Source organism: Nerophis ophidion, linkage group LG14 (assembly GCF_033978795.1).
Source record: "Nerophis ophidion isolate RoL-2023_Sa linkage group LG14, RoL_Noph_v1.0, whole genome shotgun sequence".
In the NCBI taxonomy this organism is placed as follows: domain Eukaryota; kingdom Metazoa; phylum Chordata; class Actinopteri; order Syngnathiformes; family Syngnathidae; genus Nerophis; species Nerophis ophidion.
Genome location: NC_084624.1, coordinates 53,503,299 through 53,575,387, shown reverse-complemented (window position 1 = coordinate 53,575,387; position 72,089 = coordinate 53,503,299). Strand labels below are relative to the sequence as shown.

At 41.9% G+C, this 72,089-nt stretch overlaps 3 protein-coding genes across 5 annotated transcripts in view; 2 read left to right on the top strand and 1 right to left on the bottom strand.

Moving 5' to 3' along the window:
* rgs20 (regulator of G protein signaling 20) overlaps positions 1-21,939 on the top strand; it is a 39,029-nt gene extending 17,090 nt beyond the window's left edge. For both annotated transcript variants that reach the window (XM_061921047.1, XM_061921046.1), the window contains exons 2-5: positions 8,922-9,088; positions 14,491-14,565; positions 14,626-14,860; positions 20,939-21,939. In XM_061921047.1, the coding sequence (XP_061777031.1) occupies positions 8,922-9,088; positions 14,491-14,565; positions 14,626-14,860; positions 20,939-21,127 (666 nt within the window). In that variant the 3' untranslated portion in view covers positions 21,128-21,939. The remainder of the gene's footprint in view (positions 1-8,921; positions 9,089-14,490; positions 14,566-14,625; positions 14,861-20,938) is intronic.
* An 8,238-nt stretch (positions 21,940-30,177) lies between these two features.
* tcea1 (transcription elongation factor A (SII), 1) lies at positions 30,178-45,612 on the bottom strand. 2 transcript variants are annotated; one of them, XM_061921044.1, is made up of 10 exons: positions 45,384-45,612; positions 42,964-43,026; positions 42,774-42,879; positions 37,484-37,583; positions 37,259-37,407; positions 36,307-36,363; positions 36,042-36,196; positions 33,537-33,683; positions 30,971-31,042; positions 30,178-30,581 (listed from the first exon to the last, which is right to left on the bottom strand). In XM_061921044.1, exons 1-10 carry the CDS (start codon positions 45,456-45,458, stop codon positions 30,573-30,575), a joined length of 933 nt encoding a protein of 310 aa, XP_061777028.1. In that variant the 5' UTR covers positions 45,459-45,612; the 3' UTR covers positions 30,178-30,572. The 2 variants fall into 2 exon arrangements, with proteins under 2 accessions (XP_061777028.1, XP_061777029.1); XM_061921045.1 differs by having other exon boundaries at positions 37,259-37,404.
* Positions 45,613-53,326: 7,714 nt separating this feature from the next.
* Positions 53,327-63,125, top strand: LOC133568861 (oxygen-regulated protein 1). Its single transcript, XM_061921043.1, has 4 exons — positions 53,327-53,737; positions 55,707-56,357; positions 56,447-56,606; positions 58,196-63,125. Exons 2-4 carry the CDS (start codon positions 55,716-55,718, stop codon positions 62,839-62,841), a joined length of 5,448 nt encoding a protein of 1,815 aa, XP_061777027.1. The 5' UTR covers positions 53,327-53,737; positions 55,707-55,715; the 3' UTR covers positions 62,842-63,125.
* Positions 63,126-72,089: the final 8,964 nt, after the last annotated feature.

The following is a 72,089-nucleotide window of genomic DNA, read 5'->3' as shown; positions in this document are numbered from 1 at the left end:
ATACCCCATACTCTCTGAGCACTCCCCACAGGACTTCCCGAGGGACACGGTCCAAGGCCTTCTCCAAGTCCACAAAGCACATGTAGACTGGTTGGGCAAACTCCCATGCACCCTCAAGAACCCTGCCCAGAGTATAGAGCTGGTCCACAGTTCCACGACCAGGACGAAAACCACACTGTTCCTCCTGAATCCGAGGTTGGACTATCTGGTGTAGCCTCCTCTCCAGTACACCTGATCAAACCTCACTGGAAAGACTACACACTAAAAACAAGGCAGGGGTTTTATTCAACAAGTATGTTTAATATTTTGGGCCGATGTAACTTTATACACAGTTTGAATAGTAACACTGTGTTTGAATATAGGAAAAACTAAACACTGTACTTTCATCAAGTGATTATTTGGCGTACCACGGGTGGCAGAGTCGGGCTTAGGTTGTAGTCCCTGACCCGGCGTCTCTTGTCTTTGCGTTCATTTTTGCTTTTCTCCGAGAAGAATGTACTACACTCGCGTTGTTTTATTTAGGCTTTTAAAACTCTTCAAATCGCAGAAATGATAAAAAACTTTCTTCAGAATTCCTCGAGAGGTTATGAAAAAGGGCGAAAGATTTCTAGATTTAATGAAAGAAGACACAGAAAGGGGCGCACACTCACGTCGAATATAGTCGAAGAACGCACAAGTTCTTTAACTTTGTTAAAGGTTTATTTGATATACTTCTAACATGTAGTATTTTCCATTTACTGTATTTCCTTTAATTGCCGCCGGGGCGCTAATTATTTTAAAACCTCTTCTCACTCCAGCGCTTACCAAAGGCATGCGGTTAGTTTAGGCCTGCGCTTATAAATTTGAGTGTGATGTAAGGATACCATCATGAAAAGCGCATTTAATAAAAAAAAACGTTATTATGGTCTTACCTTTACTTATAAATGAAGTCCATGCGCAGCTCCTTCTGATCAAAAGCATCAATAACTTGTTTATAGAAGTCTTCCTTATCTTTCTTCAGTTTTAAAAATCTCTCCGTCTCGATGGAGATCTTCCTTTATTACCTCCTGCTTCGATTGAAAGTCCAGTTTAGAAAACAGTTTTATTTTAGATATGTAATCCTCCATGTTAAAAGTGCAAGCGAGAGGAAAAAATAAAGGATCGCTGCTCACTCTTGCTGCTTGTTGTCACTTCTTCTGCAGCTGAGTAGTCGCAAGAAGGATCACTAGCGCCCTCTACCACCAGGAGGCGGGAGTCATTTAATGACTCATATTTGACACACGCAGCTACGGTATATTAATAAAACATAGCTGCTTACTGTTTTTTTTTAGCATATTCAATAGTTTGGACCTTAAATCCTACTGAATAGCTTTTAATCTTCTTCCCTTTATGCGATTTCAAATGATTGAAATCAGCCTCCTCCATTTTGAAACTAATGACAGGTGAAGTGTCACTCGTGACGTGACGAGTTTGACCCGGTGGAAATTCCAGGCAGGCGCATACTGTATACCTGGCAGCAATTCAAGGAAACACATTTTTGCTACGACTGTCTCGGCGAGTCTAAATAAAATAAATAAAATGTGAGCAAAACCTAGGAGAGTTACTGGTTTAAATGTTACTTAGACAATGGCTTTGAGTCACTAGAGAAAAGCGCTATATAAATATTATTCACTTCATTTAAGCTTTCACAACAGGCAGCAATCACAAACTAAGCTTTGATCACATATACGATGTTGACCTGTAAAATAATAATATTTGGGAAAAAAAGGTCGGGAAAAACAGTCTACTCGTGAACGGTGCGTGTAACAACAACACGGCAACAAACATAGCTGGAGACGCAAAGTTAAATCATGAAATGCAAACTTACCCAAGTAAAAACAATGCTTGATTTATCCGGGAGAGTCTTGATACAAATTTCCTTGAGCCAGCCACACACCTTTTCCAAGCTTCTATTTGTTTTGTCGTGCAGAATGATGTCTGGAGCACTGGATAGTTCGATATGTCTGGGAACGCGACCGACGGATAATCCTTGAGATCACTCGACAAATCTTATTTTGACAACATATAGAGAGTTTGCATTTTTTGCTCGTATCTGCTTTTAATGGAAAGATGTTTATGCAGAAATTATTTGGTTATGCGTACCTATTGTTGCAGCAGCTGTCCGGGTGGCTGGTCTCAGATGATGATGGAGGTGCACATGCTGGATGTGGAGGTCCCGAGCTGGTGTGGTTACACTTGGTCTGCGGTTGTAAGGCCGGTTGGATGTTCTGCCAATTTCTCTGAAATGCTTATGGTAGAGAAATTTAAATTTATTTCACGGGCAACAGCTCTGGTGGACATTCTTGCCGTCAGCGTGCCAACTGTACGCTCTTTCAAAACTTGCGACATCTGTGGCATTGTGCTGTGTGATAAAACTGCAAATTTCAGAGTGGACTTTTATCGTAAGCAGCCTAAGGCACACCTGTGTAATACTCATGCAGTTTAATCAGCTTCTTGGTATCCCAAACCTCTGACAGTAAATGGATTGTCTTGGCAAAGAAGACCGACGGATAATCCTTGAGATCACTCGACAAATCTTATTTTGATAACATATAGAGAGTTTGCATTTTTGCTTTTAATGGTAAGATGTTTGTGCAGAAATTATTTGGTTATGCGTACCTATTGTTGCAGCAGCTGTCCGGGTGGCTGGTCTCAGACGATAATGGAGGTGCACCTGCTGGATGTGGAGGTCCCGAGCTGTTGTGGTTACACTTGGTCTGCGGTTGTACAGCCGGTTGGATGTACTGCCAAATTCTCTGAAATGCTAATAGTAGAGAAATTTAAATTTATTTTACGGGCAACAGCTCTGGTGGACATTCTTGCCGTCAGCGTGCCAACTGTACGCTCTTTCAAAACTTGCGACATCTGTGGCATTGTGCTGTGTGATAAAACTGCAAATTTCAAAGTGGACTTTTATCGTAAGCAGCCTAAGGCACACCTGTGCAATAATCATGCGATTTAATCAGCATCTTGGTATGCCACACCTCTGACGGGGAATGGAGTGTCTTGGCAAAGAAGAAATGCTCACTCTTTTTGCTGCAAAGTGAGGTGTAATGTTATTAGCTGGGGTTGAACAGGTGAATTGTATGTGTCTCACTACCATAGGGCATGGTGGGACCAATGAGGGGCCTGGGAAGTGGTGTGAAATGTTGTGAGAGCTTGAGAAAAAAAATTCAGTCTTCATTGCCTCCAAATTAAAACATAAAATGGTGTCACGAACAGGATGCAGAGAAGGATTACTTTGAGCGAGAGTGCACGAAGCTCAACATTACGTCTACTGAAAGATACAAAGAGTGAAGCGGCAGCAGCCCAGGCGGGGACGGCAGCACCTCCGATGGCGAAGTTCACCATCAAACCACCAGAGCCTTTCGACTTCGCAAAGCCACACAAGTGGGAGAAATCAATAAGAACATTAGTCTTTTAGATTGGCGAGAAACCTGAACTCCTCCGAAGTGAACCAGGTACTGCATGGGGAACGAAGCTGACAACATGCCGAGGACCCCTGGATGGCGGAAATTAGCACAAGGGGCAGAACCGTAGTCTTTCTGAGCAGGTATACAACAGTGTCATGCACAGAGATGGGGAGTTAGAAAAACCCCCATAAACCTCTCCATGGACCAGGCGGGGCTAAACTAACTGTTCTTGGGTCAGTCACAGAAAATCTCTCATACAAAGACAGGACCGTTACAGAGAGGGTCTTTGTAGTGAGAGGCCTACAGGTGGCACTGTTAAGCAGACCAGCCTCAGTAAGTCTCAAGTCAGTGGCCAAAGTTGACGCCTTGGACCTGGAGTCAGTCCGACGGGCTTATCCTAGAGTCTGCAAAGGGTTTGGGCTGCTTCAGAAGCCTTACATGATCAAACTCAAGCAAAGCCATTCTCCCTCAAAGTTCCACGCCAAGTTTCATTGACACTTGTAAGCAAAGTTAAAAAAAAATTGGAAAAGATGGAAAATCTCGGGGTCATCAGTCGCAGTAAAAAGAACCAACTGGCTAGTGTTGCTGGAAGGTGGTAGCCCCAAAGAAAACAAAGAGGAAGTCCGCATCTGTGTATATGACGCCACTGAACGCATCAGTGTGCCGTGAAAAATATGGTACACCATACTTGCCAACCCTCACGATTTTCCTGAGAGACTCCCGAATTTCAGTGCCCCTCCCAAAAATCTCCCGGGGTAACCATTCTCCCGAATTTCCACCTGGACAACAACACCGGGGGCGTTCCATAAAGGCACTGCCTTGAGCGTCCTCTACACCCTGTCGTCACTTCCACTGTTCCTCCGTACAAACAGCGTGCCGCCTCACATAATATATACGGCTTTTACGCACACATGAGTGAATGCAAGGCATACTTGATCAACAGCCATACAGGTCACACTGAGGGTGGCCGTAAAAACAACTTTAACACTGTTTCAAATATGCGCCACACTGTGAACCCACACCAAACAAGAATGACAAACACATTTCGGGAGAACATCTGCACCGTAACACAACACAACAAATACCCAGAACCCCTTGCAGCACTAACTCTTCCGGGATGCTACAATATACACACACCCCCTCTACCACCAACCCCCCCCACCCCCCAACTTTTCATGTGGAATTCTTTCCCATTCATGCTTGATGTACAGCTTAAGTTGTTCAACAATCCGTTGTGGTATTTTTGGCTTTATAATGTGCCACAAATCTTTAATGGGTGGCAGGTCTGGACTTCAGGCAGGCCAGTCTAGTACCTGCACTCTTTTACCATGAAGCCACGCTGTTGTAACACGTAGCTTGGCATTGTCTTGCTGAAATAAGCAGGGGCGTCCATGATAACTTTGCTTGGATGCTCCAAAACCTGTATGTACCTTTTAGCATTAATGGTGCCTTCACAGATGTGTAAGTTACCCATGCCTTGGGCACTAATGCACCCTCATACCATCACACATGCTGGCTTTTGAACTTTGCACCTATAACAATCCGGAAGGTTTATTTTCCTCTTTGTTTCCGGAGACCACAACGTCCATTGTTTCCAAAAAGAATTTGAAATGTGGACTCATCAGACCACAGAACACTTTTCCACTTTGCATCAGTCCATTTAAGATGAGCTCGGGCCCAGGGAAGCCGGCGGCGTTTCTGGGTGTTGTTGATAAATGGTTTATGCTTTGCATAGTAGAGTTTTAACTTGCACTTACAGATGTAGCGACCAACTTTAGTTACTGACAGTGGTTTGACAGTGTTCCTGAACCAATGTGGTGATGTCCTTTACACACTGATGTCGGTTTTTGATGCAGTATCGCCTGGGGGATCAAAAGTCATGGGCGTTTAATGTTGATTTTCAGGCTTTCTGCTTGTGATTTCTCCAGATTCTGTGAACCTTTCGATGATATTACGGAGCGTAGATGGTGAAATCCCTAAATTCCTTGTTAAAAAATGTTGTTCTTAAACAATATGCTTAGGTATTTGTTGACAAAGTGGTGACCCTCGCCTCGTCCTTGTTTGTGAATGAGTGAGCATTTCACGGAAGCTGCTTTTATACCCAATCATGGCACCTCCATACCATCACACATGCTGCCTTTTACACTTTGCACCTATAACAATCCAGAAGGTTTCTTTTCCTCTTTGTACCGGAGAACACAACGTCAACTGTTTCCAAAAAGAATTTGAAATGTGGACTCGTCAGACCACAGAACACTTTTCCACTTTGCATCAGTCCATTTGAGATGAGCTCGGGCCCAGGGAAGCCGGCTGCGTTTCTGGGTGTTGTTGATAAATGGCTTTTGCTCTGCATAGTAGAGTTTTAACTTGCACTTACAGATGTAGCGACCAACTGTAGTTACTGACAGTGTTCCTGACCCCATGTGGTGATGTCCTTTACACACTGATGTCGGTTTTTGATGCAGTATCGCCTGGGGGATCAAAAGTCATGGGCGTTTAATGTTGATTTTCAGGCTTTCTGCTTGTGATTTTTCCAGATTTTCTCAACCTTTCGATGATATTACGGAGCGTAGATGGTGAAATCCCTAAATTCCTTGTTAAAAAATGTTGTTCTTAAACAATATGCTTAGGTATTTGTTGACAAAGTGGTGACCCTCGCCTCGTCCTTGTTTGTGAATGAGTGAGCATTTCACGGAAGCTGCTTTTATACCCAATCATGGCACCTCCATACCATCACACATGCTGCCTTTTACACTTTGCGCCTATAACAATCCGGAAGGTTTCTTTTCCTCTTTGTTCCGGAGAACACGACGTCAACTGTTTCCAAAAAGAATTTGAAATGTGGACTCGTCAGACCACAGAACATTTTTCCACTTTGCATCAGTCCATTTGAGATGAGCTCGGGCCCAGGGAAGCCGGCTGCGTTTCTGGGTGTTGTTGATAAATGGCTTTTGCTCTGCATAGTAGAGTTTTAACTTGCACTTACAGATGTAGCGACCAACTGTAGTTACTGACAGTGTTCCTGACCCCATGTGGTGATGTCCTTTACACACTGATGTCGGTTTTTGATGCAGTATCGCCTGGCGGATCAAAAGTCATGGGCGTTTAATGTTGATTTTCAGGCTTTCTGCTTGTGATTTTTCCAGATTTTCTCAACCTTTCGATGATATTACGGAGCGTAGATGGTGAAATCCCTAAATTCCTTGTTAAAAAATGTTGTTCTTAATCAATTTGCTTAGGTATTTGTTGACAAAGTGGTGACCCTCGCCCCGTCCTTGTTTGTGAATGAGTGAGCACTTCACGGAAGCTGCTTTTATACCCAATCATGGCACCTCCATACCATCACACATGCTGCCTTTTACACTTTGCGCCTATAACAATCCGGAAGGTTTCTTTTCCTCTTTGTTTCCGGAGAACACGACGTCCACTGTTTCCAAAAAGAATTTGAAATGTGGACTCATCAGACCACAGAACACTTTTCCACTTTGCATCAGTCCATCTGAGATGAAGTCGGCCCCAGCGAAGCCGGCGGCGTTTCTGGGTGTTGTTGATAAATGGCTTTTGCTTTGCATAGTAGAGTTTTAACTTGCACTTACAGATGTAGCGACCAACTGTAGTTACTGACAGTGTTCCTGACCCCATGTGGTGATGTCCTTTACACACTGATGTCGGTTTTTGATGCAGTATCGCCTGGGGGATCAAAAGTCATGGGCGTTTAATGTTGATTTTCAGGCTTTCGGCTTGTGATTTTTCCAGATTCTCTGAACCTTTCGATGATATTACGAAGCGTAGATGGTGAAATCCCTAAATTCCTTGTTAAAAAATGTTGTTCTTAAACAATTTGCTTAGGTATCTGTTGACAAAGTGGTGAGCCTCGCCTTGTCCTTGTTTGTGAATGAGTGAGCATTTCACGGAAACTGCTTTTATACCCAATCATGGCACCTTTATACCATCACACATGCTGCCTTTTACACTTTGCGGCTATAACAATCTGGAAGGTTTTTTTTCCTCTTCGTTCCCGGAGAAGACGAGGTCCACTGTTTCCAAAAAGAATATGAAATGTGGACTCGTCAGACCACAGAACACTTTTCCACTTAGCATCAGTCCATTTGAGATGAGCTCGGGCACAGCAAAGCCGGCTGCGTTTCTGGGTGTTGTTGATAAATAGCTTTTCCTTTGCATAGTAGAGTTTTAACTTGCACTTACAGATGTAGCGACCAACTGTGTTTACTGACAGTGTTCCTGACCCCATGTGGTGATGTCCTTTACACAGTGATGTCGGTTTTTGATGCAGTATCGCCTGGGGGATCAAAGGTCCTTGGCATTCAATGTTGGTTTTCAGGCTTTCTGCTTGTGATTTCTCCAGATTCTCTGAACCTTTCGATGCTATTACGGAGTGTAGATGGTGAAATCCCTAAATTCCTTGTTAAAAAATGTTGTTCTTAATCAATTTGCTTAGGTATTTGTTGACAAAGTGATGACCCTCGCCTTGTCCTTGTTTGTGAATGAGTGAGCATTTCACGGAAGCTGCTTTTATACCCAATCATGGCACCCCCATACCATCACACATGCTGCCTTTTACACTTTGCGGCTATAACAATCCGGAAGGTTTCTTTTCTGCTATGTTCCGGAGAACACAACGTCCACTGTTTCCAAAAAGAATTTGAAATGTGAACTCGTCAGACCACAGAAAACTTTTCCACTTTGCATCAGTTCATTTGAGATGAGCTCGGGCCCAGGGAAGCCGGCGGCTTTTCTGGGTGTTGTTGATAAATGGCTTTTGCTCTGCATAGTAGAGTTTTAGCTTGCACTTACGGGTGTAGCGACCAACTGTAGTTACTGACAGTGTTCCTGACCCCATGTGGTGATGTCCTTTACACACTGATGTCGGTTTTTGATGCAGTATCGCCTGGGGGATCAAAAGTCATGGGCGTTTAATGTTGATTTTCAGGCTTTCTGCTTGTGATTTTTCCAGATTTTCTCAACCTTTCGATGATATTACGGAGCGTAGATGGTGAAATCCCTAAATTCCTTGTTAAAAAATGTTGTTCTTAATCAATTTGCTTAGGTATTTGTTGACAAAGTGGTGACCCTCGCCTCGTCCTTGTTTGTGAATGAGTGAGCATTTTCACGGAAGCACCCACCTGTACCCAAGTGGCCTGTTCACCTGTGAGATGTTCCAAATAAGTCTTTTTTGCCACTTGTGCCAGCTTCTTTGAAACATGTTGCAGGCATCAAATTCCAAACTAGCTAATATTTGCAAAAAAGAACAAAGCTTTCCAGTTTGAACGTTGAGTATCTTATCTTTGCAGTCTATTCACTTGAATATAAGTTGAAAATGCGTTGCAAATCATTGTATTCTCTTTTCGTTTACCATTTACACAACGTGACAACTTCACGTACATCTCTACCCCTTCGCTCTCCTTCAATCACTGACTAAATGTGTCCAGTCCATGATCAAGTGTGTCCGTGTTCCATGTGCCCCGGCAGCCCATGGGATCAGAGCCGATGGAGATGCGAAAGAGGCAGATGTCGGTGCAGCAGGAGTCGGCAGCGGGAGGAACCGCAGCAACCCAGCAGGTTCAGGCGGGCCAGGCCAACCCGCGGCTGTCCAACGCATGCTGCTTCTGCTGGTGCTGCTGCTGCAGCTGCTCCTGGTACCACACACTTTGTCACTTCCACATGTTCCACGGCGACAAGTCGCCAGAGAAGCGACTATAAGTAGTATCATTTGTTTATAAAACGGTGGTCAAACGTGTACGTAGACTTGTAAAGAACATGATGTCATGGCTGTGTTGACTTTACAATCATTTCTTATTTTGTTGTGATGTTGTGATTGGAGCACATGTTGCTCACAAAAAACATTCATGAAGTTTGATTCTTTTATGTCTCTACTGGAAATGTGAGCAATCAAAAGTATACGTACAGCAATGTTAATATTTGCTTACATGTCCCTTGGCAAGTTTCACTGCTATAAGGCCCTTTTAGTAGCCATCCACAAGCTTCTGCTTACATTTTTCACCACACAATTGCTGCAGTTCAACTAAATGTGTTGCTTTTCTGACATGGACTTGTTTCTTCAGCATTGTCCACACCTTTAAGTCAGGATTTTAGGAAAACCTTTATTCAAGCCATTCTTTTACCACTTTTGAAGTGTGTTTGGGGTCATTGTCCGGTTGGAACACCCACCTGCGCCAAGGACCCAACCACCAGGCCCGGGGTCGGGAACCTTTTTGGCTGAGAGAGCCGAAAATCCAAATATTTTTTAAATGTATTTCCGTAAGAGCCATATTTTTTTTTTTCAACACTGAACACAACTAAACGCGTGCATTTTTAAGTAAGGCCAAAATTTGTAGAGTATAACAGGTCTCCTATTTTTTGTAATAACATTGTTATTCCGAAGCTAACTGTGGAGGGGGCGTGGCATGCGGGCCTGCAGCGAAGCGGTGTGTGCCAGGACCGAAGATGGCCCACCTGGGCCTTGTTATCTAATCACCTGTCGCTCTGTTTTACGCAGCGGCCAGGGAGAGAGACGGGGTTGGAGCTGGAGCCAGAGCGCGAGCGAGAAGGAAAGAGAAAAAGACAATTGCTGGAAAGCAACTGAGAGTCTTATTTAAAAATAAAACTATATTTAAACCCTGAATCAGGCTCTAATGACGGTGCTTGGTGGTCTGAAGAACCCCCAGGAGGGCAAACCCCACACTAACAGTAATAAATAAGTAACTTCTTACCATTATGCAACTTCTTCAACAGGTGCAGTAGAAAATTAATGGATGGATTAAAAATGAATGTTTTATATTTTGAACGTAATTTTTCACACTTTGATTACAAGTGGAATTATTTATTACTTATCGTGTTAAGCAATGTCAGCTCAGATTTATCAGAGAGCCAGATGCAGTCAACAAAAGACCCACATCTGGCTCGCGAGCCATAGGTTCCCTACCCCTGCTCCAGGCTGATGATTTTAGCTTGTCCTGAAGAAGACAGAAGACCGCAGCTTTATTGCTGTCCATTCTTAACATGTACAAGACACATAAGAACTGAAATTACATTTTCGGCACAGTCCCACCAAGGGTAGACATACGTTACAAGGGGACAAGAGGGGACCGCCAACGGATCAGCAACTTACGGCGCTCCTTAAAAAAGGTGAGAAAAAGGTGACATTGGGAAAGGAGGAAGGGTAAAAAAACATATCAGTCTAAGGCTGGACCCTCAGGAGGGGTCCAGACTGAGTCCGAAGAAAAAAAACCTCACATAGCATGGCAGACATAAACATGGTACATGTAATCACACCAACTCACAACAGAGGGGGAGTTGGGGCCCTGGAAGCCGGCTGCCGCTATACAGCGCAACTCAGCCATCCACAACCTCAGAGGAATTAAGCGGTGGTGAAGGCGTTGAATTTGGAGGTAATCCTCCTTTTTCATTGTCCCCATTTACTCTCTGTAAAGCAGCAGTTCCATTGGCAGCAAAACAGGCCCAGAGCATAATACTACCACCACCATGCTTGATGGTAGGAATGGTGTTTCTGGGATTAAAGGCCTCACCTTTTCTCCTCCAAACATATTGCTGGGTATTGTGGCCTAACAGCTCCATTTTTGTTTCATCTGACCACATATCTTAGCTTTGTCCATGTGATGTCAGATGTCCATGTAATGACATATTTTATTTATACTATACTCCAAAAAGAAACAAATGAAAAGCGCTCACAGAGGAGGTATAAAAACTTGACTATGAAACAAAACTTGCACTGAGGCAAAACTATGGTCATAGAACTATGGTCATATTGTACCATATGTCCCGGCAAGAAATCTGCGTTCAAAAGACTCCGGCTTATTAGTGATTCTCAAAGCCCAAAAAAAGTCTGCGGGCTATAGAGCGTTTTCCGTTCGGGCTCCAGTACTCTGGAATGCCCTCCCGGTAACAGTTGGAGATGCTACCTCAGTAGAAGCATTTAAGTCTCACCTTAAAACTCATCTGTATACTCTAACTTTTAAATAAACCTCCTTTTTAGACCAGTTGATCTGCCGCTTCTTTTCTTTCTCCTATGTCCCCCCTCCCTTGTGGAGGGGGTCCGGTCCGATGACCATGGATGAAGTACTGGCTGTCCAGAGTCGAGACCCAGGATGGACCGCTCGTCGGGACCCAGGATGGACCGCTCGCCTGTCTCGGTTGGGGACATCTCTACGCTGCTGATCCGCTTGAGATGGTTTCCTGTGGACGGGACTCTCGCTGCTGTCTTGGATCCGCTTGAACTGAACTCTCGCGGCTGTGTTGGAGCCACTATGGATTGAACTTTCACAGTATCATGTTAGACCCGCTCGACATCCATTGCTTCGGTCCCCTAGAGAGGGGGGGAGGGGGGTTGCCCACATCTGAGGTCCTCTCCAAGGTTTCTCATAGTCAGCATTGTCACTGGCGTCCCACTGGATGTGAATTCTCCCTGCCCACTGGGTGTGAGTTTTCCTTGCCCTTTTGTGGGTTCTTCCGAGGATGTTGTAGTCGTAATGATTTGTGCAGTCCTTTGAGACATTTGTGATTTGGGGCTATATAAATAAACATTGATTGATTGAGAACAAAAACTTGCACTGTGGCATGGATAACGAAAAACTTACTTGGAAAGAGAACGGGACATGGATCATCGGTGTGGTTTACAAAAGGTGTATCGAGGGTGAGTAGAAGGTGATGTCGCCAGCCTGACTACCTGGCAACTGTGGCTTGAATAATACTGTGGTGATTGAAAACAGGTGCGTGAGTTCAAACGTGGAACAGGGGAAACAAATGGGTAACCATGGGAACAAGACAAGGGAGTGAAAACCAAACCGAACATAACTTAAACAAAACATGATCCCAGACATGACACAGTTGGGTGTTCCAACAGGACAATGACCCCAAACACACCTCAAAAGTGGTAAAGGAATGGCTAAATCAGGCTCGAATGAAGGTTTTAGAATGGCCTTCCTTCCCAAAGTCCTGACTTAAAGGTGTGGACAATGCTGAAGAAACAAGTCCATGTCAGAAAAGCAACACATTTAGCTGAACTGCAGCAATTTTGTGGTGAAAAATGTGCACAGAAGCTTGTGGATGGCTACCAAAAGCGCCTTTTTGCAGTGAAACTTGCCAAGGGACATGTAAGCAAATATTAACATTGCTGTACGTATACTTTTGATTGCTCACATTTCCAGTAGAGCCATAATAAATTCATAAAAGAAGCAAACTTCATGAATGTTTTTTGTGACTTCAGTACATCACAAAAAATAAGAGTTGTAGAAATAATTGGAAAGTCAAGACAGCCACGACATCATGTTCTTTACAGGTGTACGTACACTTTTGACCACCACTGTAAGTACACCTCTACATAACTTTGTGTCCTTATTAACATTTAAGAATATAAAATAAAGAAATATAGATCAACTTACAACAAACAATAACTTGACTCTCTTGTTTAGTCTGTAACAAAAAATAATAAAAGTGCATCAATTAGCATAAAAACAAAAAGAAAAACAAATTTAAACTATAAACTTTTGTCGAGCAACTTGAACCATCTGATAACTAAATGTGTTAATGAAATAAATGGAATTAATAATAACAGATTCAAATTGATCAGCAACATTAACTCAATGTATAAAATGTTTTAACCTTCAAAACAAAAACAATTATAACAATTTTTTCAGATTTTATTATTATTTTAAATCAAAATGAGGTCAGGATACTTTGCCCTGGCATCACTCTACGCCGCCTAAAGGGTGCCACTATTTGAGAAGAACTGCTCAAAAGTAACAGTACTCTTACTAAGTACAGGTTTTGGCTACTCTAACCACCTCTGTTGACAACACACACCCTGATTTCCACCGGATGCGTAACGGCTCCGGAATGGCCCAGAAATATTTCCGTTTCCATTCAAATTAGTGTGGTTCGGCCTGCATCTCTGCACTAAATATACACACAGCTTCCACTGTATTTGCCAGACTCGTCTGCTGGCCTTACATAAATCATGATCATAAATTGAGAAAAGTTAGTTATATTTTCAATTTACATCCCGCTTCCAAAGACATGCACCTGGGGATAGGTTGAATGGCAACACTAAATTGGCCCTAGTGTGTGAATGTGAGTGTGAATGTTGTCTGTCTATCTGTGTTGGCCCTGCGATGAGGTGGCGACTTGTCCAGGGTGTACCCCGCCTTCCGCCCGATTGTAGTTGAGATAGGCGCCAGCGCCCCTCCGCAACCCCAAAAAAAGAAAAAAGGGAATAAGCGGTAGAAAATGGATGGATGGATGGATTTCCTAAATGTATAAAAGTATTCATAATGTTCCCCTCATGTCACATTAGGCTGCCGTGTTGGTGTTTTTACGTTGCAGCTTTTATCCAATCAGAATTCAGCTAGCTTGTTGCCATTGAAATCTGCCTGAGGCCATCAACAACGCGGCGGTCTGTGCAGTGTAGGCGAGCAAGGCACATACAGTTGATAGACAGTTGCAATAGCCAGTTGGTCCAAAAAGGACAGGGAAACTGTGCATGGTTATGACATCATAAATAAAGATCTACCTTTCACCCCTTGATGCTATTGTAGCGTTTGAACCAGATGTTCCTCCGAGGGAATTTAAGTTGCTGGTCAATCCCAAGTTCTTTTGATGACACATAAGCTGATTTTAAATAACCCAGAACAGAATAGGAATTTTGCAATTTATTCCAAAGCTTTGGAGAGACCAACCTAAAAAACAAAACACTCAATTCGCGTCGCCTAGTTGATCTGAAAACTCTATGGAAGCTCTGTCTTCTTTAATATATCTCTCTCGCCATATCTATTGTTCTGCTTAGCCTGAGACAGGAAGAGATAAGAAGGGAGTATAGCTACTCCTTACATTCCTAAAGCTTCAAGTTTAACACACACAGTTTACTAGCGGACAACCAAAAAGAGAACAAATGGAAAAACACTAGCTGTTTTCAAATATGACTATGAATATAAAGAAATAACTCTTAAATATGTATATATGTAGATATCTATTTCCGTCGCTAGGCAGAATGTGAAATATTTGTCTACTTACATGATTCTTACAGGAACGAGGACAGAGACGACAGGAACCGAAAGACATCCTACGACGTCAAAGAAGGGACAGTAGACTGTGAAGACTGGTAAGCGCATCTTCCATCTACCGCTTCAGCCCCCGGGCTATAAACGTTGCCGCTCCGCAGCCCCAAGCCCACGCTGGAGGAGGTGCACTCGTGGGCCCAGTCCTTCGACAAGCTGATGTGCTGCCCTGCTGGGAGGAACTCCTTCCGCCAGTTCCTGCGCACCGAGTTCAGCGAGGAGAACATGCTCTTCTGGCTGGCGTGCCAGGAGTTTGGCAAGGAGAGCAACAAAAGCGCTATTGAGGAGAAGGCCCGGGTCATCTACGAGGACTACATCTCCATCCTCTCCCCGAAAGAGGTATTGCATCGTGCATCCGTTCTAATATAACTCATCTATCAGACTCTATCGTTCTTTACATTGGTGGATCTACTCTTCATGGTGTCCATCCATCCATCCATTTTCTACCGCTTATTCCCTTTGGGGTCCATGTATTATCTCTATCCTTGCCATCGATGTGATTGTACAGCTCAATCACATTGTGTCCATGGTTTTTGTCAAGATGGGGGGGTCGCAGTAAAGCAGACGGTCTACTCGGGACATGGCGTGCAGGTATAAACGTGATTTAATTTTAACTAAACAAAAAGCGCTCACAGCGGAGGCACAACTTGGCCAATGAAACAAAACAAACACTTTAACGTAAACTATGAACATAAAACAAACAACACTTACTGTGGCTTGAAAGGAGCAGCATGGACTTTGGCATGAAAAAGTAGCATGGACAGAGCATGAAACGAACAATGACGCCACAAGGACTGACTGGAAATGACCAGCTTAAATACTGCCTCTGATTAGTGCTCAGGAAGCAGGTGAGCACTAATCAGAGACAGGTGAACACAGTAAGAAACCACGGCGACAAAACATCCATCCATCCATTTTCTACCGCTTATTCCCTTTTGGGTCGCGGGGGGCGCTGGTGCCTATCTCAGCTACAATCGGGCGGAAGGCAGGGTACACCCTGGACAAGTCGCCACCTCATCGCAGGGCCAACACAGATACAGACAATATTCACCCTCACATTCACACACTAGGGACCATTTAGTGTTGCCAATCAACCTATCCCCAGGTGCGTGTCTTTGGAAGTGGGAGGAAGCCGGAGTAGAACCCACGCATTCACGGGGAGAACATGCAAACTCCACACAGAAAGATCCTGAGCCCAGGATTGAACCCAGGACGCACTAACCCCTCTGGCACCCTGAAGCCCTGGCAACAAAACAATGGAGTCTTAAACAAAACCGAACATAACATGATCCCAAGACATGACAATTTTATCTTACAATGCCATATTTATCCAATTGATGACGAAAAGAGGATGCTCCTGAGGTGGTTAAAGGATAGCCCCTGGGCCCCGGAAGCAAAAGAGAAGTGCAAGCTGCATGCTGGACGGCCAGGCGCTACTTGCTGCAAACATCCTACAGCTTGACATCGAGGGCCTAACCGCACACCAGATCTGTGTCACCATCCAGCTGGCCATCAGGCATAAGATCCTCGTCTTCTTCTTCCAAGTCACTCATGGTATTATTGCAAACCAGCGAGTGATACCCAACTTCACACTGGCTAAGCAGGAAGCATGGCCTTGCTACGTTTGTCTACAATTAGTGCAGTTGGACCCTTGCTGATCCATCCTCCGATGGATCAGCAATCAAATAATTATGCATGGACTGATAATATCATTAATGTTCACGAACCATTAACCTTGCACTTGCACCCACAACCATTCCCGTGTTCTAACACCCCTGCCTTGATGCAGCTGACTTCAACTGCCAGCACAGAAAATGGTACCATATTTCCATCAGCCCAGTTGTTGAATGCTTGGTTGACTGGGCAACCGGAGCCAGACTTGTCCTACTACACACTCCCAAGGATGTCTCTGGCTTCTACTTTGGTTGTCGCAACACTGGAACCAATCCAGACCTGGCCTTCGGGAGCTCTGTCTTTGAGATGTTCTCCAGGTTTCAACACTGACCATCTTTGATTACGGCCTCCAAGCTTGTAGTTCCAGCCCCAAGTGAGCCGCACAAGCGCTTCAACTTTTGCAATGCCAATTAGGAACTGTACAGTCTCATCATAGATCAACTTGCTCAGGACCTTCCATCTTCTGATACCAGCTGTGTTGATGAGACATACCAGGATTCTTGTAGTTCCATCTTTACTGCAGCAAAAAGATCAATCTCACTAGGACGCAAAAACAACTACACACCTTGCTGGGATGCGGAGAGCGAGGATTTTTCTTTGCTAAGGAAGAGGTGAAGCATCCAAGTGTTGCTTTCTCCCCATTCGGCTGAAAAGTGAAAAAAACGCTGGTCAGAGGCCGTCAATACCATCAACTTTACACACTCTAGTTGTCTGCGTGGAACATAATTACAATCTAACTGGCAGATCTAGAAACATACACCGTCCTTGCACCATCTCTGCTAATTCTAACTTGTTATATCTAGTGAAGAATGGAGTATACAAGACCAATGACTGCCCGTCAGCCAGCAACATGTCCAAAGAGGTGTCTGACCTCTGGATGGTTCCCAAACCCACTGACTTTGGTCCAGACTGGAGTCCTGTTGTATATAGCTGGTCTCGTCACCTTCTTCCGGTTCGGATAGTACCATGGCTCTGCAACGGCTCCAAGAAAACGTCGGTAATGTATTCTTGAACGTCTGGTACTTTACTGACCAGCAAGAGCCCGGCAAGTTTTGCAGCGGTTAGAATAGATCTAGCCGATGAGGTGGCGACTTGTCCAGGGTGTACCCCGCCTTCCGCCAGATTGTAGCTGAGATAGGCGCCAGCGCCCCCCGTGACCCCAAAAGGGAATAAGCGGTAGAAAATGGATGGATGGATGGACATCTCTCTTCCTAAACGGCAAGGCAACCAGTTGCCAAAATGATGTCATGTCAGGTCTTTGAGTTCGTCCATCCATCCATTTTCTACCGCTTATTCCCTCTCAGCTACAATCGGGTGGAAGGCGGAGTACACCCTGGACAAGTCGCCACCTCATTGCAGGGCCAACACAGATAGACAGACAACATTCACCCTCACATTCACACACTAGGGCCAATTTAGTGTTGCCAATCAACCTATCCCCAGGTGCATGTCTTTGGAAGTGGGAGGAAGCCGGAGTACCCGGAGGGAACCCACGCATTCACGGGGAGAAGATGCAAACTCCACACAGAAAGATCCCGAGCCTGGGATTGAACCCAGGACTGCAGGACCTTCGTATTGTGAGGCAGACGCACTAACCCCTCTGCCACTGAAATTAACTCTGTTAGGCCCATAGATAATGGTGTGTTCGTCATGGTTTTCTAGCGCACGTTGACATTATACAAGCATCATGGCTTCTATTCATGGAGACCTATCTGGAGAGTCTTACCATTGACATATTTACTAAGCCTTGCTTTGGTGAAGTGGAAGTGGAAGAAGGCCAGTGGTGTGTTTGTCAGTCTTAACTGCAAGGGTTTCTGCCTACCGCCGTGTGACAGACACATCTATGATCAAAGAGCTTGGTAACGGTCCGGAAAGGAAGTTACAACATTTGAGAAATGCCTTTTCATGCCGAACTTACTTGTCTCGGCATGAACTGGATAGGGCGCTCATGTTCAGGCGACAACTTGAGTCACTGCGCAAAAAGTTGGGCTATTGAAGCAACTAGCAGAGTCTGGATAGAGATCTGGTGCCACAACATTGCATACAGCCACCTTGGCTTTAGTCTACTCCGCTGCCAAATATTGCACCTTTACTTGGTGTGACAGTGCTAACACTCGCCTCATTGACGGACCTATAAGATGCTCTGTGTACAGTGAATGGATGCCAGCCCCCCCTCCAACGGACAACCTGTTTGTTCTGGCAGGCATCAACCATCTGGGCTTCACTGCAAAAGAGACACACAGTCTCTGGCTTGTCAAGCACAAGAGCTTGGACATTTGCTTCATGACAAGCTTTTGTATCCCCCTTCCGTCTGGCGGCGACAGCTTAAATCAAGACCCCCATTCCTATCTGCAGCACATTGGGGCGAATATCAAATGGAACATGGAGTGGAAGAAGAGCACATCCAGACTTCATTCTAGACACGAGTCCTGCACCGGCAGGAAAGTCTCTCCGCTGACCCGCCTGATCCGTCCTTCAAACTGGCGTTGGACTATTTAGCTAAACAATCCAGAAATGGGGTATGGTTTATACAGCACAGAGAAACAAACAGCTAACCCCATCGTAATGTCTTGTCCCCTTTACCGTCTCCCAAATGGGACACGGGGTCTGGAAGCGGTTGATGACAATACTGTGACCTGGCTGTCCAACACCTGCAAAAATATGCAAATGGTTTTACACACCTCATTTGGAACCATCACTTCCCATACCAAGATAATTCTATTGCACTTCTATCTAATCTATTGTTTCACATCATTATATTGTATCGGTCTCCAACTTATCTCATGCTGATGCAGGGCTTCTCAAATATTTTCTGTTAAGCTTCCCTAGGAAGAAGAACACACACTCTCAACCATGACTATCAATAGTATAATTTGTTTTTATAACTACACCTCTGCATAACATTGTAAGCTTATTGACTTCAAAGGAAACAACATACCGGTCTTTCCTCGACTCGCACCGTGGTTACAGTGAAGCCAAGTGCTACATATGCTTCATCATATTCTGGTACGTCAAAAAAAGCCTGTTCCCCAAGGGTCATGTGCGCCCCCACCCCGGTAACGCACCGCCCCACTATTTTAGAAGGACTGTGCTAATCCATCGTTCACATCTATTGTACTCCTTTTATCGTATTCATCAACCCATCTGCTGCTGCATCAAATCATTCACGGTATTGCATTCAGGAATTGTATGTGTGCTTTAGTGGCAAAACAGGAAGCACATCAGACAAGTACGAAACCCAGCTTTTTACTTTCAAAGCGACTTATCGCGGTTTTTGAGTCATTTAATTCTATTGTAGTTCTATCACATCATACAAACATATCTACATTGCAATTGTTGTATACCGGTATTAGTTGGTCGTGCGATGGGTGATGAGCCAAGAAGACGCCAACGAGGAATCGTCGATCAAACCGCTTTATTTGTTTCAACGAGCCTCAGACTGGAACTGCAGCTCCAGGAGAAAGAGTATGAGCCTGATCACTCTTCTCGGACCATTGTCCTTAAATACGTTTTACACAGTTACTCTTTGTTGTTCTAGCCCAGGGGCCCGGCCAGTTTGGACAACACCCAGTTTGTTATTTGGCCAGTCAGCCTATTTCCTGTGATGGGTTTGAGTCGGGTGACCTCCGACCCCTATCCTCTAACTCCTACTTGTGAGGGCCTCCTAGCAGATGTTGCTAATGTCTTAACATTTCCTCCTAAAATCCAGACCTGTAGGATTCCTGGGGGCAAGGGTCCACCACTCTCTGGAAAGTTTGTGACGAACATGTGCACTTAAGCCCTTAGTAGAATAATCCTCTAAAGGGTTCTGTGACCAAATACCAACACATGCCAGCTCACAAGCATTAAGGAAAACGGTACACGGTATAATTCAGTTTAGACCTTGTCTTAAGTTCTGACTCTACAAAGTATGTTGTGCTGCTGGAACTTACAGTCCCCTGGGAAGACCGGATGGAGGAGACTCGTGAGCGAAAGAAGGCCAAATACCTTGAGCTGGTCAAGGCATGCAGAGAGAGCGATTGGAGTGCCAATAGAAGTGGGCTGCAGGGGCTTTCTAGGGCAATCTGTGCATCTGTGAATCAGAGGGTTGGCGGAGAGAAGAGCCACCAGTAACATCAGCGAGGCTGCTGAGAAAGCCTCAAGGTGGTTGTGGATCGAGAGGGGAGACGGATGGAGTAGTACGCTGCTTGGACACAAGCCATAGCCCGATCAGCCCCGGTTGGGTCGCCCAGGCGAGGATGTATAGAGATCAAAGACCCGAAACACCCAATGAACCTCGGTTCTTTACTGAAGATGTGTCCAAGCTGCACCGCAAGGTGTTTCTCAATCCACCACAGATTCTAGCCTAATTCACGGTGTTGTATCATACTCATCTGATCGTATATATTGCATTTTATCGTTTTCACGGGTCGAATCCAACTATTGCACTGGTGTTCAAAGTGTAGCCGGCAGGTCGAGATTTATTGGACCTTATCACATTGTAGAAATAAAACAACAGCAAAAATATAGGCCATAACGTTACAAGAAAAGACTGAAATTTGAATACTAATGTCTAAAGTGATATCACAATGCCACCATGCTTTGAATATTGTATCATATCTCAGTATGGTTTTGTATCAATCCATCAGATCAGATGCGATATTGTCCAGCGAGTAAGGTTACTTCATATCTGTTGTGATGATGTGATGCTGTATGTGTTGTCCTTGTCGACTAACTGGACGTGCGCCCCCCTCCCTTGCCCAGGTGAGCCTGGACTCCCGCGTACGCGAGACCATCAACCGGAGCATACAGGAGCCCAACTCGCACACCTTCGACGACGCCCAGCTGCAGATCTACACCCTCATGCAAAGAGACTCGTACCCCCGCTACATGAACTCTGCCGCCTACAAAAACCTGCTCAACGCTCTGTCCGAGCAGTCCCCCGAGTCTTAAGACCTCCCCCGTCCTCGACTCCTCATTTTTTGGTTTTTGCTTCCTAGTTTCTTTTTTTGTGTCCAGTGCGGGATTACACCAACCCCGGGAATCTTAGCTATCGTGATCCGCACCTGACCGCCGACACTCAGGTCTCAGCAACTTGCGAGGGCTCCACATCACAAGTACTGCTACACGTACGACATAGCAAAATACTCCAAAAATACTTTGCTTTGTTCTTGTTTCTTTGGATAGAAATATTATATTTTATTTCAGGGTTTTTTATTTGTACATTATTTTTGTTAAGGGGCACGGTTATGTAATGCCTACTTTATGATATATACATATATATATACATACACACATATATATACATATATAACTAATACATACACATGCATATACATAATTACACATATATATTATAGACATACATATATATATAATATATATGAGTTTGTAAATAGTACAAATGAGTAGTTATTTTACGTGGGGACACCTGGTTCTATTTAACTGCGTATGAAAATCAAAGCTCAAGGCAAAGGCTATACGCTAGCTTGACTTGCAGGCAGCTTTGTGTGTGTGTGTGTGTGTGTGTGTGTGTGTGTGTGTGTGTGTGTGTGTGTGTGCGTGGAGGTACCCTTGGAAGGTAGTTTTAATTTGAAGCATTATTTTTAAAAACACAACCTCACTTTCCGGTGCGTGTGACTTGGCAACTCCAGTTCGGTAGGACTTGACAAGCCTGGTTTTTGTGCGATGTGAGAAAATGTATATTTGTACGATATCCTCTCCGGAGCCAGCATCCTCTGCAGTGGACTTTTTTTTTTTTTTTTGCACAACAGGGCTATTTTTCTTCTTTCCAAAATGTGTAACTCTGACAAAAGAAAATAGAGCAAACACAAACGGTTCTCAGGAGGATATATTATTTTGAATTAAATCTTGAAACTCACTTGTTTACATATATAATAAATAATTCATTTATTTTATTTAATACATGACATTCTGTTCATCCAACCCTTATTTATAAATGATATTACTAATATGCGTCATCAATGTTTTCTACTGGGAGTTCATTGCCAAGCTCGTTGCCAAAAAATGTGTGGCTAATGGTCAATAACTCTACGAAAGATTTAACATATACATGTTGTCATCTATATTTGTATGTATAAACTAACTATTTACTAAACCAGGGGTGTCAAACGTACGGATCAGGCCCGCGAAGAGGTTTGCAAAGTATAGAAATGAACCTGAACATTTTGATTGAAAGAAACTGCTGTTCTAAATGTGTCCACCGGATGTCGCAATAGCAATTCTTTGTATCTTTGCAGATGATGCTACGTATGTACAAAATAAACCACGTGATCAGTTGAGGAAAATGATCAAACTTTATAAATAAAATACTGTAATTTGTTTGTAATAACGTTTTTTTTTTACCTTGATTGATTGAAAATGAACACCACTGAGTTGACTGATGAACATGATGAACAAATACAAATACCGATGAATACAGATAGAATATGTAAGTGTCAAAAACCCCCAACAACATTATGATTTGTACATTTTCAGAATGTGCTTCTTTTTTCAAACAAAACTATCTGAAGTTGTCTTTACTTTGAAGTTGTGGTGCCGTGATTTCACCACTTGGGAGTAGATTCTCCCCCGTGTGCCCCCCCCCCCCCCCCATCTAAAATGAGTTTGACACCCCTGCACGGAACTCTACTTTTAACTCGTTGCTACTTTCTATCACGCTAAGCAAAGACTAAGCTAGCAGGCTAAGTACCACCCTGAAATGATTCTCTGCCTGACATGTACCAGCAAACATCCTCGCTCAATGTCAAACAAGGTCAACATCTACGTATTTGACAAGACTTTATAAAAGAAGAGTTTTTAAGGGACAGCCAAGGGTTGGCGGCCATGGTTGCAAGCCGGAGTGTTTTCAGTGACTACAATTGGAGTTGCCAAGGGTTCCATCCTTTCTGTGTGTTCTTGTGCTTTGTTTCGGGACTTTTGCTGGCCTCACGACCGTGTCACTCAAAGACAAGATCCCCACACGGGGAAGTGCCTTGACATCCTGTGTGGACCACATCCCTCTCAAGGTTCAAGCTCTCGCCATTAAAAGGTGCTTTTGGCTGGAACACGACAGCCAGCTCTCTTTGGCCGAATGGCGTCCGGTCTGGGTGTTTGACCAAGGGGGTCCGCTTTAGAGGAGCTACCAAGCAGCATGTCGGGGGGGGGACCGCTACGGATTTACTGGCCGGAGGCGGCTAGTTGATCGACCTCAAAGGCAATCTAAGCCAACTTTGGGTTTGGCGTGACGCCTATAAATATATACTTTCCTCTTCTGTTTACAATATGAAATGTTATTTTGCCGCTACGTTTACTGAGAAGACATTTATAACAAAAAAATAAGCAGACAAATAATGTGAATGTTTACAAGTATATGGTTTAGGTTTTTCCTGCTACTCTCTAATAAGAAAAATATGACATGTGGGCATTTTGATTGAGATAAAATAAAAAGCACAATAATTTTAACCACTCTGGACTTTTTAACTAAATGTATTCTGTTATGGTTTTGTGTGTCTGTAGCTTTACTGCTAATGAGTTGTGTTTGTTTGTCCCCGCCTACAGCGTCTGCAAATATCCCTCCTGTGCACTTCGTCCAGTTCTTATGTATGCAGCACTACCTCAACCTACCAGCAGATGGCGCTCCACCACCTAGCTCGTAACTGAGAATACAGTATTTTCCGGAACATAGGGCGCACTGCCAATGGGCGGCTCTAGTCAGGTCTTTTTTCATATAAAAGGCGCACCGGATTATAAGGTGCATTAAAGGAGTTATTATTTTGATTATTTTTCTAAATGTAAAAGACTTCCCTGTGGTCTACATAACATGTAATGGTGGTTCTTTGCTCAAAATGATTACAGTTGGTACAAAATGCGGCTGCTAGACTTTTGACAAGAACAAGAAGTTTGATCACATTACGCCTGTACTGTATATACCTTTATATACATATATACATACATATATACCTATACTGTATATACCTTTATATACATATATACATACATATATACCTGTACTGTATATACCTTTATATACATATATACATACATATATACCTATACTGGCTCACCTGCACTGGCTTCCTGTGCACTTAAGATGTGACTTTAAGGTTTTACTACTTACGTATAAAATACTACACGGTCTAGCTCCAGCCTATCTTGCCGATTGTATTGTACCATATGTCCCGGCAAGAAATCTGCATTCAAAGGCTTATTAGTGATTCCTAAAGCCGCAAAAAAAGTCTGCGGGCTATAGAGCGTTTTCCGTTCGGGCTCCAGTACTCTGGAATGTTCTCCCGGTAACAGTTCGAGATGCTACCTCAGTAGAAGCATTTAAGTCTCACCTTAAAACTCATTTGTATACTCTAGCCTTTAAATAGACTCCCTTTTTAGACCAGTCGATCTGCCGCTTCTTGTCTTCTTCTCCCCCCGCCCCCGTCCCTTGTGGAGTGGGTCCGGTCCGATGACCATGGATGAAGTACTGGCTGTCCACAGTCGAGCCCTAGGATGGACCGCTCGCCTGTGTATCGGTTGGGGACATCTCTACGATGCTGATCCGACTCCGCTTGGGATGGTTTCCTGTGGACGGGACTCTCGCTGATGTCTTGGATCCGCTTTGAACTGAACTTTCGCGGCTGTGTTGGAGCCACTATGGATTGAACTTTCACAGTATCATGTTAGACCCGCTCGACATCCTTTGCTTTCGGTCCCCTAGAGGGGGGGGGAGGGGGGGAGGTGTTGCCCACATATGAGGTCCTCTCCAAGGTTCTCATAGTCATCATTGTCACTGGCGTCCCACTGGGTGTGAGTTCTCCTTGCCCACTGGGTGTGAATTTTCCTTGCCCTTATGTGGGTTCTTCCGAGGATGTCGTAGTCGTAATGATTTGTACAGTCCTTTGAGACATTTGTGATTTAGGGCTATATAAATAAACATTGATTGATTGATTGAGGGCTTCACGGTGGCAGAGGGGTTAGTGCGTCTGCCGCACAATACGAAGGTCCTGCAGTCCTGGGTTCAAATCCAGGCTCGGGATCTTTCTGTGTGGAGTTTGCATGTTCTCCCCGTGAATGCGTGGGTTCCCTCCGGGTACTCCGGCTTCCTCCCACCTCCAAAGACATGCACCTGGGGATAGGTTGATTGGCAACACTAAATTGGCCCTAGTGTGTAAATGTGAGTGTGAATGTTGTCTATCTGTGCTGGCCCTGCGATGAGCTGGCGACTTGTCCAAGGTGTACACCGCCTTCCGCCCGATTGTAGCTAAGATAGGCGCCAGCGCCCCCGCGACCCCAAAAGGGAATAAGCGGTAGAAAATGGATGGGATGGATGATTGATTGAATGTTGCATAGATGATGTTTTAAACATCATCTTTAGGTCACTTTCTGACGGTGGCTTGGACACAGTCGTCTCCCTGTCATATTTGTTGTAGCGGTGTAGCGTGCAAGGACGGGAGTGGAAGAAGTGTCGAAAGATGGCGCTAACTGTTTTAATGACATTCACACTTTACTTCAATCAATAACGGAGCAGCATCTCCTCATCCGGAAACAACAACAACAACAAATGTGTCCCAAGAAAAACCGTCTGACTGGAACTCTCTAATAACTAAAGTTCCTTGGGTGAATAATGTAAACTCACTACACCGGTATTTTTTAGTGCTTTTATGGTGAGTTTACTGACAGATATAAGTAAGAACTTTACACTACTTTATATTAGAAATGGCAACAGCGGAGGATGAATGTCACAAAACAAGAAGATAGAGAAAAAGTAGAAGCTTATCGACTATAGTGTCATCATGGACTACAAGGGCAATTTTTCAGGACTTTTGCAGATCCCAAATACAGATCAGCAGGTTCCAGAAAGTAAGAAAAGATGTTTTTGCATAATACAGCGAAAAAAAAACCGCCAGATAATATGTCTTACCTTATATACACAGAATAATAATACTCCTATGTTGAAGCAGAGTACAATCCATCAAGTGGTGTGGCTTCATAGCTTACCAAAGTCCTACTAAAACATTTTGATAGATTTTTGAGCGCTGTGTGTAATGTTCTATATTTTCAATGGAACATATTAAATGTTGGTGTTGTTTACATGAGTTATATTGCAGTCTACGCGTATCTCTTATGTTTGACTGCCATCTGCTGGTCACACTCATCATTTCACCACATACCAAATAAAATAGCTTTGGTGTCGGTAAGCACAACTAAAATTATTTTGACCTAATAGGATGGAGCTAGACCGTGTATTATTTCATACGTAAGTAGTAAAATCATAAAGTCACATCTTAAGTGCACATGAATTGATTAACGTGGACCCCGACTTAAACAAGTTGAAAAACTTATTGCGGTGTTACCATTTAGTGGTCAATTGTACGGAATATGTACTGTACCGTGCAATCTACTAATAAAAGTATCAATCAATCAAAAGGAAGGGAATCAATGAGAAGGGAAGTGTCTGTGCAGATAGTCATTCTACGTCCGTACAGTAGATGGCATTGTAACTCTGCTTCTTAAAGGGCAACTCCACTTTTTTGGTAATTTCCCCGATCATTCACAATCCTTATGTGAGACAAGCACTCTGTTTTTGTTTATGTATTTTAACTTGTGAATAAATGCGAGAAAGTTACCTCAGAATGGAACCTATGGAAGTCGCTCTATTCCGCCGATAAAGCGTTTAAACATCCAAACTACATTTTATATAGATGCTGTAAGTATGTATGTAATGTAGTAACAGGCGCATTCATAATAAGATGTGACATTTACCTATTATGCACATTAATTTCACAAATGCATCAACATTCGCTTTTTCTACTTTTCCTTTTTTACATGAGCGCCAACAAACGTAATAAGACGTCACTTACTGTACAATTGCTGCTCTCACTAGGGATGCCAAATGTGCGGACGTTGATTTATTCCAGTTTAAATGAAGAATGACTCATAATCCTAGTGGGGAAAAAGGAGGGTCGAACCAATCGTCTTTTATTTTGCCAAGCCGCAACTAGGATTTCTACAAATACCGAAGTCAAGTCTATACACACACAGACACACACACACACACACACACACACACACACACACACACATACAGTCATGGCCAAAAATATTGGCACCCATGTCAGATAATGCACCACTATAAACAAGAAAATTGTTGAAATTACAAATGCTTTGGTTTGCATTTGAAAAACTCACACACAAAAAAATGTATCAGATATTATTTTAACAGAACTCCAAAAATAGACTGGAAAAAAACTCAACTTAATATTTGGTAGCACAATCATTGTGCACTATTTCTTACACCTTGCTACTGGAATTTTGGACCACTCTTCTGTTGCAAATTGCTTCAGGTCTCTCAGCGTTTAAAGGATGCCTTTTCCCAACTGCTGTTTTTAGATCTCTCCACAGATGTTCTATAGGATTTACATCTGGACTCATTGATGGCCACTTCACAACTCTCCAGTGCTTTGTCATAAGACATTTTTGTCTTCTTTTGGAAGTATGCTTTGTCCCGCTGGAAGACCCATGACCTTTATCGGAGACCTAGCCTTCTGACACCGGGCCTTACATTGTGCCCCAACAGTCTTTGGTAGTCCTCAGATTTCATGATGCCATGCACACAGTCAAGGCATCCGTTGCTAGAAGCAGCAAAACATCAGTGAACCTCCACCATGTATGTAGGGATGGTGTTCTTTGAAGGCCTTATTTTGTTTTCTGTAAACAGTGTGATGATGTGCTTTACCGAAAAGCTCCATTTTAGTCTAATCTGTCCACAGAACCTTCTTCCAGATGGATTTTGGCTTCCTCAGCTAAGTTTTTGCAAACTCCAGTCTTGCTATTTTATGTCTCTGTCAGCAGCAGGGTCTTCCTGGGTCTCCTACCATAGCCTCCCTTTTCATTTAGACGGCGACGGCTAGTGCGAGCTGACACTGTTGTACCCTGTGTCTGCGGATCAGCTTGAGTTTGTTTGGAAGTGGATCCAGGTTCTTGATCCACAATCCTTCGTTGCAATCTTTCAGCAATTTTTCTCTTCCGTCCACGTCCAGAGAGGTTAGTGCCATGGGCTTTAAACTTCTTGATGACATTGCGCACAGTAGACACAGGAACATTTAGATTTCTTGAGATTGTCCATGCTTTTCACCAATCTTTGTTCTCAAATGTTCTGAGAGTTCTTTGCTCTTCTTTCTTTTCTCCACACAACACAAAAAGGTGAGTCAACTTTTCTCCATTTTAACTGGCTATAAGTGTGACTTCTATGTTGCCAGCACCGGTTACTTGCGACAAATGGGTATAATTAAAAATTAAAGGAGCATCACATTCTTAGAATACAACTATATCATACAATTTTGAAAAAATGCCAATCATTTTGTCCAGTCCATTTGTGGAGTTTTGTGTAAAATAATATCAGTTTTGGCTTTTTTGGTTGTTGTTTTTTTGTGTTGTTCCAATACAAAAAAAGAAATAAACACGTGAATACCAAAGCATTTGTAATTTCATCAATTTTCTGGGAGAAGTGGTGCATTATCTGACAGAAATGCAGGAGTGACAATATTTTTGGCAATGACTGTACACATATACATGCATATATATATATTTAAATTAATAAAATATTTAATAATTTAACCAAATGCGGCCCCAGAGTCAAAAAGTTTGGGGATCTCTGTTCTGGGTTAACTTTCTCACTAGGAAAAAGCAAGACGATCAAACGTTCAAATCCTGACTGGCGGTTAGTTGGAAAAGCTCCAAACTTCATATTCAGATGTGTGGCGAGACCCACCTTCTTTCTTTTCACAAAGCTGCCCGCTGTGACCTGGTAGACGTAAACACGGTGTGCTATCATCGAGATTGGAGTTGGTCCCATGGCCATGAGAAAGGTTTTTCCTTGACGTGATGAACACAGAACTTCAAAAGTGACAAGTAACGCAGACAAATGACAGATTTGTCCCACTTTTGGTGATCGTAAACAACATCATTAAAACTCAGTTTTACATAATAGGTAGGGGTGTAACGGTACGTGTATTCGTATTGAACCGTTTCTGTACGGGGGTATCGGTTCGGTTCGGAGGTGTACCGAACGAGTTTCCACACGGATATATCAAGTAGTGTACCGCACGTTGTGTAAACAATGCACACCAAGGCACAACACAAGGCATGCTAGCAGTGACAGGGCTACGATAGACTGACCATAACTCCTCTTTTCACCGGATATGTCCTCTTTTGCGGGGCTGTCCGGGTGGAGTTTCTTAAATGCCTCAACTGTCTGGCATTTTAAGTTAGGGTTGCGTGTATTTTCAATGTACGTTCGGGGTTAAAAAAAACAACAAATTGTGCACGCAGCAGCATTGGTGAGGGAGGAGCAGAGACGGAGAGAGAGTTATGATTAATGCGCATGCGTCGCCAGGCTCTGCTTTTTATCAATAGATTTATCAGATTTTATTTTTTATTATCTATAGCAAGGGTGTCAAAAGTGTGCCCCGGAGGCCATTTGCGGCCCACAGCTAATGTTTAAGGCCCACGGCACATTCTAAAAAATACTATTAAAATAAACAAAAACATAACAAAAGTGAAATAAAAAAACTTAAAAGTTAAATGTAATTTAGAAAAAGTTGCAATGTTGACTAATTAATAAAACAAAGCAGTTTTTTTTAATTGCAAACTGTCATTGCTCAAAACCTAATTTTGAATCAAAATCAATGTTATTATGAACTATTGACCTATCCAAGGTTCCCATTACTTCACATCCAATATTTCACTAAGAAAAATAGTTTTGGTGGAAGATTTTGCAAATGTGGTAAATAAATAACCAAAAAACTTTCTTACTGTACCGAAAATGAAACGAACCGTGACCTCTACACCGAGGTACGTACCGAACCGAAATTTCTGTGTACCGTTACACCCGTAATAATAGGTCACCTTTATCTATTATACTGTATTGCATGTGGACAAAGAAAGCCACCATAAGGAAACACTGCTTTCTCTTGCCTTTGCCTTTTACCTGTGTCCATCAACTGCACTGGTTTTTGTTTTTGTAATCAAATTGAATACACTTTATTGGGAAATTAAATAAAACAATATTGTGTTGTTGTGAAGGGAAAGCAGAACAACACTGTCCACTGTGTTAAAACTACGTATAAAAATGCTGATAAAAAGAATGAGTCAAGCTTGATTGCATACATCTAATAAAGGGGAAACAACTATTGACAATATAAGATTGCATGAGAAAGTAAGGGGCTTGGAGCTTGTCAAGGCTTTTACAATTAGCTCAAACTATCAACAAGGTGTTTAGTCCAATTGTAGTGGCATCCTTACACTGTGTTTGGTGCACAATGCTTATCTACCACATGATAAAAAGCTCCAATCTGGTCCAGAGTTTTTGCTACTTGTCCAAGCGCCAAGGAAGATGCCTGCAGACTCAGCAGAACTAAGACACACACAAAGAAAAAAAGCCAAATCAACAATATCCACATAAAACATATGCAATAAAAATCAGTGGCCTGAAAGATAGAAGCAAGTGAATGAGTCGACTAAATGCTTAACACAGCAAAATGTTAAAACATGTAAATTAAGAAATCGACACACATACTGGCTGGAACCTGACATTCTTTGCTTATTTAAATACATCATACAATATAGAATACAAGAAAGGTGAACAATACATAACCAAATGCAGCCTTTTTAACGAGCCACCTTTCTTCAAAAAGGACAGTGCATCCTTAAATATACAGTAGATGTTGAAACTGTTTCAGACCGCAAGTAATAATTAGTAAAAGTCTAAGCAAGGATTCATAAAATATTCAAAAAGCAACATACCTTCCACCGATTTCCGCACTCATTGCAGAAGACAAACGTGGTCATGGGCTCATCAGCACTGCGAGTTTGGACCTGCAAAAAAAAATATATAACCCTGAAAAAACCCTTTCCGATGCCTAGTTAGACCAAGGGTTGTCAAAATACCAATACTTCCATAGCAAATTGCCCTTTTTTAGAATGGTCGGTACCTATATCAATCTTTAATTAACAATAAAATCAAATACAAATCATTGGAGTGAACGCCTGGAGCGCTTTGCCACTTGTAGAGACGAGGAGCTTTACACCCGTGTTTACAATACAGTTGAGTGCATTGACGACATAAAATGTAGATTGCTACAGTAATTGCTTTAGTAAAATGGAATTAAAGCTCATCAGAAAAACAGACAGTGGACAGGAAGTCTAGAGTCCCTTTTTAATTGGAGACTTTTGTCATAACATGTCAAGACACCTCTTCTCATTCCTATTGCCCACTTCTGGCTTTACAATAATAGTGCTACGCGTCACATCTGGTCCAACAGCAGGTTAAAAATATCCTCTTACATTACGATCATGTTTTGTAATGTAATCTGTGATATTTTTACTTAAGTAATGGTTTTCTGGCAGATTCAAATAAATTGTACATTATTTTATAACCTGTTCTGATTGGTAGTACGCAATTACAGAATGGTTAGCAGGCTAAATAAACTTTATTAATAAATAATGGTTAGCAGGCTAAGTATTACATTTTAATATAACATTTTCATGCAGATATATGAATAACATTAACTTTACAACATGTAATGTACAGAATATCAGAAGCATTTATTCAAGTAGAAATGTCACAAATTACTTTACAATACCAAAATTCTTTGACGATCAAACCATCATCTTAATCCACATTTTGTGATATTATTGTGTAAAACATAGAATTGTAGCGCCTCTCCTTTGAATGCAAGTGCTCCTACAGCAGCAATACAAATTCTGTAATCCTGCAAAATACAAAATCAAGCAAGACACCAGGTGATTTTCTATATTCTTATTAAAAGCGTGTTTATGTGCTTTTTGTGTTAAGCTGTTTAAAAAACATTTTTGAAAAACATTTTATTAATGCAAACTAATTATCCAGTGACTGTAATAAAACTAACTAAGTCTTCTGTAACTTTACAAATGTTGTTTATATAAAGATTGAACTATTTTGGTCTGAGTATTGACAGCTGTAGTGCTTTTTGTTGGTTAAGAAGCTTCTTATCCAATTCAATAGCAGCCCTCTGATTCCATACTGTTCTAATTCATTAATTAAGATATTATGATTGATTGTGTCAAATCCTTTGGTTAAATCCATAAATACTGCAGCTGCACACTGTTTACCATCTATTGCGTTGGTAACTTCTTGTATTTTTGATTCATGCCATTAATGTTGAAATGTTAGCTCTCAATCTGTATTGGTTTCTGCTCGTGTTCAACTTTTTCTTTATCTTTGTTCTATTTTGAAGAGGCACAACACTGATTGGACATTATTACATCATGACGAGCCTGACTGTTGTGACGCCGGACAGGAATGGTCGCGCGCGCACACACCGACACAGTCAAACACATTCCCACAAACACACACATTAACAGTCAATAAAGGCGGATTTCATTTAAGATTATACCAAGTACCACTGCTTGCCTACAGTTTACTAGTGGGGTATCTTCTAACAGACTTTTCCTGAAGTGTGTATTAACACAGCCAGCGTGCAGAAAACTTATTGGCTTTTACGACAAAACCTTTACTACTTCTGTAAGTGCTAAGCCGCAGGTTAGAGACACTCTTCCGTCTTTTGGCAACAGTTAGTTGATACTAACAACAAATTTAAACAAATATTTGATGATGTCACATGACCACCATATCGAAAGAACATTGAGAACACTATGTATTTTTTCCTATTCCCGTATTTGAAGCCTCCACTCCACTGCTGTTCTTTTTACAATGTAAAATAGTTCACTATTGTTATTTATAAGCACAACATTGTTGGTTTTCATATATTATGGAGGTTATAGAACACTGCTGTTCTTTTGTATGCATACTATAGTGTATGGGGCGGTATAGCTCAGTTGGTAGAGCGGCCGTGCCAGCAACTTGAGGGTTCCAGGTTCGATCCCAGCTTCCGCCATCCTAGTCACTGCCGTTGTGTCCTTGGGCAAGACACTTTACCCACCTGCTCCCAGTGCCACCCACGCTGGTTTAAATGTAACTTAGATTATTGGGTTTCTTTATGTAAAAGTGCTTTGAGTCACTAGAGAAAAGCGCTATATAAATATAATTCACTTCACTTCACTACATAAATGTATAGTAACCTCTTGGCAGCTGATACTGCAATTTAAGTTCTGTGCAAAAACATGTTGAAGCACAGTGATCTTAAATACTTGACATTTTTCAATAAAGTAGCAAATTTAAAAGTACCAGATTCAGTTATTTTTCGTTTCTAACCTGATATTGAATAAAGATCAAGAATCGGGTAAATTCACAGGTATCTGTGTTGACTAATGAAATTCTGCTATGGTGACAACCTCAGTTAGACCAATGAAATGAGTCCAAAGGATGTACCTGTGTGTAGGTGCAGCACTTTCCCTTGCACTTGCCACAGGTGAACAGATCTGTCTGGGTGCCACCCGTGGTGGCCATTTGGTGGTCCCGGACGGCCTCTTTGGTCAAATTTTTCCTCATTTCTTTCAGCTCGTCACTGGCCATTTCCTGCAGAAAGAAGAAAAGTGGCAATGATTAATCTTGAACAATCGAAAAGATAACACAGGTGGTTCCAATGACTGATGCTATCATTCCTTTACTAAAACACAGACTGCCTTTAGAGCAAAGCAAAGCAGTTTAACGTTTTGTAAAATTGAGCCAAACCGCGGCCTTAAATGGGAACTGCACTTTTTGGGGAATTTTGCCTATCGTTCACAATCATTATGAAAGACATGACGGGTGGATTTTTTTTTTGTTATGCATTCTAACTTGTAAATAAAAGTAAATAAAAGTCTGCTTACAGCGGAGCCAATGAGAGCTCCTCTATTCCGCCCATAAAATCCAATAAGTAACTATTCAAAAACCGCCAACAATACTCAATTTATACTGGGCTTCACGGTGGCAGAGGGGTTAGTGCGTCTGCCTCACAATACGAAGGTCCTGCAGTCCTGGGTTCAATCCCAGGCTCGGGATCTTTCTGTGTGGAGTTTGCATGTTCTCCCCGTGAATGCGTGGGTTCCCTCCGGGTACTCCGGCTTCCTCCCACTTCCAAAGACATGCACCTGGGGATAGGTTGATTGGCAACACTAAATGGTCCCTATTGTGTGAATGTGAGTGTGAATGTTGTCTGTGTATCTGTGTTGGCCCTGCGATGAGGTGGCGACTTGTCCAGGGTGTACCCTGCCTTCCGCCCGAGTGTAGCTGAGATAGGCGCCAGCGCCCCCCGCCACCCCAAAAGGGAATAAGCGGTAGAAAATGGATGGATGGACTTGACTATTAACCAAGTATCAGTGATATTATTATTATTATTATAAGCACTAAAGCCGACAAACGATATAACGGCGCCGTGATCATGTCCGTGCTTCCTTGCTCCCTGTAAGTTTTTTCTAGATCATAAATCATGCATCTCACCTGAACAGAAGACCTCTGAGTAGGTATTCCAACAAAAGTGTTTCTTTGTGAGGTTTATGAGGCATTCTTTATCTAAAAAGGAATATATGAACAGCCAAACAGTCGGCATCCTAATGACAGCAAATGTTGCACAATGCCTGTGAGGGATTTGTATTATGTTTGTTGGCTCTCATAAAGTCCTGATGCGTTTTTGAAATTAATGCGCCAAGTGTTCTTAAAATAATTGTATTATTAAAATATTCAAAATATGTAAATATTAAATATTATTATAAATGTGCCATTTGCTACGTTATATATACACTTACATCATGTATATAAAACCTAAATGGAGGTGTTTGGATGTTTTTAAGGGCTTCATTGGCAGAATTGCGTGGCTCCCAAAGGCGCCATTGTAAGCAAACTTTTGATCACATTGATTTAATATTTAGAATGCAAAAAAAAATATGTCATATTTCGCAATAATTGTGAACATTAGGCAAATTTCCAAAAAAGTGTAGTTCCCTTTTAAAACTGAGATATGCACTGAGCCGTGGCTATTAGAGGTGGGAATATTCAGCCACGTCACGATTTGATTACGATTACGATTCAGGACCTACAATTCGACTATCAATTATTGATGCATCTTTAATTTAAGTATATTAACACAGTTTTATATTTATTTTCGTCTCACTAAATACACGTTTATCACCTGGAACTTTTAAAAACAGAGCATTTTTAATAAGAAATTCCTATTACATTAATAGAAATGTGTGCAAAACTGGAACATAAGTGCCCGTTGATCAATGAGCTGGTTGGATCTCTCAGGGAGATGGCTTGCTGCAGGCAGCCAAATTTTAGAACTGTCTGCATTACTTTATTCACAATAAATACATTTATTATTGACTTTTATTCATTAATTTTAGAATCGTTCATATCCAAATTGCAATGCATTTAAAATCGATTATTTCCCCCACCTTTAGTGGTTATGGCGTACCCTTTCACCCTTATCAAAATATTAGGGATGACTAAAACAATTTATTCACATTGGAATTAACATTTTGTTTTATTCAAATTCTAAATCAAGAATTTTCAAAAATCTCAGTATTCTTTTTTTTTAAAGAATCAATATTTAAAAATATTTTTAGTGCATCTCTGCATAAACATCATACGTCAGCGGCCAAGATGAGCTTTTGTAACCTGTATTGTAAAGGTTTTATCATAATTGTTTACAAAATAACATACATTATTACGAGAACTAGTTTGAATTGAAAATCTAATCTGAATTGAATCGGCCCTCCCAAAATTGGAATCAAATAAAATCCTAAATTGTTGTAAGATTCCCATGCCTACAAAACATAGTTGATTTATTTTTGTAAAAATGCATTTATAGAAATGATGACCTCCCCGTCTGGTAATTCCTGCAGTTAAGTAAGGATAAAAACTATATGAGATGCTTTTGGTGGTCAGTAAACATACCTCGGCGGTCATCTTGGCCATTTGCTCGGGGGTGACGCTCCCACACAGCACCGTCCTCCTCAAGTTGGGATTCTTCATGTCCTTCAGGTTGGAAATTCGGCTCCGCACGCGGTTCTTGTACTTCATGTCTGTGTTCTTAAACTCTTGGAATATGCGTAATCATTCGTCAAGGAGTTTAAGACCTGCTTGAGGACTACAAAACTATGTCTTTCAGGCTACTCACCAAAATAAATATTATATCTTGACATGAGCAGAAAAAGGATATATTCCTCAATTTGAGCGCCAAGTTCATCACAATCCGCACCGATGGCGATATAATCCTCTGCAAACAGACATCAAGAGAAGAACTACTCACTTAAGTTATATTGACAATAGTTCTTAATATAGTAAAAATACTAATAATGAAGGGCTGAACGGGTTTGGCCAAAAATATAATCAAGACTTAGTCTTCTCTAAAACTTTTCAACAATTATGATTATTTGATTAAAGACCATAGAGCAGTGGGGTTGCTAAGGCCATCATGTTATTCATAATGAAATAAACTAAAATAAAAGGCTATATCTATCATACCTGTGTGAAATGGCCTAAAAATTAAATTTTGTGGGGGGAAAAAAACTACAAAAGACTACAGAGCGGTGGGATTGCTAACATCATGTTATTTGTAATGAAATAAGCAGGAAAAAAAGACTAAATAATGCCCGGGTGATATGGCCTAAAAAGGAAATCTCCCATCACTTCACATACATTTTTTCCAGATTTTCCCACTACTTTTTAAAGAAACTAATGAATAAAAATGAGAGAGATTATCTAAAACCAATTTAGCTTTTATTTGATCAAAAACTACTGTCCTGGATACATTGCATCTTACTCAAAGCAAAATTATTATCTTTATAAATGTAGTTCTTTTTAGAACATACATACATTGAACTTAGTATAAATAATTTTCAAAAAACTAAACAAAAGACAGAGTGCTCATGCGGTGAATACTTCCCCCTTTATGACCGCTTGTATTTGAACACCTGATAAATGCACGAGGCAAGACACACTCCTTTCACTTTTAATTTATACCTCTCCTTACTAAATATAGCTACACAATTTTTAAAAATTCGATTTAACGATTTTCTCATTTTAACAGTGTCATGAATGATGATTGGATTACGATTTAAAATCGATGAATCGTGCAGCCCTAATTGTAGTATTCATGATCAAAATAATACCTCCGGTCTGAAGGGCATTGGCCAGCAACTCTCTACACTTGATCCTTATAGAGTCCGAGGTGGTGGGAGCACGAGGGAAGGTGTTGATTAGCGTGTTGGCTGAGACGTCAGCGTGCTCGCTCTTGCTGCTGGAATTACTGCTGGAGCTGCTGGCAAATCAATACAACATAGACACATAACAGACACAAACTAACATGCCAACAACAACAAAACTCTTCTTGTTACCTTTCTTCTTTTGGTTCTGGGCTTCCCTGCGAGGGCGAAACTGGAGCGCCTTGCTCTTTCCTCTTCTCGTCTGAGGATTTGTCTCCACTTGCAGGCCCGTCTGCAGACCAACAAAAAGCATGTATCTTCAGTTCTTTCCCCCACAATTACCGTATTTTTAGGACTATAAGGCCCACTTAAAATCCTTTCTTTTCTCAAAACTCGACAATGCGCCTTATAACCCTGTGCGACAATTGTATGGAATATTTTTGGTTGTGCTTACCCACCTCAAAGCTATTTTGTTTGGTACATGGTGAAATGATAGGTGTGCCCAGCAGATGGCAGTCACACATAAGAGATACGTGTAAACTGCAATATGACTCAAGCAATTTTCCCTCCAATTTTTCATAGGTGTGAGCAAACGCCAAAACTCCTTGAGCATTCAGTGGCGTACATGTGAGCGACGGCAGACGTGCACACTGTTATGCGGATATCTTTTTATTCGATTCTGTGCACGGCCTAGATTTGCCGTGCGCAGAGGACCCTTGAGCAGTGTGCAATTGCGCAGGCGTGTACCTTAGAGGGAACGTTGGACTCAAGTAAACAACACAAAAAATGTATGTGTTCCATTAAAAATATAGAACATTACACATGGTGCTCAGAAATCTATCAAAATGTACGACGTTGGGAAGCTAAGAAGCCACACCGCTTGATGGATTGCACTGCGCTTCAACATACGAGTATTATTATGATGTGTGTATAAGGTAAGACATGATCTGGCGTTTTATTTCGCAATATTATGCAAAAGCGACTTTTCTTACCTTCTGGTACCTGCTGATCTGTATTTGGGATTTGCATAAGTCCTGAAAATTTGCACGCGTCCGCCTATGTAGTCCGTGCTGTAGTCAAAGGGCTTCTTCTTTTTGTCTATATTCTTGTTATGTGACATTCATCCTCCGCTGTTGCCATTTCTAATATAAAGTAGTGTAAAGTTCTTACTTATATCTGTCAGTAAACTCACCATGAAAGCATTAAAACATACCGGTATTGTGAGTTTACATTATTCACCCAAGGAACTTTAGTGATTAGAGAGATCCGGTCGGACGGTTCTTCACGGGACGCATTTCCGGCGTTGTTGTTGTTGCACTAGTGAGCCACGGATGAGGAGACGCTGCTCCTTTATTGATTGAAGTAAAGTATGAATGTCATTAAAACAGTTAGCGCCATCTTTTGACACTTCTTCCACTCCCGTCCTTGCACGCTACAGCGCTACAACAAAGGTTACGGAGAAAAGACTCTGCAAAAAGTGAGCCACATAAATAAGAGCGCCCACAAAAAGGCGCATCTTGAAGCGACCGTCAGAAAGCGGCTTGAAGATAATGCGTACAACATCATCTATGCAACATTTTGACCAAAGAACCACTATTACATGTTATGTAGACCACAAGGAAGTGTTTTCAAATTAGAAAAAAAGATAATAATATGCCCACTTTAATGCACCCAATAGTCCTTGTAAGCCTTTTATCATTTTTGTAAAATAAAAAAGTCAAATAATTGAAATAGATAGGCTTAATATTGGACATCAAACAATAACAATGTGTACACAGTTAAATAACCACTAATATAGAGATGGGTGATTAATGGAAAAATTATCAAAACTGACAGAACTTATAACCAACTGCTAATAAATTACTTGTAACTGTTGTGTCGATATTTAGCTTTTCCCACTTTGCAATTTTCCCACTAGTAATACACCATCCCCTTAAAGGGGTTATATTGTGTTTATCCTACATTTAAAACATATCATTGTGATCTACATAACATGTAATGGTGGTTCTTTGGTCAAAATGTTGCATAGATGATGTTTTACAGACCATCTTCAAGTCACTCTCTGACCATCTCTTCAGGATGGGCTGTTACTGGACGGTTTTATAATAATAACAATAATGGATTAGATTTATATCGCGCTTTTCTATAATTAGATACTCAAAAGCGCTCACAGAGAAGTGGGAACCCATCATTCATTCACACCTGGTGGTGGTAAGCTACATCTGTAGCCACAGCTGCCCTGGGGTAGACTGACGGAAGCGAGGCTGCCAGTTTGCGCCTACAGCCCCTCTGACCACCACCTACCATTCATTCATCATTCATTCACCAGTGTGAGCGGCACCGGGGGCAAGGGTGAAGTGTCCTGCCCAAGGACACAACGGCAGAGATTTGGATGTCAATAGGCGGGGAGCAAACCTGCAACCCCTCAGGTTTCTGGCACGGCCACTCGACCCACCACGCCATGCCAACCCTAATTATTAACTTTTATTTACGTGCCTCCTTAAAATTAGTTTTGGTTGGTTTCACATTAAAACTTTGTTCTGTCTGGCAAAATGTATTTCCGACACCCAGAAAAAAATTAGGGATGTTGTGCCTGGAAAGTCCTTGGGGCCACAGCCCACAGCTAACGCAACATGCATATTTTTGGGATGCGGAGGACGCCTCAGTACTCAAGGAAAACACACAAGCACAGAGAAGAACATGCAAAATCCACGCAGAGATGTTCCAACATAGGTTAGAAAAAAAGAGTTCACAAACTGAGTTCGTAGAGGAAGTGACGTCAGAAAAAACGCGCCACAGCCAGCTTCATAACAACCGGGGCTAACCCCTGGAAAGATGGAAGCAAGTCATCCAGACATGCCCGTGTTTCTCATTCTTCCACATGTACAGACGCTTGTGGAAATCACACATGAATACTTTAAGAGAAAATGGTTGCAGCTACTTCGGATACAACACTTCTCTGACTGTAAGAGAACTTTTGAATGTTGAAGTCAGCTGTGATTCTACATACCGAAAAACTTTGTCCATTTATTGAAGGAGAGACAACGAGAATGCGGGCTCCCATGGAAGTGATAAAAAAAGTAGCGTGTGTTTTGGTATTACCTGGCATCGAGGGAAGCTACGGAAAACGGCGAATGCACTTGGACTGGCAAAGCAGACCGTATCAGTTAAAGTCCGCCATGTATGTCGCGGACTCAACGTCTAGGTCCAGAGTATATAAACAATCACCGAAAACGAATGGACAAAGAAGGTGAAGGCAAAAGAGTGAGGAGTGTCTTGACCAGATATCAAGACCCCGAGATTGATTGTTGTAAAATGTTCTTTGTCATTATGTGTACTTTCACGTGTTTGTTAAAGATTTGATTAATTTATGATGGCTCAGGTGTAATTCACTACTACAGGGCCCCACAGCACACTGGATTCCATCCATCCATCCATCCATCCATCCATCATCTTCCGCTTATCCGAGGTCGGGTCGCGGGGGCAGCAGCCTAAGCAGGGAAGCCCAGACTTCCCTCTCCCCAGCCACTTGTGTGTAGCTCTTCCCGGGGATCCCGAGGCGTTCCCAGGCCAGCCGGGAGACATAGTCTTCCCAACGTGTCATGGGTCTTCCCCGTGGCCTCCTGCCGACTGGACGTGCCCTAAACACCTCCCTAGGGAGGCGTTCGGGTGGCATCCTGACCAGATGCCCGAACCACCTCATCTGGCTCCTCTCGATGTGGAGAAGCAGCGGCTTTACTTTGAGTTCCTCCCGGATGGCAGAGCTTCTCACCCTATCTCTAAGGGAGAGCCCCGCCCCCCGGCGGAGGAAACTCATTTGGGCCGCTTGTACCCGTGATCTTATCCTTTCGGTCATGACCCAAAGCTCATGACCATAGGTGAGGATGGGAACGTAGATCGACCGGTAAATTGAGAGCTTTGCCTTCCGGCTCAGCTCCTTCCTCCCCACAGTTAATTGAAATACCACAAACATGGATATTGTTCAGATAAGTTACATTTAACAACTTGCACACAAAGCAATTATGACGTGCGCATTTTCGCGCATACATATTAGGTCGTGTTACGTTGGCGGACGCAGGGGGTCTTAAACGGTGGGATTGTTGTGTGTGGACACAGATAAGGTTAGGTGGGATTTACCCTGGATAACCTTATCTGGCCGGCTTAGTGTAAAGAAGGCCTTAGGCTGTCATGCTACTGCACCTTCTGAATATAAAAATTAATGAGGAGCTAATTGAACAAGTACCTGAAGTAAAATATTTTGGGCATAATCATAGACTATCATCTGAATTTTAAAAGTCACATTAAGAAAATGTGTAAAACCCAAAAAGCAACCCTAGGCTGTTTTAGGATTATAAGAAACTGCTTAACTCTCAGCTGTGCTTTTATTTTTATGAATTCAATGATTTTTTTCAAACATATCTTATGGCTTAACTACATGGTCCCAGGCACACCAGTCATCAATCAAGACCATTGCGTGTCTTGAAAGTTCTAGACAAGAAGAGTATACCATATCATCATTGCCAAATTTCAACCAAATACAAAATTTAAAGTTTTACCAACTTCCTTCTGTTACACACAGTCAAACTGATTTTTAAATGCTTGGATAACTCTGCTCCCTAATTGCTCTGCAAGGCAATTACAAGACTGCAAAGTGGTACCAGATATACCACCTGGGCAACATCAAAAGGCAACTGTGGTGTTCCATTCCGTAAAGCATATTTTTGCCTAGACTGCCTTTTCAATAAAAGGAGCACAACTATGGAACTCTCTACCTGACACTTTGAAAAGTATACCTGCACTTGTCACTTTCAAAAAACAAACAAAATTGTGGCTAGTTGAGCAACAATCGTGTTCCCATGTTTAGTTTTTACTCATTTTTACTACTTGGTTCTTATCTAGTTTGCACTTTGTCAGCGTTATTATTATTATCGACTCCTCTTTGCCTCATTCTTTTTATTTTCCTATTTTAATGATGCTAGATCTGTGTTGTTGTTGTGGACAAGTGTTGTAAATGAGCTTTGGCTACAAACACTATGATGCATACATTGAGTAACTGTTTCAGATACCTCTGTTTCTGTCCCTATTTCAAATAAACCTGTATATATATATATAGGTTTATATATACAGTACTTTATTTATTCCTTCAGGGGAGTTACTTCAGAATAAAATAAAAAAATACACACATACATACACACACATATATATATATATTGTATATATATATATATATATATATATATATATATATATATATATATATATATATATATATATATATATATATAAAATGGCCCTTTGATCCCTCAGGCGGTACTGCATCAAAAACCTAATGTGTACAAAATGTGTTGTGTGGATGTGGCATTAACAGAAAGTGAACTTTATTCCAATTAGAATTAAAAAAATGTCAACACAATGTTTTCTTTGTAGTCATTTCCCAGCTAGAACATTTAAGAATGCATTGATTTAAAGAGTTTTTACTTACCCAAAAGCTTCTTCCATGACTTGATCAAAGACTTGGCTAGTGACGTCACCTCCTCATCTGTGCTCTGCTTGCGGATGGCGTTGACAGACATCCCAATTCTGGTGGACTGCGGACATACACGATCAGCATTAAACATCACTGGCAGTTTGATTGAAATATGAAGTGTGACTTTTTTTTTTCCCCCATGTACCTGAAGCAGCTCCAGAGTCATGGGGATGCTGCGCAGCTCCTTTAGCAGGTCCAAAGCCCCAGACTAAAGAGGGATATGATCACGGCATTAAAACCCGCCATGTGGACTATAATTTGGGGACACTTACTTCCTGCCATTCAGTTAAATAATAGTGGGAATGGGCATAGACTTGTGGGAATGGGGTGATCAGGCTGGTTACTTCATGCTATGTTTACATTTTAGAGCAGTGTTTTTCAACCTTTTTTGAGCCAAGGCACATTTTTTGCGCGGAAAAAATCCGGAGGCACACCACTAGCAGAAATCATTAAAAAAGAAACACAGTTAACAGTAAAAAGTCGTTGACAATGACTTTAAACCATAACAAAGCATGCCATGTGTGCTATGGCTATGAGTTGTTTTTTTCCCTTGTCCTCAGTCTGTACCCCCTCTTCAGGGGCTCAGGCTTACAACGTCCTTCCCCACCCTCCCCCATTGTTAACCTGCATCTCACCTTCTTTGTAAGGGGCGCCGGAAGTTGACAGACCCGTCAGCGATCCTGTTCTGTCTCCCTGTAATGTTTGTCTGTTCTTGAATGGGATTGTGCTGAAAATTTTAATTTCCCTTCGGGGATTAATAAAGTATTTCTGATTCTGATCACTATAGCTCTTGTCTGAAAGTAGGTGCACTGTCACCACCTGTCATACCACACCCTGACTTATTTGGACTTTTTTGCTGTTTTCGTTTGTGTAGTGTTTTAGTTCTTGTCTTGCGCTCCTATTTTGATGGCTTTTTCTCTTTTTTATGTATTTTCCTGTAGCAGTTTCATGTCTTTCTTTGAGCGATATTTCCCGCATCTAGGTTTGTTTTAGCAATCAAGAATATTTCAGTTGTTTTTATCCTCCTTTTCAGTAACTACAGTTGGCCGCTTTATCTGTAAGTGCAAGTTAAAACTCTGCTATACAAAGCCAAAGCCATTTATCAACAACACCCAGAAATGCCGCTGGCTACGCTGGGCCCGAGCTCATCTAAGATTGACTGATGCAAAGTTGAAAGGTGTCCTGTGGTCTGACGAGTTCACATTTCAAATTATATTAGGAAACGGTGGACGTGGTGTCCTCCGGAACAAAGAGGAAAATAACCATCCGATTTGTTATTGGCGCGAAGTTCAAAAGCCAGCATCTGTGATGGGATGGGGGTTTATTAGTGCCCAAAGGCATGGGTAACTTACACATCTGTGAAGGCACCATTAATGCTGAAAGGTCCATAAAAGTTTTGGAGCAAGATATGTTGTCATCCAAGCAACGTTATCATGGACGCCCCTACTTATTTCAGCAAGACATACCAAGCCACATGTTACAACAGCGTGGCTCTGTAGTAAAAGAGTGCGGGTACTTTCCTGGCCTACCTGTCTCCCATCGAAAATGTGTGGCGCATTATGAAGCGTAAAATATGACAGCGGAGACCCCGGACTGTTGAATGACTGAAGCTCTACATAAAACAGGAATGGGAAAGAATTCCACTATCAAAGCTTCAACGATTAGTTTCCTCAGTTCCCAAATGTTTATTGAGTGTTGTTAAAAGAAAAGGTGGTGTAACACAGTGGTGAACATGCCCTTTCCCAACTACTTTGGCACATGTTACAGCCAATGAAATTCTAAGTTAATTATTATTTGCAAAAAAAAAATAAAGTTTATGAGTTTGAAGATCAAATATCTTGTCTTTGTAGTGCATTCAATTGAGTATGGGTCATTGTATTCCATTTATATTTCCATCTAACACAATTTCCCAACTCATATGGGAACGCGGTTTGTATATTGTGGATGTCGTCTTTGCTCCATTTTAAGTCTTTACTGTCGTCCAGCATTCTGTTTTTGTTTACGTTGTAGTCAGTTCAGTTTTCTTAGGGGCGCTCATTTTTTGTTTATTTTTGGTTGAAGCATTAGATATATTTTTACCTGCACGCTGCCTCCCACTGTTTCCAACAACTACGAAGCTGCCACCTACTGGTATGGAAGATTATTACACGGTTACTCTGCCGAGCTCTAGACAACAACAACACATCATTTGCAGACTATAATTACTGGTTTGCAAAAAAATAGTTTTTAACTCCAATAGGTGAAATGAGATCATCTCCCCCGGCACACCAGACCGTATCCGGCGGAAAAGTGGTTGAAAAAGACAGTTTTAGAGATGATGTTATTGCTAGCGGCTAACAGCTAGCCCGCGGGAGCTAACAGTTTGCTAGCTAGCCGGGCGGCCAGAACAACAGGTAAGTTAGCCCCCGGGGAAACTTGTTAAAAGACAGCAGCAGCACAACACGTGGAGGGAAATGCTCTAAAAGCCAATAAAAGATGACGACAGACGAGCATTTAGAGGACGGTGTGCGGCTAATGTTCACTTGACTCCCTGACCGCCAGCATTCATTCTCATCATCACATTACCCCGTTTTTCTTCTGCGCCATTTTGTCCATTTTCTTAGCGATTCGAATGATCTCCTCTTCCTCGTTTTTGCCCATGACGACCGACTAGACCTGCAGAGTCCGACAATGAGGCGTTAGAGGGACGAGAAGGGGGGGAAATATCCAGAAATGAAAGCGAGCCAGTCTGAGGAAAGCTCTGCGGATCCCGACTGAGCCTCGGCTCTGGAGCAGACCTGACTAGTCGATGCACGATGGCTGCAAGGGGGAGCTAATCCACACAGATAACACGATGGCTGCACTGAAAACATGTTTGCCGCTCGTGCTTGGAGTGGACAAAGGCAGAGGTGGGTAGAGTAGCCAGAAATTGCACTCAAGTAAGAGTACTGTTACTTTAGAGATGTATTACTCAAGTAAAAGAAAGGAGTAGTCACCGAAATATTTACTTGAGTAAAAGTAAAAAGTATGTTGGGAAAAAACTATTCAAGTACTGAGTAACTGATGAGTAACCTGTTTGTTTAAAGGCCTACTGAAATGAGATTTTCTTATTCAAACGGGGATAGCAGGTCCATTCCATGTGTCATACTTGATCATTTCGCGATATTGCCATATTTTTGCTGAAATGATTTAGTAGAGAACATCGACGATAAAGTTCACAACTTTTGGTGCTGTTAAAAAAGCTTTGCCTTTACCGGAAGTCGCAGACGATGACGTCACAAGTGTGGGGGTGAGGGTGAGTCTAGTTTATACCAAAAAGTTCTATTTTGGTTTCATCTGACCACATGACATTCTCCCAATCCTCTGCTGTATCATCCATGTATCCATTTTGGTATAAACTCAACTCGTGTTTGGAGGAAGAAGAATACTGAGTTGCATCCCAAGAACACCATACCTACTGTGAAGCATGGGGGTGGAAACATCATGCTTTGGGGCTGTTTTTCTTTTAAGGGGACAGGACGATTGATCCGTGTTAAGGAAAGAATGAATGGGGCCATGTATCGTGAGATTTTGGGTCAAAACATCCTTCCATCAGTGAGAGCTTTGAATGGTTGACCAAATACTTATTTTCCACCATAATTTACAAATAAATTCTTTAAAATTCCTACAATGTAAATTCCTGGATTTTTTTTCACATTCTGTCTCTCACAGTTGAAGTGTACCTATGATGAAAATGACAGACCTCTGTCATCATTTGAAGTGGGAGAACTTGCACAATCGCTGGCTGACTAAATACTTTTTTGCCCCACTGCATATATATATATATATATATATATATATATATATATATATATATATATATATATATATATATATATATATATATATCTCCTTATTTATTGGCAACACTAAATTGGCCCCAGTGTGAATGTTGTCTGTCAATCTGTGTTGGCCTTGTGGTGAGGTGGCAACTTGTTCAGGATATACCTTACCTTCTGCCCAAATGCAGCTGGGGTAGGCTCCGGCCTTTGATCCGCAACTCGCCGAAATGTGTCTGCTATCACTACAGTTATGTCTTAATGATGTTCAGTGTTTACTAAAAAGAGAACAGTAGCATGGCAAACCATAATTCATTTAACCTGAAACGATTGCTTATAACCGAATAGATTTACATATGCATAAAAATGTGTTTTCTTTTGTATTATTTTCTAAAAGACTGAAGTAACGTTGACACCTTTTTCCAAAACACAATATAGAATGTGAGATATAACAAGATAATGCATACATTTATCATTTGTTTTCAAAAAGCTTCCAAAAAAATGGCACCCCAAAAATGTACTGTGGGACCCAATTTTTATGATTTGATGGGGTCCCCTGGACCCCATTTTGAAAATTCCTAGCACCAACACTGATGGAGTATTTTTGCGTGCTAATGGGGGGCTTCTAATACTAATCAAATATCATCCTATAGATACAAACCCCGTTTCCATATGAGTTGGGAAATTGTGTTAGATGTAAATTTATAAATATGCTGCCGCCCAAACGCCGTCTTTTTCATGGACCCCCCTGCTTATTTCAGCAAGAGAATGCCAAGCCATATACAGCACGTGTTACAACAGCGTGGCTTCGTAGTAAAAGAGTGCGGGTACTTTCCTGGCCCGCCTGCAGTCCAGACCTGTCTCCCATGGAAAATGTGTGGCGCATTATGAAGCGTAAAATACGACAGCAGAGACCCCGGATTGTTGAACGACTGAAGCTCTACATAAAACAAGAATGGGAAAGAATTCCACTTTCAAAGCTTCAATAAATAGTTTCCTCAGTTCCCAAACGTTTATTGAGTGTTGTTAAAAGAAAAGGTGATGTAACACAGTGGTGAACATGCCCTTTCCCAACTACTTTGGCACGTGTTGCAGCCATGAAATTCTAAGTTAATTATTATTTGCAAAAAAAAATTAAAGTTTATGAGTTTGAACATAAAATATCTTGTCTTTGTAGTGCATGGGTGTCAAACTCTGGCCCGCGGGCCTAATATGGCCCGCCGTTTAATTTCATTTGGCCCTTGAGGCAATATCAAATTAGCATTCAAGCTGGCCCGCCGGTAACACCACATTCACCGCTAATACTCATACTTGCCAACCCTCCCGATTTTCCTGGGAGACTCCCAAAGTTTAGTGCCCTTCCCGAAAATCTCCCTGGGCAACCATTCTCCCGATTTCCACCCTGACAACAATATTGGGAGCGTGCCTTAAAGGCACTGCCTTTAGTGTCCTCTACAACATATCGTCACGTCCTCTTTTCCTCCATATAAACAGCGTGCTGGCCAAGTTACATAATATATGCAGCTTTCACACACACATACTTGGTCAACAGCCATACAGGTCACACTGAGGGTGGCCGTATAAACAACTTTAACATTGTTACAAATATGCGCCACACTGTGAACCCACACCAAACAAGAATGACAAAACACATTTTGGGAGAACACCCGCACCGTAACACAACATAAACATAACAGAACAAATACCCAGAACTCCTTGCAGCACTAACTCTTCCGAAATGCTAAAATATACACCCCCCACTAGCACCGAACCCCACCCACCTAATTTTTATTTTATTTTCAATTGTATTAGCCTGTGCAAAAAGTTAATGTTGATATTTACCTCAGAAGGCTGCAAATAGAAAAGAGGCATTCATTTTTTAAATTATATTTTATTTAATATACCACTGATGTTTTTTTGTTTGTTTTTTGAAAGTTGATTTTGCACTATTATGTTATATAAGCTCTGCCTGTTCCATGGGAGGAAGCCCGAGTACCCGGAGGGAACCCACGCAGTCACGGGGAGAACATGCAAACTCCACACAGAAAGATCCCGAGCCCGGGATTGAATCCAGGATTACTCAGGACCTTTTATTGTGAGGCAGATGCACTAACCCCTGTGACACCGTGCTGCCCTATTTAAGCCTTGCTTGTTCAATATTCATCGCGAAACTTGTTTGGGTCCCTACTTAAAGGTTAATTTGTTCAACCTTGGCCCGCGGCTTTGTTCAGTTTTACATTTTTTGGCCCACTCTGTATTTGAGTTTGACACCCCTGTTGTAGCATATTCAACTGAATATGGGTTGAAAATTACTTGCAAATCATTGTATTCTGTTTATATTTACATCTAACACACTTTCCCCACTCATATGGAAACGTGGTTTGTATTTGCAACCACAAATTCATGACTAGATTTGACAAATGTTGGCATAATAATGTGTTTCAACACTTATGTCCATTGAGGGCGCCAAAACACTAATTCTTATAACCAGAACTTTTCTTTTTTTTTTTGTACATTTTGCTCAGAATGACCAAAAATGATGCAATATATATAAATCTTAACAGCTGCTTGACAAAGTTACTAAGTACATTATTCATTGTTTGGCCACATCAATCAATCAATCAATGTTTATTTATATAGCCCCAAATCACAAATGTCTCAAAGGACTGCACAAATCATTACGACTACAACATCCTCGGAAGAACCCACAAAAGGGTAAGGAAAACTCACACCCAGTGGGCAGGGAGAATTCACATTCAGTGGGACGCCAGTGACAATGCTGACTATGAGAAACCTTGGAGAGGACCCCAGATGTGGGCAAACCCCCCCCCCCCCCCCCCCCCCCCCCTCTAGGGGACCGAAAGCAATGGATGTCGAGCGGGTCTAACATGATACTGTGAAAGTTCAATCCATAGTGGCTCCAAGACAGCAGTGAAAGTCCCGTCCACAGGAAACCATCTCAAGCGGATCAGCAGCGTAGAGATGTCCCCAACCGATACAGGCGAGCGGTCCATCCTGGGTCTCGACTCTGGACAGTCAGTACTTCATCCATGGTCATCGGACCGGACCCCCTCCACAAGGGAGGGGGGGACATAGGAGAAAGAAAAGAAGCGGCAGATCAACTGGTCTAAAAATGTGAAATGAAAACCCTACATGAAATAGAATATCTTTTAGTACTAATTTTGAATATTTTTAGCTGAATAAACAAATGGCTCCTAGTTGACGTGGGAATCTGTCAGTGTTGGGACCTCTCTGTTTAGTCTGAGGTGTCCAAAGTTAGGCCCAAATCTATTTTATGTGTAATTTTTTGACAAATTAGGTTTGACCCTAATTGGCTTCTTTGCCACACATTATACACACAAAGCAAAGATGGGGATGTTTTGTCGGCATACATTGAGGTTGTTTGAACATCTTTAATGCACACAATGTATCAAAGCCACAACCCGTCCTTCAATTTTTTCCGTACGGGACCCTCGCTGGAATAAGTTTGGACACCCCTGATTTAAGGGACATAGGTCACCCTCCTAAAGACACACTAGTGGAGGCCCTTAGGGATATTTTCGTTCACTTTATTCTAAAAGCGCCAAATTTGGCACAAGTGTAGCTCAGGGCATACTTAAATGATTTAGCTAGGGCGCCCGCGCCGGTGACCTTTGGGGTCGCCACAGCGGCCAATCAAATATGGCTGCCACTCTAACATTTGAAACAGATGAGCTACAAATGTACACTTGGTGTCTATTTCATGTGTTTTGACAATTAGAAATATGTTGGAATGCTCAATTTTATTTTTGGGTGTGTCTAGACCCCTATTTTGCATATTTCCAAGTGGCGTTTTGCTATTCTGAAGACATTGGACGTAACTTGGGCATTGTTACGAGTAAAACCTGGTGCAACATGGCTATGTTGTCAGTATGGTGTCAAGGCGTGGACTTTGGTGGGGTTTGTTTTCCCAAGGTGCAAAGCGACTGGATCGGACACAATGTGAAGGTAACGACAACTCAAAAAAGGAACAAACGAAAGGCGCTCACAGACGAGGTAGAAAAACTTGACTTTAAAACAAAACTATTACTACAACATAAACTATGGACATAAAACACAACTGGCAAACCATGGCATGAATAACAAAACTTACGGGGAACAATAAAAGAGCATGGATCATCAGCACGGAGCAAGGTTGTGTCGAGGATGATGTCGCCAGGCTGACTGCCTGGCAACTACAGGCTTAAATAGGGCTGTGGTGCTTGAAAACAGGTGCGTGAGTTCAAATGAATCAGGTGCGTGAGTCGTGAGGACAGATGAACTGATTGGTAGACATGGAAACAAAACAGTGGAGTGAAAAAATAGGAACTAATGGAGTCTTGAAGTAATCTAACACAATTAAACAAAACATGATCACAAAGACATGACATTTGGAAATTAAAGTACTCCATCACACCCAAGACAATTTGGCACACACGCACACACCTCCCCTCCTCCACCCCACGCCTTCACCACCGCTTGTTTCCCCTCGGGGCCTTCCAAGGCTCCAACTCCCCCCCCTCTTCTGTGCGAGTTGTCGTGATTAAATGTAACGTGTTTATGTGTGCATTGCAAATGAGTTTTTTCCCCTTGGACTCAACCTGGACCCCCTCCCATGGTTCCAGCCTTTGACTGATATTTTTTTACTCTTCCCAATATCACCTTTTTCCCAAGCTTTTTTAAGGAGTGCCGTAAAAATGGCTGATCCATTGGCGGCCCCGTCTTGTCTCCCTGTAACGTATGTCTGCTCTTAGTGGGACTGTGCCCAAAATGTACTTTTCCGTTCTTATCTGTCTTGTGCATGTTAAGAATTGACAATAAATCATTTCCATTCTATTCCATAATAAGCTAATATAGCTAATACAGACACTTAAATCGTGCATTTCCTTCATTATAACACTTATATAAGACTTTTAAAGTCATTTTGATAGTAGGCTAATACAGACACTTACATCATGTGTTGCCTTCCTTATGAGGCTTATTTACGGCTTTTAATTTTTTGTGGCTCCAGACGGATTACTTTTTTGTATTGTTGGTCCAATATGGCTCTTTTAAAATTTTGGGTTGCCGACTCCTGCTCCAGGTAAAGGTAGACAAATACAAAATGCACTTTTTTTGACTAACTGCATTGAAGTGAATTAAACTACAAGAAGTGATGTCAAGCATCCACTGTTAACGATATTGAGCGTAGTCTACAATACAATGCCCTAAAATGTTGGTACTACTTCATGTTCTACATCAGATGAGTCGCCCGCAGGCCTGTTCTAAAAATAGCTCAAATAGCAGCACTTACCAGTGAGCTGCCTCTATTATTTAAATTGTATTTATTTACTTGCAAGCTGGTCTCGCTTTGCTCGACATTTTTAATTCTAAGAGAGACAAAACTCAAATAGAATTGGAAAATCCAAGAAAATATTTTAAAGACTTGGTCTTCACTTAGTTAAATAAATTAATTTATTTTTTTACTTTGCTTCTTATAACTTTCAGAAAGACAATTTTAGAGAAAAAATACAACCTTAAAAATGATTTTAGGATTTTTAAACACATATACCTTTTTGCCTTTTAAATTCCTTCCTCTTCTTTCCTGACAATTTAAATCAATGTTCAAGTAATTATTATTTTTCTATTGTAAAGAATAATACCTTCATTTTAATTTAATTCTTCATTTTAGCTTCTGTTTTTTTGACGAAGAATATTTGTGAAATATTTCTTCAAACCTATTATGGTTAAAATGAAAAAAAAAATATTCTGTCAAATCTAGAAAATCTGTAGAATCAAATTTAAATCTTATTTGGAAGTCTTTAGAATTTCTTTTAAAATTTTTGTTCTGGAAAATCTAGAAGATAAAATGATTTGTCTTTGTTAGAAATATAGCTTGGTCCAATTTGTTATATATTCTAACAAAGTGCAGATTGGATTTTAACCTATTTAAAACATGTCATCAAAATTCTAAAATTAATCTTGATCAGGAAAAATTACTAATGATGTTCCATAAATTATTATAATTTTTTTTTTCAAAAAGATTCGAATTAGCTAGTTTTTCTCTTCATTTTTTTGGGTTGAATTTTGAATTTTAAAGAGTCGAAATTGAAGATAAACTATGTTTCAAAATTAAATTTTCATTTTGTTCGTGTTTTCTCCTCTTTTAAACCGTGTTTTTTTCATCTTTTATTCTCTACAAAAAACCTTCCGTAAAAGGAAAAAAAAACGTACGACGAAATGACAGACAGAAATACCCATATATATATATATATATATATATATATATATATATATGTATATATATATATATATATATATATAAATGTGTCTTGGTTGGATTATCCAGAGAATAGTGCTCGATACCGTGGTAGAGCGCAATATGTATGTGTGGGAAAAATCACAAGACTACTTCATCTCTACAGAACTGTTTCATGAGGGGTTCCCTCAATCATCATGAGATTTTCTCCTGATGATTGTGTATCAAACTGGTTGGTAGCCCTTCGCATTAATCAGTACCCAAGAAGTAGCTCTTGGTTTCAAAAAGGTTGGTGACCCCTGGTCTACATGGTATGGCGAGCTTCCCCGGTCTCCTTTAGGTGTGTGCACTACCACACTCTTGCTCATGCAGTCGCACACACTCTTCCAACTAATCCCTATTAGGCCAAGACATCCCCAATCTGATTATGCAGGCTACTTGCAGATGCTAGCAGTTCAAGTCAACTGTGCAGGAGAGAGGATTCCTTCCTGATATCGTTTGAACTGAGGATACCATTAACTTCCATCCTCATTGCAACACTTTCTAAGCCTAAAAGTGAGCTCCAGTTTTTCTTTCAAATGGAAACCGGGTGGTTAATGAGTAAGTGATGTCTACCAGAGTTAGAATCCCGTTCTTCCACGCACATTTATTTCTGAAACAACACAAACGGTGTGTTGAGGTTTTTGCTGTTTTTTTGAATGCTGGCCTTACTTTGGAATGCCGGACCAAGATTAAGCAAATTGGCCACCGTGCTACATGGCCTAAAATAGCCTTGGGACACGGCTGAGAGGCTTTGACCTCAGCTTGGACAATGACGGATACTACCTTGCTGTGTTCTCTGAATCCGCTGCAATGTGAGAAATAAGGTAAGTTGAGATGTAGAATACACGCCCTGAAGTCTGCTTTGACTCAGTTGCTTCAATGGCGATGGTTATGTCTCGCTTCGTACCAGTTGATATTGAGGCTTTATGTTTTGCTCCAGGCAAGGAAGGCAATCACTATTTTGTCTAGATTTGATTAATTACAGCTTATTTTGAAATGTTTGTGTTCTACTTGTGGTCGAACAGAAGCTCTACAGAGAAAATAATTCCACTGATTTGTTTACATAACATGATTGCTGTGTTTAATTACAGTGTTTGTGAAGAACGCAATTAAGTTAAAGATATAAAGAATTGGTTGACTTCCAAATCAAAACAATGTTTTATCTTATATATTCAATCAATCAATCAATGTTTACTTATATAGCCCTAAATCACTAGTGTCTCAAAGGGCTGCACAAACCACTACGACATCCTCGGTAGGCCCACATAAGGGGAAGGAAAACTCACACCCAGTGGGACGTCGGTGACAATGATGACTATGAGAACCTTGGAGAGGAGGAAAGCAATGGATGTCGAGCGGGTCTAACATGATACTGTGAAAGTTCAATCCATAATGGATCCAACATAGTCGCGAGAGTGCCGTTCACAGCGGAGCCAGCAGGAAACCATCCCAAGCGGAGGCGGATCAGCAGCGCAGAGATGTCCCCAGCCGATACACAGGCAAGCAGTACATGGCCACCGGATCGGACCGGACCCCCTCCACAAGGGAGAGTGGGACATAGAAGAAAAAGAAAAGAAACGGCAGATCAACTGGTCTAAAAAGGGAGTCTATTTAAAGGCTAGAGTATACAAATGAGTTTTAAGGTGAGACTTAAATGCTTCTACTGAGGTGGCATCTCGAACTGTTACCGGGAGGGCATTCCAGAGTACTGGAGCCCGAACGGAAAACGCTCTATAGCCCGCAGACTTTTTTTGGGCTTTGGGAATCACTAATAAGCCGGAGTCCTTTGAAGGCAGATTTCTTGCCGGGACATATGGTACAATACAATCGGCAAGATAGGATGGAGCTAGACCGTGTAGTATTTTATACGTAAGTAGTAAAACCTTAAAGTCACATCTTAAGTGCACAGGAAGCCCGTGCAGGTGAGCCAGTATAGGTATATATGTATGTATATATGTATATAAAGGTATATACAGTATAGGTATATATGTATGTATATATGTATATAAAGGTATATACAGTGTAGGTATATATGTATGTATATATGTATATAAAGGTATATACAGTACAGGCGTAATGTGATCAAACTTTCTTGTTCTTGTCAAAAGTCTAGCAGCCGCATTTTGTACCAACTGTAATCTTTTAATGCTAGACATGGGGAGACCCGAAAATAATACGTTACAGTAGTCGAGGCGAGACGTAACAAACGCATGGATAATGATCTCAGCGTCTTTAGTGGACAGAATGGAGCGAATTTTAGCGATATTACGGAGATGAAAGAAGGCCGTTTTAGTAACGCTTTTAATGTGTGACTCAAAGGAGAGAGTTGGGTCGAAGATAACACCCAGATTCTTTACCGTGTCGCCTTGTTTAATTGTTTGCTTGTCAAATGTTAGAGTTGTATCATTAAATAGAGTTCGGTGTCTAGCAGGACCGATAATCAGCATTTCCGTTTTTTTGGCGTTGAGTTGCAAAAAGTTAGCGGACATCCATTGTTTAATTTCATTAAGACACGCCTCCAGCTGACTACAATCCGGCGTGTTGGTCAGCTTTAGGGGCATGTAGAGTTGGGTGTCATCAGCATAACAGTGAAAGCTAACACCGTATTTGCGTATGATGTCACCTAGCGGCAGCATGTAGATGCTGAAGAGTGCAGGGCCAAGGACCGAACCCTGCTTATACTACTTGTAGATTGTGCGGATGTACCTAATGTTGAGTGTGTGTCATGACAGTATCGAACACAATATTTCAGTGCAATACACATGTCATAAATGTTGTGTGTGGTCTCCACAGTCACTCAACATGAGCAACACGCCCACACAGGACAAGGCCCTGCAGAGGGTTTCCTCGACCAGCGGGCACACATTACCCTCCCGATCAGTCCAGCCCCCGTCGGACCCCTCAGTCCCTAAGCGGCTATGCTTTTACAAAAGCGGCGATCATAAATTCAGCGGGCACCGCATGGTTATAAATGGCCGCACCTTCAAGACATTCGACGCCCTCCTCGACGCCCTATCCGAAAAAGTGCCTCTGCCCTTCGGGGTGCGGACCATCAGCACTCCTCGAGGGACACACTTCGTCAAGGGACTGGATGATTTACAGGACGGGGGCTGCTATCTTTGCTCCGACCAGAGGCGGGTCAAGCCTCTGAACCTGGAGGAGGTGAGCCGACGGCAGGTACCCTGGAACACCCCGAGAGCCTTCATTGCGGGGCGGTGGAGGCGGCAGGGGGACGGAACTGGCAACAGGCCGGCAAAAGTGACACAGCGTGTGGCCGTGAGAACTCCAAAGAGGCTGGTGGTCATCAGGAACAAGGATCCCACGGTTAGACGCACCATTGTGCTGCAGAAACGCACGGCGCCCACCTTTGACGCTCTGCTGGACTACCTCTCCCAGGTTTTGCAGTTTCCGGTGCTGAAACTCTACTCTGTCGACGGTAGAAGAGTGAGTATCTTCATGACATTTCACTTCATTTCTCAGGTAACCTTCAGTGATGACTCCCAGGAGGTGTTTTGTCTTTTCTTTTCTTCCAGATTGGCGGTCTGGCAGCCCTAATCTTGTGCTCTGGATTCATCGTGGCAGCAGGCAATGAGCCATTCATGATAGGCAATCACAGCTTTCATGGGACGAGCCAGGCGGTTCAGGCGATGTTCATGGGGGTCGTGCAAGCATCCACACAACACCCTCAAACACGTAAGTATGTGGATCCTGAACATATCCAACATTATTATGTTTGGATGATGTAAACAGTATAGTTACTAAAAAGAAAATCAAAAGTCCGAGAACAAGAATACTGTTTGAAAAGATCTTGACGGTTTATTTTTGGAGACATTGCCACCATTCTTCTTTTCAGAATGCAGCAGTCGTTTTGTCTCTCATATTGATTGTGAAGGACAGGCAAAATAAAGATAAAAAAGTGCAGTTCCCATTTAACATTTTTATGCTAATGTTAACTAATTAACGATGCTGACCTGTGTATCCGCTCTGGATGGTCTCCTGCTGGCCCCTCTATGGACTGGACTCTCACACTATTAACTAGATCCACCATGGACTGGACTCTCACACTATTAACTAGATCTACTATGGACTGGACTCTCACACTATTAACTAGATCCACTATGGACTGGACTCTCACACTATTATGTTAGATCCGCTATGGACTGGACTCTTACACTATTATGTTAGATCAACTACGGACTGGACTCTCACTATTATGTTAGATCCGCTATGGACTGGACTCTTACACTATTATGTTAGATCGACTACGGACTGGACTCTCCCTATTATGTTAGATCCACTATGGACTGGACTCTCACTATTATGTTAGATCCACTATGGACTGGACTCTTACACTATTATGTTAGATCAACTACGGACTGGACTCTCACTATTATGTTAGATCGACTATGGACTGGACTCTCACTATTATGTTAGATCCACTATGGACTGGACTCTCACACTATTATGTTAGATCGTCTATGGACTGGACTCTCACACTATTATGTTAGATCCACTACGGACTGGACTCTCACGATTATGTTGGATCCACTATGGACTGGACTCTCACACTATTAACTAGATCCACTATGGACTGGACTCTCACACTATTATGTTAGATCCACTATGGACTGGACTCTCACACTATTATGTTAGATCCACTATGGACTGGACTTTCACTATTATGTTAGATCCACTATGGACCGGACTCTCACAATATATTGTTAGATCCACTATGGACCGGACTCTCACACTATTATGTTAGATCCACTATGGAACTATGGACTGGACGTTCACACTATTATTTTAGATCCACTATGGACTGGACTCTCAAACTATTATTTTAGATCCACCATGGACTGGACTCACACACTATTATGTTAGATCCACTACAGACTGGACTCTCACACAATTATGTTAGATCCACTATGGACTGGACTCTCACAATATTACCTAGATCTACTACGGACTACACTTTCACAATATTATGTTAGATCCGCATGTGTGGGGTTGGGGGTCCTCACATCTGCGGTCCCCTCCAAAGTTTCTCATTGTCCTATTGGGTCGAGTTTTTCCTTGCCCTGATGTGTGATCTGAGCAGAGGATGTCGTTGTGGCTCGTGCAGCCCTTTGAGACACTCGTGATTGAGGGCGTCATCAGTAAACATTGATTGATTGATTGATTGATTGATTGAATTACAACATAATAATATTACCAGCAGAGTGATAACCATCTATCCTTCCTTTCTTCTTTCCCATCTTTCACTACCCAATTGCCCAATAAAGACAACAACAAATTACTTTCCGGTGGAAGATGCTCCAGAAACTTTTCCTTATCATCTGAGCAATATATCATCAACCAGATAAACAAATCTCGAAACGGAAGTACGGACAGTCGGAATCTTTGCGCTGGATCTAGATTTAGCAGTACGTGCCTGGAGGAGTGCGGGACCACTGGGGCGGATAACGAGCACCACACTCCCATTTTACCTCCGGACGACGACATCGAGAAATCTTTCCGAGTGAATCAAGACGGCAGCATGACCGTGGAGATGAAAGTGCGCCTGACCATCAAGGAGGAGGAAATGCTCCACTGGACCACCACGGTCAGCCGCCCCAGGAGGACAGTTCGCACCTTAGTAACAGAGTCAGGCAACATTTCACCTGACTCCAACATCTATGTTGCCAAAGAGCCCTCAAATATATGTAAAGATGGGGAAAAAAAGGAAAATCAGCCTACCACAAATGAAGATGTTAGTTTTAATGACAGCCAGGAATCGAAAGTTGCAAGAAAATGTTCTAGACGAACACCTACTCCTGGTCCTTGTCGTGTGCAGAAGCAGGCGTCTGTTGAGAGTGTGAAGATGCTGACTGACACCGGGGTGCAAGAGAGCACATTTGGCCATTATTCCTGTACAAAGAGGACTGCTGAAGGACACACAGCTGAGGGATTCTGCATAATAAGACAGGGCAGCGGCACCCAACTTGTTCCAAAGCACCGGAAGTCTCTTCTAAAAGGTTCATTCAACAACACCTCTTTCCACAAGTCCACAGGAGTTGCAGAGGTTCTTAAGATAGAAAATACCGGCTTGGATGTTAGAGAGACTGTGATGCATATTTATGAGAGTCAAGGCTGCTACAATAATTACCTTGTAAATGAGGGGTCTGGTGCAGAAGATGAACCTTGGCATTGTTCATCGGTAGGACCACAAAGCAATCCGTCCACTGCCTCAGGGCCAACTTCCAGCAATGAAATTGACTTTAGCAGGCAGCAACAGACTGCTGAATCACTCCAAAGACAGAAAGAAGAGATGCTGTCATTGTCGTCAGAGCCACAGGCAAACAGTATTTCTTCTACGTCTAAAAACAAAACTGAAAATGTCCCACCGAATAAGCTCCAGAAAAATACAGATACCAAAAAGGCCTCACAGTCAGGTTTAGCTGGTAAAAAGTATGACAGCTCTGGCAGACTGACAAAGCAAGGCACAAATCTATCAACTGACAAGATCAGTAGCCATGCTGGCAAAGCGAAAAACGGTTCATCAGAAAGTGCTAAAAGTGGTCTAAACCGTAAAGTAGACCGGACAAATAGACATGAAAAGGAATCAGAATCAGCATTTAGAGCTTCAACCGAGGAACACAACAAGAATGAAGCGGCTAAGGATAACGGTCACAATGTCAATACCCCGTCAGTAAGGCCTGTGATGAAAAAGAACGTTTCAGATCTTTTAAAGCTCCAAAGGTCACTCGGTTCAAGAAAAAAGACCCAATCCACGAATGGCAAAAGGCTATCATCCTTAGAGTTGAGACAGAATGTTTCCAAGGCTTCTCTTAATCCAACCCCCTCTGAAATACACCAATATGTTGAGAACTGGTTAGAGGACGTCACTCCAGACCCAGTGGCGTACATTGAGAAGGCAACCACAGTTGAGACGGACTCACAAACAAAGGTATTATTTCAGCTAGGTTGTGATTCAGAAATGGAGGAAAACAACCACACCCAGAACGACCCGCAAGAGTACTATAAGTCACATTGTAATGATTTGACAAAGTTGTCTCCTTCAGTTTCACTTGGAGGGCAAACAATTCCCCGGGGGCCAAATGAACAGAAGCTGAAAGGTGATTCAGTTCTAAGTGACACATTCAAATCCGTCCACCAAACAAATTGCATAGGGTCAAATCAAAGTTTTAAATTAACCCATTTAACGGACAGTGAGTCACCCAAATGGCCAAATAAAGATTTAACAACTGTCCTGCAGCAACTTTGTTTGTCAATTCAGTCCACCCACAAATTGGTCAGTCCACTTGATTTCTCATCCAATGTGGCTTCATTGTTTGGCTCTTCATGCAATGCCTTCTTGTCATTCTTGTTTGCGAGTGCTGTGAGAGACATTTTAGCCGACAATGTCCTCCCTGAAGCCTTGCTTATTGTCAAATCCCTGCAAGACATCTCTGCCATCGAGGACCAGAATGAGCAAGTTGCAAGACTGACTGATTTGCACAGTGGAGCGTCTTCTGAGCTAATTAAGTGCTGGACGGATTTCCAGACTTTAACTGAAAATATGGAGACCGAATCTCTTGTTGCCAAAGTTCTAGAAGACAAAGATGAAGTTTGTGAGAGAGATGCGTTTGAAGTCTGGGGTTTGGGGCTTGATGAGTTAATGAAGGAGCTGAGTATGCCCTACGAACTCAGAGCAGAGATTTCTTCAGCAATTCGCCAAGGAACAATTTTACCTTTGAAACTACAGTGTAATCAAACAAACCACCCAGGTGTGGAGTCAGTTGTGCTAGACTGTGACACTGAATCAAAACAATTTTTCGACAGTGCTCATTGTAATGAAAACCCAACTGGTAAAGATATCACTGTGGGGACGATGACTCAGTCTGAAGAAGAACGAGTTAAGAAAGGAGGCCTAAATGCAGAAGAATCCAAAGTATTGCAAATAGAGACAGATGAATCCTCAGTAGACAAGACAAATGTAGCAGTGGTGAAGGGAGAAGAAGACCACATGATGGAGAATGAGAAGGCAGTGGTTCAAGGAGAGAAAGATCAGGATGCAAGGGAGACTAAACTAAAACAAAGTGAAGGGGACACAGAAGAGGAAGCAATGAGTAAAGAAAGTGAAGCAAACACAGGACAAGAAGAACAATCAGATCAGGAAGAAGAGGAGCATCAAGTAGAAGTAGCTGATTCAGAGGATGTAACAACAGATAAGGCTGAAAAAGAAGACAAGGTGGAAGATGTGGTGGCAAAGGATGAGGAGGGGAGTAGCGAGGAATGGAAAGAAGAGACATATGAGGTATACGAAGTAGAAAAGCAGGATGAAGACATCAAGGAAGAACGTGTGGGAGATCTTGTCGAGATGATTGAAAAAGTGGACAACGAAAAAGTGCAAGGAGAAAACACAGAAGAGGTAGAAACTAAACTGATTAGGGAGGACAGCCATGACAATAGTCACACCCCTGAACCTTTACCAGATGAAGAAGAAATTCATCCTGTTGTATTAGAACGGATAGAAAAGCAAGTTGAAGATAAGGAGGCAGAAGACGAATCTGCAGAAGGGAACATAGCTGTCGAGGAAGTGGAAATATCTAATCAGACACAAACTCAAGTGGAGAGGACAGATGGTGAAGATGATGATTATTTAAGGGAGGGATTTGGCAAAGAACCAAATGAAGAGTTGGACAATACAGGAAATGTTTCTGATGAAACCTTTAGAAAAAGTTCACAATCCAGTGAGATAGACGAGAATGAAAGCTTGGAGGCAAACATGGAAGTTGAAAATAGCAAGGAATCATATCTGAAGTATTTGTCTGATGAGCACTGTGAGGAGGAAGCAGCTAATGCAAATGACTCGTTTAACCAAGCACAGCTGCATCATCAAGGTAGAAGCAACAGCCTAAGCCACCCAGTCGAAATATCACAAGAACTCCTGGACTTTGTCAACTCTGCGCTGCAGTCTTCCTCGCTCATATTTACCTATGACGATCGCGGCAACATTAGGATAGAGCCGGATCGTGCCGGAATAGCTGAAACAAAGCAAACTCGTATTCCTGAGAACCAAAGGGATTGTTTGTATGGTTCAACATGCCTTCCGAGCCCAATAACTTCTGATTTGTCTGACTACAGACCAGAAAGTTTGGACAGTGGTGGATATCAAAGTCAGGACTCTGTAGACATAGTTTCGGAGAGTAGTGAAGAAGATTCTGATAAGGCAAATCTGGGGAAAAACTCCAAAGTGTCCATGGCAAATAATTCAAAAGGTGTACAACGCGAAGGAAGTATATCTTCTTGTGACTCCACATCAAAATTGGATAGCGACCCATTGACTGAATCAGAACAGCACCAAGACCCCAATGACGGCGTCTTGATTGACCAAGGTCGATGGCTGCTCAAGGAAAATCACCTCATAAGGAATTCGCCTCCGGTTTCTCAAGGCATGTATCAGGATTTGAACAGCAGCTCAGCTCAAGAGAACTCAAGTGAGGACTCTTCGACTCACCTTGCTAGTCAGCACACCCCCCTCACAGTTCTATCCTCATCAGAGCTGGAAGAAATGGCCAAACCTCGACCTCCAAGGTGCAGCTACTTCACCATGCCCCATGGAAGTGATTCAGACCCTTTCCCAGAGGATGCCAGTGACACAAGCAGGAGCAACGATACGAGCAGCTTGGAAGAGCAAGGGTTCAGGGTGTCGCCAACTATCGACACCTCCAAAACTTGGGCAAAGAACAACGGAAGCCTTTCTTCGTTTGTTTCAGTGGAGTTTAGAGTGCCAGACAGAAAAGTGCACCCAGAGGTAGGAGAGTCTTCCTTAACTGGGGAAGTAGTAAGAGGAACATCTGGTGGTCGGAGGGCAGTACTGCAGTCTCAAGACTCTTTAGATGCATCATCGCATGTGAGATGTGGGCAGTACTGCCTCATTCTATGACTAGAACTAGTCTTACCCGTAATTATTTCACAAGATCTTTGGAGAAATGTTTGTGATACATTTCCTTACGATACACAATTCTGCCAAAATATTAACCAGGCTTTATGGTCATGTTTATTCCATTACACCGCCTTGTTTTTTTTTAATGTTTCTTTGATACTATACAGTATAAAATATCAACTCATAATGAAGGTTTATAGCTAAGGACGGATAAGTGACAAAATGTGATGTTATATTGTATAAATATGTAAATGAGTCAATAAAATATTGCTCCATTCATACAAGTGCCATTTCTATTTACCCTTATCATACCATGCATTTAGGGCACGTCCAACTGGTAGGAGGCCACCGGGAAGACCCAGGACACGTTGGGAAGACTATGTCTCCCGGCTGGCCTGGGAACGCCTCGGGATCCCCTGGGAAGAGCTAGACGAAGTGGCTGGGGAGAGGGTAGTCTGGGCTTCCCTGCTTAGGCTGCTACCCCCGCAACCCGACCTCGGATAAGTGGAAGAAGATGGATGGATGGGTACCATGCATGGATAACAAATGTGATAACATTATTAGTGTTTCAAACAGGGGTGTCCAAGGTGCGGCCCGGGGGCCATTTGCAGCCCACAGGTAATTTTTTAATGACCCCACAGAACGTTGTAAAAATACAAATAAAAAACAAAACATAAAAAGTTTTATAAAAGAGCCAACAGGTGAAATGTAATAAGAAAATGTTGCAATGTTGACTCTAATAACACATAGCTGCCATGCAGGCTGTTTGTTTCTTTAAAAAAATAATAATGAATCAAAATTAATGATATTATGAATTATTGACCTATTCAAAGCTCCAATATATTAAATATTCCACTTTGAGATATTCTTTGGAGAAAATGTTGCATATTTTGTGTTTGCAATGTGAAAAGTAAACTGTTTTTTTTAATTTGTTTTAAAAATGGCGTAAAACAAACAAACAAAAAACATAAACAACAATAAAACTTATAATCTGAAGTTGATCTGGAAGTTATTGTGTTAAAAGTAAACAGTTAATCAAATGTATAATTTATTTTTTAACACTTTAATGAGTAGGACCCTTTTGGATCTCCAATAATTTCATATATGTAAGCAAAAAAAATGTTTTTAAGTGTCATTGTTAAAAAAACCTAATAATATGAATTAAAATCTATGTTGTTATGAGTAATTGACTTTTTTAAGGCTCCAATTATTATATAATCTCAAACTTTCCACTTAAAAATTGTATTGGGTGAAAATATCACATTGTGGAGAGACGCAGCCGACGGGCCGACAGCGGGCTAAGAAACATGATTGTCCTGACAAAGATGGAGGCCAGGAGGCGGGGCATGCAGCAGAGACAACAGCAATCAGCGCAAGGTGCGTACACCACACAGCTGCGCTCAATCTCATTACCTTCTGCGGCAGCATAAAAAGGGGGAAGGAGGAACATTCAGGGAGAGGTAGGAGAAGGAACCCGCTGACGAGACCGACCACGAGCGAGACGACCGAGACCCGGAAAACAATGAGCCCCGCAATAGACGCGCATACCGGCCACAGCAAGCAGGAAGAGCCAGCACACTGAAAAGTGGAGCGACAGGAAGGCAAGACGACTTTATGTTTGTTGAAATAATAAACCAAAGTCAAACCTGTTATGATGCGTCGTGTGATAGATGGCACCGCAACCCACACCAGGACGGCAGGAAGTCCCTCACATACATATTTTGTGTTTCTTTCCATAAAAAAACAGGGTTGTCTTTGACAAAAAGAGCATACAACTTAAATCTTTAATAACGTTTTATTGACAGATGGACCTAATGTCGATCATAATATTTTATTAGAACGTATCAAAACACGAATTGGTATGTCAGACTTAGCCCTGTCTTGGTTTGACTCTTATCTTACTGATAGGATGCAGTGTGTCTCCCATAACAATGTGACCTCGGACTACGTTAAGGTAACGTGTGGAGTTCCCCAGGGTTCGGTCCTTGGCCCTGCAATCTTCAGCATCTACATGCTGCCGCTAGGTGACATCATACGCAAATACGGTGTTAGCTTTCACTGTTATGCTGATGACACCCAACTCTACATGCCCCTAAAGCTGACCAACACGCCGGATTGTAGTCAGCTGGAGGCGTGTCTTAATGAAATTAAACAATGGATGTCCACTAATTTTTCGCAACTCAACGCCCAAAAAATGGAAATGCTGATTATCGGTCCTGCTAGACACCGACCTCTATTTAATAATACAACTCTAACATTTGACAACCAAACAATTAAACAAGGCGACACGGTAAAGAATCTGGGTATTATCTTCGACCCAACTCTCTCCTTTGAGGCACACATTAAAAGCGTTACTAAAACGGCCTTCTTTCATCTCCGTAATATCGCTAAAATTCGCTCCATTTTGTCCACTAAAGACGCTGAGATCATTATCCATGCGTTTGTTACGTCTCGCCTCGATTACTGTAACGTATTATTTTCGGGTCTCCCCATGTCTAGCATTAAAAGATTACAGTTGGTACAAAATGCGGCTGCTAGACTTTTGACAAGAACAAGAAAGTTTGATCACATTACGCCTGTACTGTATATACCTTTATATACATATATACATACATATATACCTGTACTGTATATACCTTTATATACATATATACATACATATATACCTATACTGGCTCACCTGCACTGGCTTCCTGTGCACTTAAGATGTGACTTTAAGGTTTTACTACTTACGTATAAAATACTACACGGTCTAGCTCCATCCTATCTTGCCGATTGTATTGTACCATATGTCCCGGCAAGAAATCTGCCTTCAAAGGACTCCGGCTTATTAGTGATTCCCAAAGCCCAAAAAAGTCTGCGGGCTATAGAGCGTTTTCCGTTCGGGCTCCAGTACTCTGGAATGCCCTCCCGGTAACAGTTCGAGATGCCACCTCAGTAGAAGCATTTAAGTCTCACCTTAAAACTCATTTGTATACTCTAGCCTTTAAATAGACTCCCTTTTTAGACCAGTTGATCTGCCGCTTCTTTTCTTTTTCTCCTATGTCCCACTCTCCCTTGTGGAGGGGGTCCGGTCCGATCCGGTGGCCATGTACTGCTTGCCTGTGTATCGGCTGGGGACATCTCTGCGCTGCTGATCCGCCTCCGCTTGGGATGGTTTCCTGCTGGCTCCGTTGTGAACGGGACTCTCGCTGCTGTGTTGGATCCGCTTTGGACTGGACTCTCGCGACTGTGTTGGATCCATTATGGATTGAACTTTCACAGTATCATGTTAGACCCGCTCGACATCCATTGTTTTCCTCCTCTCCAAGGTTCTCATAGTCATCATTGTCACCGACGTCCCACTGGGTGTGAGTTTTCCTTGCCCTTATGTGGGCCTACAGAGGATGTCGTAGTGGTTTGTGCAGCCCTTTGAGACACTAGTGATTTAGGGCTATATAAGTAAACATTGATTGATTGATTGATATAGTGCAGGGGTCGGGAACCTTTTTGGCTGAGAGAGCCATGAAAGCCAAATATTTCAAAATGTATTTCCGTGAGAGCCATATAATATTTTTTAACACTGAATACAACTAAATGCGTGCATTTTTAAGTCAGACCAACATTTTGAGGGTGCAATAAGTTGGGGCGGTATAGCTCGGTCGGTAGAACGGCCGTGCCAGTAACTTGGGGGTTGCAGGTTCGATCCCCGCTTCTGCCATCCTAGTTCCTGCCGTTGTGTCCTTGGGCAAGACACTTTACCCACCTGCTCCCAGTGCCACCCACACTGCTTTAAATGTAAAAATTAGATATTGGGTTTCACTATGTAAAGCGCTTTGAGTCACTAGAGAAAAATCGCTATATACTTCACTTCTTATTCTTTTTAATAACATTGTTATTCTAAAGCTAACCACTAATAAATATAATACTTCTTACCGTTAATGCGACTTCTTGAACAGGTGGATAGAAAATGAATGATTGGATTAAAATGCATGAGAATGTTTTATAATTTAAACGTTATTTTTAACACTGTGATTACCAGCAGAATTATTCATTACTTATCCTGTTAAGCAATGTCAGCTAAGATGTATCTGAGAGTCATCAAAAGAGCCACATCTGGCTCTAGAGCAGGGGTAGGGAACCCATGGCTCGCGAGCCAGATGTGGCTCTCTTGATGACTGCATCTGGCTCTCGGATAAATCTGAGCTGACGCTGCTTATTACGATAAGTAATGAATAATTCGACTTGTAATGAAAAATAACGTTCAAAATATGAAACATTCTCATGCATTTTTATGTTCAAGAAGTTGCGTTTATGGTAAGAAGTAAGTTATTCATTATTGGTTAGTGTGGGGCTTGCCCTCCTGGGGGTTCTTCAGACCACCAAGCACCGACATGAGAGCCTGTTTCAGTGTTACAATATGGTTCTATTTTTCAGTAAGTCTCTCAGTTGCTTTCCAGCTTTTGTCTTTTTCTCTTTCGTTCTCGCTGGCACTCTGGCTCCAGCCCCCACCCCGTCTCTCCTCCTAGCTGCTGCTTATAAACAGAGCGACAGGTGATTAGATAACCAGGCCCAGATGGGCCATCTACGCACCTGTCGTTGATTTCGAGGCCGGTCCTGGCAACACTCTGCTTCGCTGCAGGCCCGCAGGCCACGCCCCCTGCACATTTAGCTTCAGAATAACAAATGGGGGGGGGGGGGGGGGTACACGGAGGAGGGCGTCAGCTGCAGCTGTCATTGAGTTAGGGTGATGCTCCCGCAAGCTACCGGCCATATGCAATTGACACTTGACAAGCTGGCTTTTTTACTAAATCGCGAAATGAACCTGTTTTTTTTACTGACTTATTGGTAATTCTACTAGAGTTCTGCAAAATTATCTGCCAATAGAACAAGAAAATTTGGCCTGTCAAGACTTTCCAAAGCAAGTAAAATTAGCTATCCTCAATGAACCCAAAAAATAGCTTAAAATAAGTATATTCTCACTAATAAACAAGTGCACTTTTCTTATTAGAAAGAACAAAACGAGACCTTTTTGCTCAGTATGTTGACAAATATCCTTAAATTAGGACTGTAGGACTTTGAAGAAGTCCTTGGGCTCAAATACTAGTGTGGCCTCTATAGCCCTGCTGTAGTGTGTAGCATGCTGGCAATTATCTGGGCATGTGATGGAGGAATGCACAGTTCAGGGTTGAAATTCTACTGAATTTGCATTAAATCAGGTTGTTTTAGCTCATAGTCATGCGGCAAGATGTAGCATGTTGCATTCAATGTTTATTCCCATTAATTCCCATGGAAAGTTCCCAACTTTGAATATTCACGGAATTTCGCCAACCTACGATTAGAAAATGACAATGGAAAAAGAACTTGTCAGTTGGGGAGCTGAACCACTTAACTGCAAAAAGTCAGTGTTCGAAAACAAGAAAAAAAATACAAAGAATGAGGGGTATTTTACTTGAACTAAGCAAAATGATCTGCCAATAGAACAAGAAATTGGGCTAGTCAAGACTTTCCAAAACAAGTACAATTAGCTAACTTCAATGAACCCCAAAATAGCTTAAAATAAGTATATTCTCACTAATAAACAAGTGCACTTTTCTTATTAGAAAGAACAAAACGAGACCTTTTTGCTCAGTATGTTGACAAATATCCTTAAATTAGGACTGTAGGACTTTGTAGAAGTCCTTGGGCTCAAATACTAGTGTGGCCTCTATAGCCCTGCTGTAGTGTGTAGCATGCTGGCAATTATCTGGGCGTGTGATGGAGGAATGCACAGTTCAGGGTTGAAATTCTACTGAATTTGCATTAAATCAGGTTGTCTTAGCAAATAGTCATGCTGCAAAATGTAGCATGTTGCATTCAATGTTTATTCCCATTAATTCCCATGGAAAGTTTCCAACTTTGAATATTTACGGAATTTTGCCACCCTACGATTAGAAAATGACAATGGAAAAAGAACTTGTCAGTTGGGGTGCTGAACCACTTAACTGCAAAAAGTCAGTGTTCAAAAACAAGAAAAAAATACAAAAAATGAGGGGTATTTTACTTGAACTAAGCAAAATTATCCACCAATAGAACAAGAAATTGGGCTAGTCAAGACTTTCCAATTACCTAACCTCAATGAACCCCAAAAATAGCTTAAAATAAGTATATTCTCACTAATAAACAAGTGTACTTTTCTTGCAAGAAAAAAAAGGGAGACCATTTTGCTCAATATGTTGACAAATATTCTTAAAGGCCTACTGAAATGAGATGTTCTTATTCAAACGGGGATAGCAGGTCCATTCTATGTGTCATACTTGATCGTTTCGAGATATTGCCATATTTTTGCTGAAAGGCTTTAGTAGAGAACATCCACGATAAAGTTTGCAACTTTTGGTCGCTAATAAAAAAGCCTTGCCTGTACCGGAAGTAGCAGACGATGTGCGCGTCGTCATGGGTTGTGGAGCTCCTCACATCTGAACATTGTTGGCAATCATGGCCACCAGCAGCGAGAGCGATTCGGACCGAGAAAGCGACAATTTCCCCATTAATTTGAGCGAGGATGAAAGATTCATGGATGAGGAAAGTGAGAGTGAAGGACTAGGAAAAGTCACACGTGTGGGGGCTCCTCACATCCTCACATTGTTTTTAACGGGAGCCTCCAACAAAAAGTGCTATTCTGACCGAGAAAACGACAATTTCCCCATTAATTGAGCGAGGATGAAAGATTCGTGTTTGAGGATATTGATAGCGAGGGACTAGAAAAAAAAAAATGATTAAAAAAAAAATGCGATTGCTTTGGGACGGATTCCGATGATTTTAGACACATTTACTAGGATAATTCTGGGAAATCCCTTATCTTTCTATTGTGTTGCTAGTGTTTTAGTGAGTTAAATAGTACCTGATAGTCGGAAGGGTGTCTCCACGGGTGTCCTGACGCGCAGTGTCTCAGGGGAGTCGACGGCAGCTATGGACGGCACAAGCTCAGCTTTTCTCTGGTAAGAACTGACTTTTTAACCACAATTTTCTCACCGAAACCTGCTGGTTGACATGTGGTCGGGATCCATGTTGGCTTGACCGCGCTCTGATCCATAGTAAAGTTTCACCTCCAGGAATTTTAAACAAGGAATCACCGTGTGTTTGTGTGGCTAAAGGCTAAAGCTTCCCAACTCCATCTTTCTACTGTGACTTCTCCAATATTAATTGAACAAATTGCAAAAGATTCAGCAACACAGATCTCGAAAATACTGTGTAATTATGCTGTTAAAGCAGACGACTTTTAGCTGTGTGTGTGTGCAGCGCTCATATGTCCTTAAAACCAGTGACGTCTTGCGTACACGTCATAATTACACGACGTTTTCAAGACGAAACTCCCGGGAAATTTAAAATAGTAATTTAGTAAACTAAAGCGGCCGTATTGGCATGTGTTGCAATGTTAATATTTCATCATTGATATATAAACTATCAGACTGTGTGGTGGCTAGTAGTGGCTTTCATCCATCCATCCATTTTCTACCGCTTATTCCCTTTTGGGGTCGCGGGGGGCGCTGGCGCCTATCTCAGCTACAATCGGGCGGTTTCAGTAGGCCTTTAAATGAAGTAAATGCTAGTGCCATTAGCTTAACATCATGATATGTGCTCGGCATAATGATTACTTTAAAAAAGTAGTTTTATACTTGTGAGTGTTGATGACACAGCTTTGCAACACCTGATATTCTAGTTTTAAGCATGTTTTACTCAATATAGGTCATTACATCTCAGCTACAAGCTGTAATATCTTACTGACATCATTTAGGACCAAAACTCTTAAAACAAGTAAAACACTAACATCAAATCTGCTTAGTGAGAAAAAATATCTTATTAGGCAGAAAATAAGCTAATCAATCAAAGTCAATCAATGTTTATTTATATAGCCTTAAATCTCAAAGGACTGCACACACTACTACGACTACGACATCCTTGGAAGAACCCACAAAAGGGCAAGGAAAACTCACACCCAGTGGGCAGGGAGAATTCACATCCAGTGGGACGCCAGTGACAATGCTGACTATGAGAAACCTTGGAGAGGACCTCAGATGTGGGCAACCCCCCCCCCCCCCCCTCCAGGGGACCGAAAGCAATGGATGTCGAGCGTGTCTAACATGATACTGTGAAAGTTCAATCCATAGTGGCTCCAACACAGTCGCGAGAGTTCAGTTCAAAGCGGATCCAAGACAGCAGCGAGAGTCCCGTCCACAGGAAACCATCCCAAGCGGAGACGGATCAGCAGCGTAGAGATGTCCCCAACCGATACAGGCGAGCAGTCCATCCTGGGTCCCGACTCTGGACAGCCAGTACTTCATCCATGGTCATCGGACCGGACCCCCTCCCCAAGGGAGGGGGGGACAGAGGAGAAAAAGAAAAGAAGCGGCAGATCAACTGGTCTGAAAAGGGAGTTTATTTAAAGGCTAGAGTATACAGATGAGTTTTAAGGTGAGACTTAAATGCTTCTACTGAGGTAGCATCTCGAACTGTTACCGGGAGGGCATTCCAGAGTACTGGAGCCCGAACGGAAAACGCTCTATAGCCCGCAGACTTTTTTTGGGCTCTAGGAATCACTAATAAGCCGGAGTCTTTTGAAGGCAGATTTCTTGCCGGGACATATGGTACAATACAATCTGCAAGATAGGATGGAGCTAGACCGTGTAGTATTTTATACGTAAGTAGTAAAACCTTAAAGTCACATCTTAAGTGCACAGGAAGCCAGTGCAGGTGAGCCAGTATAGGTATATATGTATGTATATATGTATATAAAGGTATATACAGTATAGGTATATATGTATGTATATATGTATATAAAGGTATATACAGTATAGGTATATATGTATGTATATATGTATATAAAGGTATATACAGTATAGGTATATATGTAGATATATGTAGATCTATACCTGTACGTAATATGATCAAACTTTCTTGTTCTTGTCAAAAGTCTAGCAGCCGCATTTTGTACCAACTGTAATCTTTTAATGCTAGACATGGGGAGACCCGAAAATAATACGTTACAGTAATCGAGACGAGGCGTAACAAACGCATGAATAATGATCTCAGCGTCTTTAGTGGACAAAATGGAGCGAATTTTAGCGATATTACGGAGATGAAAGAAGGCCGTTTTAGTAATGCTTTTAATGTGTGACTCAAAGGAGAGAGTTGGGTCGAAGATAATACCCAGATTTTTTTTACCGAGTCACCTTGTTTAATTACTTGGTTGTCAAAGGTTACAGTTGTATTATTAAATAGAGGTCGGTGTC

What these genes read in the sequence shown, in the direction of transcription:
- LOC133568861 (XM_061921043.1), top strand. Translation starts at nt 55,716, where the DNA reads ATGAGCAACACGCCCACACAGGACAAGGCCCTGCAGAGGGTTTCCTCG. An exon ending in ACTCTGTCGACGGTAGAAGA is followed by an intron (nt 56,358 to 56,446) that starts GTGAGTATCTTC and finishes CTTTTCTTCCAG; the next exon opens with ATTGGCGGTCTGGCAGCCCT. An exon ending in CACACAACACCCTCAAACAC is followed by an intron (nt 56,607 to 58,195) that starts GTAAGTATGTGG and finishes TGCCCAATAAAG; the next exon opens with ACAACAACAAATTACTTTCC.
- tcea1 (XM_061921044.1), bottom strand. Translation starts at nt 45,458, where the DNA reads ATGGGCAAAAACGAGGAAGAGGAGATCATTCGAATCGCTAAGAAAATG. An exon ending in GTCATGGAAGAAGCTTTTGG is followed by an intron (nt 37,584 to 42,773) that starts GTAAGTAAAAAC and finishes GTTGGTCTGCAG; the next exon opens with ACGGGCCTGCAAGTGGAGAC. An exon ending in TGGCGCTCAAATTGAGGAAT is followed by an intron (nt 36,197 to 36,306) that starts ATATCCTTTTTC and finishes ACGAATGATTAC; the next exon opens with GCATATTCCAAGAGTTTAAG.